Genomic DNA, 58,827 nt, shown 5'->3' on the forward strand with positions numbered 1-58,827 from the left:
TATCCCATATCAGTGATTCTAAATCACTTGTCAGAGATCTCAGCCCACTTCAACCAGTAGCTCTCAACCTTGCCTGCACATTGGAATCACTTGGGGAGCTTTTAAAAATCCCAAATGCCCAGACCACACTCCAGACCAATATAGCAGAATTTCTAGAGATGGAACTTTGGTATTAATACTTTACGTCCGTATTTTAAAATCTCCTCGGGTGATTCCAATGTCTTTCGAGGGCTGAATACTTCTCTGCATATAAAGTCCTTCTTCCTTTCCTCTGCTCAGAAAACTTCTATTCATCCTTCATGACCCAACCCACATAGCTCCTTTCTAGGATAGCCCTTCATGATACCTCCCCAGGGAGAGTTACCTTTTTCTTTCCCGAAACTTCCAACAACACCCTAGTCATCCAACTGTATCACAGTTATTTGCTTGCCTATCTGTCCGTCCCACCTTCTGTTCGGAACTCTGAGCTCCGTGAAGACACTGCGTGGCCTCCATCTCTCTACTCCTGATACCCAGCTCAGAGTCTGCCGTGCAGCTGACGATCAACAGGTGCTTCGGAATGGAAGGGAAGTCCGCAATGAAGGCCTTGAGCAGGAGAGGGGTGGGGAGTAGAGGCCAGTATTGTTTCTGGGTAGAAAGGCCACGGGTCTGCTCCCTTGTCAGCAGGATGGGGGTATCTCCCCAAACCGTTAGTAACAGGGTCCTCTTCTGTCAACAAGTTTGATGCAGGTTGGTCCACATTTCCTGCTTCCCTAGGAAATGCCACCAGTGTTACTCAGAGGCTCAGAGGGACACCAGAGTGAGTCTGTCATCTGTGCCTAGAGGCCTGGGGTGACTGTGACCACCTCCCCCCGCTCCCCACTCCAAGCCCACTCTACCTGGCCTGTTTCCAGGGCACTGTTGCTCTGAGGAGCTCCATGAGCAGCCTGTGGCCCCTGCTTCTGCCCCAGATCCAGGACCAGCCCACACAGCTCGGTCCTTGGCCAGAGCCATGTCTGGAAAACACTGGTGCAAGAGGAGGTGCAGACACTGCAGCCCCAGCCCAGGAGCCCGGGAGTAGACAAGAGAGGGTGACACTGGGCGGAACCATGGGACAGGTGCGTATTCTGCAAGGGCACAGCCTCCTTCCCTCATCACCTCCCCTCTCCTGGGGCAGCCCTGCCCCTCCTACACAGCGCTCTGGCCTGACAGTCCTTTCCTTGTCCTCTTATTAACCCTCCCCCATCCCCACTGAACCATTATTGCCCCATCTTAGGCCAAGGCCACACAAAGACTTCGGGCACGAGCTGGCCTACGGGGCTGGAGTGGCGCTAAGAGCACAGGCAGTGGAGTGAGGCCGCCCTGATGTGAGAACTCTTTCTGTCACTGCCTGGCCCTGTCTCCTCCCCGCCTCAGGTTCCTCATCTGTACAATGGGATTAAAAATTCAGTCCCCACCTTATAAACTCACAGTCTGGAGTGAACGAGGCACGAAGCCGAGAACGCTCCTCACATGTTCCTGACCTGGCCTCCTGGTCACTAGTCCAGGCCAAGGCCATGGCGAGGGCCCCACTCCCTTACACACACACACACACATCTCACTTCCCGAAGGGTTCTCAACCTCTCCCTCCCCCCACAACCCTCTCCAACTGACCGGCCAAAGTCCTGGTCGCCCGCAGAGTCCATCAACACAAGCAAGTGTTTTCTTTACACGTTGGGGCTTTTACTTCAATTTGAAGCAGATGGTTGAGCACAGACGTGAGCAGCTTTGGCCTTGTGCACAAGGAAGGAACAGGCCTTGACTTTGAACATGCCCGCCTCCCCACATACTGGCCCATTCCCCTGGTCCCTTCCTCCCCCTGCCCCCCTGCACAACCATCACAGCCCGCCGGCCCCCAGGCAGGGCGCCATCTTGTGTGCCCAGTCAGGAGGGCGGGCCCCTGGCAAGGAGTGGCTGGCTGGACCGGCTGGGGGTCAGCTTGGGGCAAGTCCCTGGGGTGAGGTACGGGTGGTCAGTATTGCCCCCCACCCTCCCATTCACTTCTCACGATGCTTAGGGCCCAAGAAGGAGCCTGGGCCCAGGGAACATGGGAAAATCAGGGTCAGAGGCCTGGGCAGCCAGAGGGAAGGAGAGGGGGGCCAGGATCTCAGATCTCACCCCACAGGCGACCCCAGCCTCCCTGTCACAGCCTCCCTATCACAGATAAGCCAGAAGGCTTATCTGCGTCCAGCCAGCTCGGGGCCCAGCTGTAGAAAGGGAGTTCCGGGTCAGAGGGTCAAAGCGCTTCCAACAGTCACCAAACGTCCATCCTTTCCACAAGTTCCTAGTGGAACTGCTGACTCGTCTTTGGCGTGAGATGGGACCCGGGCAACAGGAGGAGTAAACATCACAGAGCAACAGTGTGGCTTTTCACTATGGGGTCTTCTCACCCCATTTTGTTCAGTGTCTCTGTCGAATCTTTGGCAATGAATTTCTGCAGCCAGACGGTGGGCCTCAGGCCCGGGCAAGGGGAAGGCTTTGCTCTCCCCGTCCCACCAGGCAGAGAGCAAAGTGCAAAGTCACTGTGGAGTGGTTGCGGGGTGGGGTGGGGGAGAGGGCGAGAGGGGGGCAGGCAAGCTTCTGTCCTGAGAGGTGGCGGTCTGAGCATCCGGTGGCAACTTAGAGAGGACGACAAGGCTGGACTTGGCGAGCTCACCTTCTCCTCAAGCTTGACTGGAAAGAGGGCCCACAGCAGAGTCCTTGGACAAGCCCATGGCCGGTCACTCCTGAAAGAAACAACCAATGGGAGGAGAGGAATAAACTAGGAGGTTGGGATTAACATATACACACTACTGTATCTAAAATAGATAATCAACAAGGACCTACTGTAGAGCACTGGGAACTCTACTCAATACTCTGTCATAGCCTATATGGGAAAAGAATCTGAAAAAAAATAGATATCTGTATATATCTATATATAAAACTGAATCGCTTTGCTGTACACCTGAAACTAACACAACATTATAAATCAAATATACTCCAATATAAAAAAATAAACTAAAAAAATTAAGAAACGGCAGCTAAGACCCGGCACAGCCAAATAAATAAATAAATGTTTTTTAAAACTAAAAATAAACAAACAAAAAATAAAATAAATAAGCTAAAAGGATATATTGTATAGCACAGGCATTATAGCCAATATTTTACACTAACTTTAAGTGGAATATAATCTATAAAAATTTTGAATCCCTATATTATATACCTGAAACTAATATAATATTGTAAATCAACTATACCTCAATAAACAAGCAAACAAACAAAAAGAAGGGCTTCCCCGGTGGCGTAGTGGTTACGGATCCGCCTGCCAATGCAGAGGACACGGGTTCGAGCCCTGGTCCCGGAAGATCCCACATGCCGCAGAGCAACTAAGCCCGTGCGCCACAACTACTGAAGCCCACAAGCCTAGAGCCCACGAGCCACAGCTACTGAAGCCCATGTGCCTACAGCCCGTGCTCCGCAACAAGAGAAGCCACCGCAATGAGAATCCACAAGAGACACCACCGCAATGAGAAGCCCGCGCACCGCAAGGAAGAGTAGCCCCTGCCCGCCACAACTAGAGAAAGCCCGTGCGCAGCAACAAAGACCCAACGCAGCCAAAAATAAAAATTAAATAAATAAAAATTTTTTAAAAGCCAAGAAACAAACAAACGAAAAACAACCAATGGTCAGAAGTAGCCCCTACTGGTCCTGACTCCAGAAGGCCGACCTGTACCAGGTGCCGGCACCCATGGCACCTCCTCTTACTCGATCCTCGCAGCTGCCCGGGGAGGGGCTCGGGAGGGACTCTTATGGCCCAGGCAGGGACTGAATCTTGAAAGGTTCGGTAAGGGATGGAGCCAGCATCTGGACCCAGGACTGGCTGCTGCCAGAGCCCACATCGTTCCCTTACTCCCCACCCCTACCTTGCTGCATTTCAGAGCCACTGCTGATTTTGCTGGTTTGGGGGATGGGCGGGGTTGTAGAGGAAGCTCAGGGACCCCTGGTCCTGATACCACAGTCCCCCAGGTCACGCCTCTGAGGGATATCAGAGTCAGCCCCGTCCCCCCACGGGAATGGCATCCTTACCTCCTTCTCCCTACACCAGGGGTCCCCAGCCCCCGGGACCCCTGTACCGGTCTGCGGCCTGTTAGGAACCAGGCTGCGCAGCAGGAGGCGCTGCCCGTCGCTCCCATCACCGCCTGAACCCTCCCCTCCCCCACGGTCCGTGGAAAAACCGTCTTCCACGAAACCGGGCCCTGGTGCCCGAAAGGTTGGGGACCGCTGCCCTACACCCTTCAGACAAGACACTACACCGGCAGCCAAGAGGCTGACTCTAGGTGCAGTCCATGCCCCCGCCAGCTGGGCCTCAGTGCTCTCATCTATAAAATGACAGTGTCTTCATCTATAAGAGGACAGAGTCCTCAGCTGTAGTAGAAATGAAGTCTGACCTGGGAATTCGAACCCAGAAAACAGATGAACGTGGTTCTAGTCTATTTGGATCGGGAGACTACAGGGGACACAGAGAGAGGGGAGCCCAGAGTCTACAGTCTGCCTTCCAATGTGGAGCCTGGGATGGCTGTGAGAACCCAGGTGCTCTGGGGCAAACTGGGAAACCCCTAGGTTAGACGGTCTTTCAGTCCCTTGCAGTCCTTCACACTGGCAGCTGAACTTGGTGTTGCTCATGAGAAAACTGACCAGAGGGCGTGATTTGCTACAGGCAGGGACAGGAGATGCAAAAAGGTCCTGGGGCTGCCGGGCTTTAGCTTGGGGGGAGGTCAGAGCTGGTGGGGAGGCTCTTCAGGGGCTCCCAGTCCACCCAGAAGACGCAGGAGAATAACAGCCATCCGCTAACTGGGCACAGCACACCCCTAATACCGCAGTTCCAAATCCTTCTCTCCCGTTTCCTGCCACAACCCTGAACAAACAGCTAAGCACTTATTTTTGAAGCAAAACATCTGTCAGGCACCTCTGACATGCCAGGGAGCTTCTCACGTCCCCAGCTCAGAGGTAAGTGCTACGAGTTGGCAGCACCACGATTTGAATCCAGATCGGCAGTGTTTATTCTACCACAAAGAGCCTGCTCCTGCTGAAAGGGAGGCTCGGGGAGCCGGGCTGCAGCCAAACCACGAGGCTGGAGGGGCTGCTAACCACAGGCCCTAGTGAGCCTCAGGCCTGGGCGGCGCTGGGCAGGCAGCCAAGGTGCGAGGCCGGGGCAAGGCTGGAAGTGGGGTCCAGGGAGGGTGAGGGAGCCCAGCCAGGAGGAAGGAGTGTCCTCCAGCTAACAGAGGCTAAGAAGGGGAAAAGGAAAAGTGAGAGGAGGTAGCATCTTGATGTGGTGAATCCAGGCTCACATTCTCCGAGCCCATGGTGCGTGGCTGGCCCCAGCAGGAATCTGCTTTTTGTTACCGAGTCTGAGGAGGATTAAGAAGCGGAAAGGAAACCCGTGGGGATGGCACTGGGTCTGTGGTCCACGGGGTGATTTACAGCCGCGTCATCCCGGCGCTGGCTGCCTGGGCGGGCCCTGCCGAGGACTGGCCCGGAGTTCCTCCCTTGTTCAGTCTGCCTGCGGTCAGGGAAGGCACGGAAGGCTGGGGCAGCTGAAGCCATCCCACTGGCTGCCCTGTAAAGGCGGCCGCCTGGCCGGGCCCAGCCCCAAGCCCTCAGTCGGCTCTCAGACTCCACTGAAGCCATGGCTACCACCCAAGAGCAAGGGAGACAGGGGTTTCTCTCGCCAAGGCCCGACCTCCAATTCTCAACCCCACCCTTTCCCTAACGTCTACACTGGACCTGCGTTCCCACCACCCACCTTGGTCCAGGAATGCCAGCGCATGCATCATCCATCCAAGGAAGCCTTATGTCAACTGGAGCGTGGTGGGAAGAACACTGGGAGGCCTTAGGTGCCACGAGCTTTTTTTTTTTTTTGCAATTAACCAACTGTGTGACCTTGGGGAACTGACTCTCCCTCTCTGTGCTTTAATTCCTTCACCTGTACGGCAAGTGCATGTACATGGATTAGCACTCCCCAAAGGGTGCTCTTCAGAACACTAGCCAGGTGAGGTATATCCCATGAGTTTGGGAAACATCACAGACCCTGGCCCGACTTTGGAAAGTCACTGTGTATATGAACATATTAAAGTCTCTGAAAAGTCCTACAGTAAAGAAATTCGTGTGGCTTTACTTACCCAGTGTTTTCCCAACCCATTTGATTGTGTGACTGCAACTGCATTGTGAGTAGTAGAAACTCACTCTACTCTTCCCGTTATTTAAGGCTGCACAAGGGCATTTCAGAGGGGCCGGGGGAAAGTCTCAGGAAAGCTTGTTGAACCTCAGTAGGGGCAATCTATGGCCCTTCCCTCCAGGTACCTGCCAACATCACTCAGCCACTTCCAGGCTCTGCTTCTTTCTTGCCTGTCTGCCCATTGGCCCAATCTCTCAGCATCCCAACCCCGAAGACCCAGTGAAGGCAGTCAGTTGGTCCAGCCTCAGTCAGATTCCTTCCCCTAGATCAATCTGGTGTGGCTGAGAGACAGGAGACAAACCTACCTATGCCATCCCTTCAGAAGAGGTGGGGTATGTGTGTGTGTGTGCGCGCGCGCGTGTACGTAGTGTGGACGTGTATGTGTGTGCACGCACACATGCAAGCATAACTGCAAATACAGGGAACAGGGCTGGACATACTCCCCACTGTGACAACCACACCACAGACCCCCTTCTCATGTAACTCCTGGCAACATCCTGCTTGGGTCCACGTGAGAAGCACAGCTTGAAAGGGCCTCTTGCGTCCCCTCTGGCTCTGGCCTTCTGTGGGTGGTGTTCCCACCGCGGCCAAGGCTCTGATTATGGCTGGGTAAGGCTCTCACCGTCCTGAGGAGCCCCCTGCAGCATGACCCCTCCACACGAAAGATGCCCTTTAAACACAGGTCTTGCTGCCCACTAATACAAACTTTAAAAATGACTAGACAAGATGCCTCCCAGGTCCCTTCCAGCAGGTCTGAAGTGCTGAGTCCGACTGAAGTGATTTGGTTAGGGTGACAAAGTGTCTGGGTTTATCACATTCAGAAATCATCTTTTTTTCTTTTTTGGCCACAGCATGGCATTCAGGATCTTAGCTCCCCAACCAGGGATCAAACCGTGCCCTCGGCAGTGAAAGTGCAGAGTCCTAACCACTGGACCGCCAGGGAATTCCCAGAAATCATCTTTTTATCTGCTCACTCATTTGTGGTCAGAATGTCAGCTCCACAATGGCAGGGACATGGTCGTTTTGTTCGCTGCTATAGCCCCAGAGCCTAGAACAGTCTGGACACACAGTAGCATCTCAATAAATATTTGTTATTTGTTGGACGTGTGAATATTTCCAGTTACCAGGCATTTTATTTACTGTAGCATTTAAGTACCACCAGATACGTTTCCTATTTCAAATGTAACACTGAGCATTTTTGTAACTGTGCCTATGTTTTAGGGGAACTTTTGGTAATTGTTGTGAACCCAGGAACAATGTTGTATCTGTCTGTTTTTGTTCACTTCCAGTTTTTAAATTTCTAATTATACCTCCTCTGCTTACTAAGTTTGTCCCTGGCTTTAAGTGGATTGGTTTCCTCTCCTCATCACTTCTGTGTGCTTCAGGGTGATTTTATCACTTTGGGGGCATTTTAAAAAAATGATTATTTCTGCCTGTAAGTTATTTTACCTTTTAAGTTCATTTTCAGTCACTTCACCTATTTAACCTTTTTGTTTGTTTGTTTGTTTTTTGTTTTTTTGCGGGACGTGGGCCTCTCACTGTTGTGGCCTCTCCCGTTGTGGAGCACAGGCTCCGGACGTGCAGGCTCAGCGGCCATGGCTCACGGGCCCAGCCGCTCCACGGCAGGTGGGATCTTCCCAGACCGGGGCACAAACCCGTGTCCCCTGCATCGGCAGGCAGACTCTCAACCACTGCGCCACCAGGGAAGCCCTATTTAACCATTTTTGACTGTTTTCAAATCATACATCTTTCTGTATTTAAGCAATTTGTATAGAGCCTTCTATGTGTAGAAAAAGACATCAAATGGGATTGAAATCCTGAGTTTTTTGTTTTTTATGGTTTGTCCTAAAAGGAGCAGTCAGATTGCAATGTTACTTTAAAACTAAAATATGAAAGACAAGCAGGGAGGGCATGGGAGAAGTATTCTTCAAGACCCACACTATCAGGCATTATTTTACCTTTCACTTTTACGCACACCAATATATGGGCTAGAAAGGGTTTGGTTCTAAATGCTGACCACTAGGGTTCATCTTGGCCTCAAAGCCAGCGGGACTCTGGGGCCCTGGGCAGGCTGGTTGATCTCTCAAAGCCTCAGTTTACTCATCTTTAAAATGAGCACAGGGGAGGGATAAACTGTGAGATCGGGATTGACATATACACCTATTATATATAAAATAGGTAACTAATAAGGACTTACTGTACAGCACAGGGAACTCTACTCAGTCCTCTGTAATGACCTATATGGGAAAAGAACCTGAAAAAAAGTGGATATATGTATATGTCTAACTGATTCACTTTTCTGTACACCTGAAACTAACACAACATTGCAAACCAACTATACTCCAGTAAAAATTAAAAAAATAAAATGAGCACAGTAACAGTATCCACTTTCTAGCTCAGTTGCGAAGAATCAATGGGACAAGAGAGCCACGCTCCCAGCAGGGCCTGGTCCACAGTGTAAGCACCAGCTCCCATTCCTGCAAAGAGCTGGGTCCTTGGTGTGATTCACTGGTGTTTGAAAACATAAAATGGCATCATAGGCTGAAAAGTCTCAAAAGAAGTAACCAGAAATAGTCATATGGAACCAACTGTCATCTTGGCCAATCTGCTTTAGACGAATTCTTTTTTAAAAATAAGCACAACTTTTAAATTACTTAAGTCACATCCATGAAGAATGAATAACCAAAGTGTGGTACAGTCATACAATGGAATATTATTCAGCCATAAAAAGGAATGAAGTACTGACATATGACAGAACTTGGATGAACCTTGAAAACAGTACGCTAGGTGAAAGGAGCCAGACACAAAAGCCCACGTATTACAGGATTCCATTCACATGAAATGTCCAGAACAGGGAAACCCATAGATTAGTGGTTGCCTAGGGCTGGAAGGGAGGAGATTGCTAAAGCATATGGGGTTTCTTTGGGGGCTGATGAAAATGCTCTAAAATTGGCTGTGGTGATGGCCACATTTTAGTGAAAAAACTAAAAAATCATTGAATTGTACACTTTAAATGGGTAAACTATAATCTCAATAAAAATGTTAAAGATTTTGGGACTTCCCTGGTGGCACAGTGGTTAAGAATCCGCCTGCCAATGCAGGGGACACGGGTTCAATCCCTGGTCCGGGAAGATCCCACATGCGGCGGAGCAACTAAGCCCGTGCACCACAACTGCTGAGCCTGTGTGCCACAACTACTGAAGCCCGCGCACCTAGATCCCGTGCTCCACAACAAGAGAAGCCACCGCAATGAGAAGCCCGCCCACCGCAATGAAGAGTCGTCCCCGCTCGCCACAACTAGAGAAAGCCCGCGCACAGCAACGAAGACCCAACGCAGCCAAAAATAAATAAGTAAATAAATTTATAATTTAAAAAACTGTTAAAATTTTTGTAAACGCCTAAGTAGTATATGTTAATTATAGAAAAGTTAGAAAACACAGAAGAGTGAACAGAAGAAAACCATTTAAATCACCTCCATCTTCCCACCGAGAGAAACCATGATAGTGCTGGGCGATTGCTGTTCCACATACTTTTCCTTTTTTTTTTTTTTCCTAGTTGATATACAATGCTGTGTTGGTTTCAAGTGCAAAGCAAAGTGATTCCGTTATATATATATATATATATATATATATATATATATATGTACATATATATATTTTTAGATTCTTTTCGATTATAGGTTATTACAAGACATTGAATATAGTTCCCTGTGCTATACAGTAGGTCCTCGCTGTTTATCTCTTTTATACATAGTGGTGCGTATCTGTTAATTCCAAACTCCTAATTTATCCCTTCCCACCCTTTTCCCCTTCGGTAACCATAAGTCTGTTTTCTATGCCTTTGAGTCTGTTTTTGTTGTGTAAATAAATTCGCTTGTATCATTTTTAAGATTGTACCGATAAGTGGCGTCAGATGGTGTTTGTCTTTCTCTGTGTGACTTGCTTCACTTAGTATGATCATCTCTAGGCCCATCCATCCACATACTTCTCCTATGCATAGGCAGACCTATGTTGGATTTCATGGGAGTGAAATCAGCTTGTGCAAACTGTACGGCAAGCTGGTGTTTGTGTTTTCTCCAACACTCCAGCCCATACATCTTTGCATCTGGCAGATCTGCTTCCACCTCTCCAAGGGCCAGGCTCTGCTGAGGTTATTCTGGGCACAAGCATAGGCCTGGGCTTCTGGCCTCCAAACTTCCCAGGGAACTGGAAGCAAGTATGGACCAGCCCACCCCCAGCGTCTCCCGCCTCGCCTGGCCTGGGCGCCACGGGTGACAGGCAGGAAATTTATGAGCAGTTGGAGCTGGCTGCTCTTTGCTGAGGGCGGGAACATGGTGTGAATCAACGACCACACTGTGTCCAGGCTGGGAGGGCTCTCAAGGTGCCAGGATCTAAGAGTTGCAAAGTTATAGCCAGAGCCCCTTGTGAGCCAGGAGAATCCGCCTGGGGACCATGAACTGGGGGAAGACTTCATTTAGTCATCAAAGGTTTATTGAGTTCCTCCTGTCAGCTCTGTGACAGGCATCAGGGCTGGCGGCCCTGCCCTGGAGCAGCTTACAGTCTAACCCCAGGGCAAAGCAGAAAGCACCAAAATGCTCTCCTGGTAAATGCTGTCCAGTCACCTCTTCCCCCTGCCCCCCGCCGTGTCCCTCCAGGCCACTCATCAGAGAAGTGAATGTGATCGCCAGGAGCTCCCGGCTACAGGGTGCAGACAGCTTCCTGTGATACTAGGAGGACGTCCTGCCCTGCCGGCCCAGGTCAGGAGCAACAGTGGGTCCAGCAGTCTAAACCGCTCGCTGACTGGGGCCAACATTTATGTTCAAACCTCAGGGTCAGTCAAGGACATACAGAAGAACTTTCCTAGCTGTAGGAAACAACCACTGAGTAACACTGGGGACCCCTCCTGTGCTAAGATGCTGGAGCTGAAGCTGGGACCCAGGCACCCAGGCCAGCACTAAGAGAGCACCGTCCAGTCCCGGGCATCCCCCCTTGCGCAGAGTTACTTCCACCCACGGGAATGGAGGCTCCAGGAGGGCAGGGTTCTGCTGGCTGTGTCCCTGCTGTGTCCCCAGTCCAGGACAATGGGGCCTCCAGTCCAACTGCCTGCCCCGAAACCCACCTCACTGCAGTCTGGGGAAATGTGTTTCCCCTCTGAAGCCTCCAAGCACTTCATACCGACTCCTCCTACACCCCTCTGTGCTCGAGTTATGGCTGGTGCAGCTGCCATCGCCCACTTGCTCCCCCCACACGGCTCCACCACGGGCTCCTGAGAGAGGGGGCCAGGTCGTCCTCCCAGGCCTGGGGACAGTAGTCCGTGAATCGGCTGAGGGCGGCCTCGTCCGGAGCCCAACACACTCCTTTGCATGTGCGGCTGTACAGTCCTTGGGAGGTGTTGTCACTGCTTCCATTTTGCAGATGGGGAAATGGAGGCCCTCGGTCACACGCTAGGATGCAGCAGAGCAAGGCAGACCCCTCAGTCCCTAGAGGATTCAGCTTCTTCACTGGCAATTGGGACTAGGAAGTCCTCAAGCCACCCCCCCAGCTGCCACCTCTCTTGGTGCTAAGAAAGCCTCAGCCTTCATCCCCTGGGGCCTAAGGGAAGGTGGGAGGCCCGGCGCTTGCAGAGCCGGGCCAGAGCTCAGAGGGAGAACCCACGCCTGCAGGGGACGGGCAGGGAGACCCCAGGTGCCGCCGGGCCAACCCTTCTCGGGCTGCAGGCTGACCATTTCTGCTTCTCTCTCCGTGCTCCCGCCACGTCTCTCTGTGCCAGCTCTCTCTTGGCCTCCCCTCTGCTTCTCTCTCCACGTCTGTCAGCCTATCTGCCTTTCTTGGTCCCCACCTCACCCCACCCACAGTACAGGGCACGGCAAGGGCCGAGCTGGTCTGGGTGAGGCCTGAGGCCCAGCTGCTGCAGCTTCCCATCTGCTCCCCTTCCTGTGAGGTTGTCCAGCCAATTCCACTTCGCTGCACGCTGCCCTTCCAGACCGCAGAAGCTCAAGGAGCTCCTGCCCTTGCCCCATAGCCAGAGAAGGCACCTGGGCTGGAGGGCAGCAGATAGCTGGGCAGACACGTGGCCCAGCCAGGTGAGGAAGGCCCTGCTCCCTGGAAGCGTCCCTAGGGCCCCGACTCAGGACCCTCACACACGCCCCCCACCCCCCGCCAACACTACACATATACGCACACCCCTAACCACAGTGTCCCCGGGGCCCCCATCATGCTTCTGCATATCTCCGTGCCTCCCCTCTCCCCAATTCTTTTTTTTTAATTTAATTTATCTTGGCTGCAACAGGTCTTAGTTGTGGCACACAGGATCTTCACTGCAGCACGTGGGATCTTTTAGTTGTGGCCCGTGGGATCTAGTTCCCTGACCAGGGATCGAACCTAGGCCCCCTGCATTGGGAGCATGGAGCCTTAGCCACTGGACCACCAGGGAAGTCCCTCCCCCTCCCCTCCCCAATCCTTATAGCAAAGCAACAGCAGGAGCGAGGGGGCATCAACCAGACAAGCCAATTCATGCTGAAGTGCTGGCCCACAAGCCTTTGCAAAGCCCACAGCATGTCTTCAGGAGACGCCCAGTCAGAGTCTAGCTGTGGATACTTCAGGATCAGTGGGGGCAATAATGGGGTGGCTGGGAGAGGCCACCAGGCCCCTGGACAGTCCAAATAACCAAATGATTTCTGAAAAAACAGTGTGCAAACCCCTCCTCTGGCCCCTCCCATCGTCCCTAAGCCCCTCATAGCTAGATTCTGGAGCTACCGTGGGATTCAGGAAAGGGTAGGACATCTCTGATCAGGGCTCTTTACTCACCACCACCCTGACCGTCAGTGATACCACAAAAGTACTGGGGAGAGAAACGGATCTTTCGCCCACACGCACACTTAAGTGCACGTACATGCGCTCCCTGACGCACAAGCACCCTCACGGACGCAGTGCAGCGTAGTCGCTAAAGGTGCCGGCTGTGGCATCAGACAGCCTCTGTTTGAATCCTGACTTCCCCATTCCACCAGCCGTAGGACTTGGAGCACTTACGTAACCTCTCTGTGCCTCGGTTTCTCCACCTATAAAATGGCAATAATAGTAGTCTACTGTCTGAGGCTGAAGAGAGGATTAAAGGTCACAAAGGCTGCGAAGCCAAGCACTCAGGGTTAGGCAGCCACGTGTCAGTACAGACACGTGTGTATGTATGTGTGTGTGTCGGGGGGGTCTCCCCCCACTTGCATGTCAGCTCCTCAAGGCAGGAACTGTGTCTCCCCATCAGGTGGTCAGGGCCCCACTGGGGACACGGCAGAGAGGAGCTAGCTGCCCCTGAGATAGTGTGGAAGACAGCTAGAAACACCTCACTTGCTTGGGCTTTCACGCTTCCATTCATTCGGCAAACATGTACTGAGTGTTTAGACTGTGCCCGGCTCCATTCGGAGCACAGGGGGGCCCCCCCGCAGTGAGCAAAACAGACAAGGACCCCGACCCGCGCAGCGCTGCCCCCGCAGGAGAACAAGCCCCTGAGCAGGAGTGAGTTTCCCTAGAGAAAGGAAGCCGTGTGTTTTCTGTGCCCAAACAGCTTGGACAGGTCCCAGTTCCCAGTAATTGATGCACTTCCCTGCATTCTCCGTCAGACGCTACTGGATGTACTTCAGCTTCCCCTTGACAACTCAAGGTCAAGCCCGGGAACGTCAGTCTACAGAAGACTCCCCAGGTCCTTGAGGCTCCTGGGGCCCCTTACCCCGACACTAAATGGCTCCAAGCCTCTTGGCTTTTCTGAGCCCCTGGTGTGTTGCCCTTTTTGTTCTCTGTTTCCTCCCACGCCATCAGGCCACTGGCTGTGATTCTGGGGGCTGTCACTGCACCTGCTCCAGGAGCTGGTCTCCTGGTTGTTTCTGCTCAGCTGCTCTGACCCGAGCCTCCAGGGAGTCAGGCTTGTAAGAACTGTGCGCAGAGCTAAGCACAGTGGGCTCCGAACAAGGTCCTGCAGGGCTCTCCTGTGAGCTTTCCTGCCTGGCCTTTGTGTCGTTCAGCCTGAGTTCCAAAGGGTGGGGCCTTTGTTTTGTTCTCCAAAGTGACCCAGCACCTAAAACAATGCCTGGCACATAGTAAACACGCAAAACTGTTTATTCTTAAATAAATGTACAGCGTCCTTCGAGCTTAATTCATCTTTTTCTGCTTCTGTTGAATAAACGAAGCACCACTGCGTGTATACGTGGAGGGGGTGGGTGCCAAAGTGGATCCTGACCCCTGGGGAAGAGGGGAAGTTCTGAAACCCTTGAAGACCTCTGGGCACCTCCCGGGTGCCAGACACTCAGTCCACCGTGTGGGAGGCCCTCCGTCTGATCCTGGCAGACAGTGCCTACAGATGCCCCAACAAACCTGTGCGCGCGCACACACACACACACACACACACACACACGCACGCACACGCACGCACAGAGCAGAAGGACAGACTCGGTGTCTGCTGCCTGGCAACAGAGTCAAGTCCACTGAGTCTAAGTCCCTGGGTGGGCAGGGGACACTCAAGGTCCCTCTGCCCACCTTCCGGATGGACAGCAGTGTCCTCCAGGAGCCCCAGTGACTGCATAGTGCATCCAGTTGACGTAGCCCTTTCATGGCCATCATTTCCTTGAACCCTCCTCACCCATGGACATTTCTATCCACGTCTCATGAGGAAAGCAAAGCTTGGAGAAGGCAAGTGCCCGAGCTGACAGAGCTCATGAGTGGCTGCGCTGAGACAGACCCGCGTCACTGCTAGACCCCCTCACCTTGGGAGAACAGAGGGCAGTGATGGTCTAGATTCAGGAGCGCTTGTTTCACGGGGCTGGCTGAGCCTAGGTCCTGCCCGGCCCCACCCAGCTGTGTGGCACTGAGTGACTTCACCCCCCTGGGTCCCAGCCTCCTCATCTAGCTCCCATGGTTAGTGACGTGGATCTCAGGAGGTCACTGCAAAACTCAAGAGGATAAGAGGCATGAGAAGGCTCTGCAACCCGAAAAGCACTGTGAAGAGGAACCAGGTCACCAGTGGCCTGGTCACCTAGGTTCTCTGAACCTCAGTGCTGTCAACTGAAAACAGGGCTACTGGCCCTCACTTTGCGGGGCTGGGGGGAGGAGTAGGCAAACTCGCAGAGATGGGGTTCTGACACTGTGGTTGAGGTTATGATGACATCGGTCAGCCCCATTGGGAAGAAAACCACTCTGTCAAAAATCAGGGTCAACTTTCCAGGCATGAGCCTTCCAGGGAGGACCCTACTGTCCTCTCAGATGAGAGGCCCCAATGTCCTCCTCCGTTTCAGGGAGAGCACCCCTTCTTCCAGGGCAGGTAGGGGATGTCTGGACAGGACTGACTGAACTGGTGAGGAGAAACGCTCTTCCCGGCAAGGCCCTGCCCTGCCTTGGATGTAGCGTGTGGATGAAGTACTCGGTGCTGTGGCAGCCACTGTGCAGTCATGAGGTAAAGACCAAGAAAGAAGCCCGAAGCCTTAGCATCACCAGAGCCTTGGAGCCAGGGAACAGTCTCCTCACTTCACCTTTCCTAACTGTAAGAAACAGGAGCCCTGTTAGTTTAAGCTGCTGCTAGAGGGGTTTCTGTGATCTGAAATGCAAAGCTTTCAGCACTGATTCAAGGCAACAAGAGCCCAAACTCCCCAAACAGGAGCCTGGGGGAGCCCAGGGGCACTTCCCTGTCTGTGTCCTAAAGCCCCTAGTTCACTCTTCCCTAGAGTCTTTGCCTTCAGCTCAGGAATATTCAGCCCCAGCGTGTGTGGATTTTCGTGGAAGGAACGCTGTGCATTACTCGGCAGCTTCCTCTGTGCCAGGAGCTGGGACACAAAGATGAAAGGGCTGACAGTCTAGCTAGAGAGGTGTACACATTGTGTGACGTAAGGTAACGCAGTATAGAGTTTTAATATCACATAGTTTATCAGGTAACATTTCACCTAAAAATACAACAAAATGAGCTCTAAAATATCACATAATAGAGTATCACATAATATATCATGACTTCATACTGTATCATAGAATGCTCTCCTGAATTAGACTCTACACCCCCCTATGGTAAGGGCAGGGAGGTGGCCATGCTATGGGGCCCTGAGGTGGAGGCTGGGGTAGGGGTCAGGGAGGGCTTCCAGGAGGAGCAGGACTTAGCCAGACAGACAGGGTAGAAGAGCATTCCAGGCAGAAGGGACGGCGTGAGCACAGAGGCCAAAAATAGCCCCTCTGGGCGAGGAGTTCCGCGTTGATGGAGTGTAAATTGGGACACCGGGAGTGACCGGCTGGAGCCAGGTCACTTAGGGGGAGGGGCAGCTGCCCTGTAAGGGAGTCTGGCCTCTATCCTTGGCCTGTGGAGAGCCCCTGAGGGGTCCTGAGCAGGGGGAGTGAGGCAGTCAGACCTGGCTTTCAGCAGAGCTGCTGGGAGGGGCTCAGGTGGGTATGAACTGAGCCAGGGAGCAGCTGGGCGGCAGGGCCAGGCCCCAGGTGGCCGTGAAGTCTGGGCAGAGAACTAAGCACCGTGAAGGCAGGAAAGGCTCCCTGCTTCGCCCTCTAGAAACGTTTATACTAGGAGGTCCGGAAGGCAGGGATTTATACCTTCCCCTAGAACCAGCCTCCGGTCTGCAGGGGCAGGTAGAAACAGGATGACCAGGGCCTGCTGGCGCCCCCTGTGCCAGGCGATCCACTGTGCCAGGGGCAGGGGCTCAAGGCTGGGCAGTGGGAGGGCAGCCCTGCCCTCCATTCTCCTCCCACTGTTCCTCTGGAAGCCCCAGGTCTGGAAAGCAAGTTCCGGTCACTGGTCGGCCCCCACGTCATCACCAGGGGCCTGGGGCCAGCGGCCACACCTCCTTCCCCAGGCCCTCCTCACCTTTGGCTCCACGGGGACCAGCTTCTCAGGCAGCAGACATGGGAGGGAGGACAGAGTTCACGAAACAGTTTCACACCCTTTGTGCCACTGACCCCTGGATAGGTGGGCAGTCAGGCTGGCATCTCCCGGATACGACACTTGAGCAAGGCCACCCAGCTACGCAGGCCCCTGGGCAGAGACGAGAGCAGCCTCAGAGTCCAGACCAGGCAGCTGCCCACCAAGGCCTTAGCAGGGAGGGGGCATCTCGGCCCATGCCCAGCCCTGCAGACGGGGAGATTAATGGCCCTGAAATTGTGATAAACTTATGTATATTTTGTCCTGTCAGAGCTGCCACCTCTCCAACCGAAACTGGGAAGAGAGGAGAAAGGCGTGAAGTACGGCGCCTGAGTAAAGCGCACATGAAACGCCCTCCGAAGCCCGAGCCTCAGCTTGTGAGGACCGGCCACCCGTGGCGATGTGGACGACAGGCTTTTTCCACTGCCGGGGTGAGGGGCAGCCGAGCTTCTGGGTCTCACGGGACAGCGCTGGGGCAGGCAGTGAAAAAGGGGTGCCGCAACTGAGAAAGGAAAGGAGAAGCCCCCAGTCCCCTGCCCCTGCCCCGTGACCCCCCCATGAGGTCACGCCCATGTGACACCTGGGAGGTGTCCCTCTCCCCACCTCCACCTGACAGCCCTGGGCCTGACTCTCAGCTCCCCCTCAGGGGTCCAGGGGGTGTGAGGAAGGTGGCCAGGCCTTGCCCTCCCCTCCCCACCGCCGCCAATGCTGGCCTCCCAGCTGCCAGCCCCGCCCCAGCACAGCCCAAGGGCCCCACTCAGGCCACCCGGTGACTGCTCCCAGGAGGTGCCCAGATTCCAGGCAGACATCTCCCAGAAGTTTCTGGCGGTGGCGGCGGTTCTTAAAAAAGGCTTCCTGTCATACTGCAATCAGCTGAGGTGCCAAGCACTGAGCGTTTCATTAATGCCACTGCTCTCCCAGAGCGTCTCCGTGTTGCCTTCCGATGAGCTGATGGCAGTCTCCGCGCGCTCTCTGCCCCCGACCCTCCCTCGGGTTGACGACTTTCTGTTGCCCTGCCCACACTGTGCCCTCCCGGGCACCTTCTTTCTGCCCCGTCTCCTCCAGCCCGGGTTTTATGACAACAGTCACTTCTAACCGTCTCCCATTTTAAGAGCTTTGAAAAGGAAAAACAGTTCGGCAGCGTCCAGGATACCTAATTAGGTGGCCTTCAGGCACCTTAGAGGAGGAAGAAAAGTCACAACTGGTGCAAGAAGGGGAAGAAACACCATTAAAAGAAAACAAGGGGAAACCAAATAAAGAGCGGAGATAAAGAGTCGGGAGAAAACAGCGGCGCCTGAGAAACACGGATTCCAGCCGCCAACTTTTACGGCGTCCAGCCCTGTTATTCATAAGCGAGTTTCCTCTCTCACAAAGGACCTTTTGCACGGTTTTCCCTGCTGCCTCCAAACCAGCTGCTTGTGCTGTTGTATCCTGAGTGATGATGAGGCTCTGAAAGGGTTTTTTGGGAACAGATGGCCAGGGGAGAGCTGGGGAATGTGCCAGCAGAGCGCTGGGCGGGCTGCCAGGGCCTGCGGTGACTGAGCGCTTGGGCTTCCAGCTCGCGTGCTTTCCCTGCCCTCTGCCCTCCGTGGCGCCAGCAGGCCTTCCCAGCGAGCGCTCGGAACATCTGGAGTCTGGGGCTGCCAGGAGGGGGGGCCGCGGCGGCCGGGCGGGGGACCCTCTGTTCCAGCGGAGCTCCCAGGGCCTCGCCACCAGGCCTGCCTTGTGGAACAGCTAATCAAAACCACAGCGCCCGAATGGGAACCAGGCGCGCTCCCAGCTGCAGCCAGAGGCCGCCAGGGCGACTTCACCCCGTGTCAGGCCTCGCTGGCGGCGGCACTGGGGGCGGGGGGCTGCTGACACCCCCCCCCCACCGGCCCGGCCCACCCCTTGCCACCCCCAGCGGTCTGTGGGCTCCCCGCGGCTCAATGGAGCCTGCAAGCGCCGCAGCCCGGCTGCTTACATAAGAGCTGCTGCTCCTGACAAGGCCCTGCACCCGCATTTGTTGGGGGTCTCCGGGCTCAGGCCACCCTGCTGGGCGGTATGTGAGCTTCAGGGCCCGGGCGCAGCTGAAGAGCTCGGAGTTTGGAACCAAAGAGACACGTGCTCAAAGCAGCTCCACCACTTCCTCGCTGCATGGCCTTGGGCAAGCTACTGCCCTTCTCTTGGCCTCAGTTTCCCCTCCGTGCAATGGGGAAGTGGTGCTAACTTGTGGGGTCAGCATAAAGGGTAGAGAGAAAGTATGGGAGGTGCTCGGCACGCAATGGGCACTCCCCACTCGGTCAGCGCGATTGTTGGTGAGAGTCTGTTTATTAGCATTATTACCACGTACAACCACACGTTATGCATGTTCTTTGGTATGAATCCGTGAACTTTGAAAGCCCAGGGATTTCTGGGCTGGCTAGGTGCTCGCCCCCCTTTAAGGATGCAGGGCCAGGGGGTTTGCCCCGAATGCTGGACAAACAGGAGTCCCCCATTCAGAATTATTTGCCCTTATCTGCCCTTTGTCTGGTCATTCATCCATTCCAGGCACTGCCCTTTCCTGAGATGATCCTTCCTGGGATTCCATATGAAGTCGTTACCTTGTGGCTGTAAATTCCTGAGATTTCCCTTCTGGCACTGAGAAAAGGCCAGCCCTTTCTCATACTGGATCTCCTTTAATCCTTCCAGCTAGGTGGCGAGGAAGGTTTATAAGCTCACACTTCACACACGAGAACGGGGGATCAGAGAAGTTAGATAACACACCCAAGGTCACATGGGTAGGAAGTACCAGTGCCGTGATTCAAACCCAGGTCTCCAGCGCCAAAGCCCACACTTCCCCTACTTCATGGTCTTGCCAAGGGTCTCCCTGTTGTATGTGCCTTAAAGTTAAATGACAGCACCAGAGAGAACTGAAAGGAACTGTAGGGTTCTCTCAACTCAACACCCACCTATAGCATCCTGGACCACTGAGCCTCTGAAGGGGTTTCCAGAGGGGCACACTGGCTCAAAGAGGTGCCCTGGAGGTTAGAGCATCAGAGGGGACTTTTCACGTCTCTGACTTTCTGAGCAGGAGAGGGTGGTTCTTTCTCACTGTCCGAGACCCCAAGTTTTCATTCATACACAGCATGGTGGGGAGAAGGGTGGGGTCTGTGAGTGTGTGTCAGTGGGGGAGAGGAGGAAGAGGTGAAGACAGTGTGAAAGGAGAGGGGAAAGCAGTGCCCCAGTCTCTCCCCCACCTCAGGACCACCCGGCGAACAGCAGAGGGCCAAGTTCTGTGTTCCAAGGAAGCCAGCTCCAAGCTAACCTGGGGGGCTCCCCAGCCCACGACCCCTCCATCCCAGTCCCTGCCAGCCGTGTGGACTAACGGTGTCAACTGAGAGAGGAGAAACGGCAGCTGAGAGAACACTCTGTGTTAGAACAAACAGCTGGCGACAAACGTCTATGTAATTGGAATGCCAGAAAAAATAAATTGCATCCATTTTTATGACGAGAAGGGAATTTGATGGTGGTTTCCCACCCACCCCCCTTCTTTCCCAGCATAGACGGTCTCCATGGGCTTTGAAAGCACATGGTATTTAACTCAGTAACATGGCTTGGAGGATGTGGAAACAGGACCTCCTCTCACCACCCCATTTCCATGCGGGGGGCGGGACAGGGAAGTGATAGGAGCCCCGGGCACCTCTCCTACTGACCAGTTCCTCCGGCCTCTGAGCCTCAGATTCATTGTTCCTGGGACAACGTCAGGATCCACCTTGAAGGGGTGGCGGGAGGAGTCAACGGGGTGATATGTCAGAAGTACTAAGCACCCAGCACCACGCCTGGCGTGGGATCCAGGCTCTAAGAACGTCGGTAGTATCAGTATTCTCCGGGTGCACTGCACTGGGGTCCCAACAGTTTCTGTGAGCAACTTTCAGATCTGTGTGAAATGCCCGTGATGGGCAGAGGGGAAGGGAGAGTAAACGCCTGTTGTCATTTAGACAGAAAAAGGAGCTGAGGTGACCTCAGTTCGGACAGTCTGACCAGAAGGGGCCTTAGAAATCACTTCTGGGGTCAACTCACCTTACAGAAGTGGAGACCAAAGCCCCAGTGGGGGTGACTGTGTACGTGGCAGGTGGGGACAGAGACAGGACAGTGTCCCTCAATGGGGACTCTGGGGATGCAGGAGACCCTGCACACGAGGGGCTGGATCCAGCCAGAGCCGGTGTTGGAGACTCTGCCTCACATACTCTGGGGCTCCGGAACAGACCACAGAAAGAGCAGGTGCCACCAGGTCCTGTCCGAGGCCTGGTTTCAACCACCCAGACAGAACCCTCTCGGCTCCCACTGACCCCCCAACCCAAAACCAATGTGCTACCTCAGCTGGCCCCCAGCACCAAAAGTACAGAAGTCTGCACCCAAGATGTTCTTCCCAACAGGGGTCCGGCTACCCTCGAACCTGCCATCACCACGAAAGGCCTCCCCTACCCAGAAAGCAGCAGGAAGAGAGAAGATACGGTCGAGCTATGCCAGCCTCACTGGCTCCTCTGGCACTGGACCACCCACAGGGTGAGAAGCAGCCTCTGGCCTTGCAGAGCCAGCCTTCCCTGCCCAGCTGGCACACACGGCTACAGTCCCAGCCCCGGGGTCACCAATCGGTACCCAGGTGTCTGGTAGGGCCCTTAGCTCAGCGCACCATGATGGACTTATCTCTCCCCCCAACCCCACCCCCGCCAACCTGGGGCCTGTGAGAAACCTGGGGGCAGGAACTTACTGGCCATTTATCGCCAGGGCCTAAGCTATGCCATCAGTGTTAGTAAGTGCTGCCGCTGTTAGTATTATTATTATTATTATTCACTGGAAGGCAGTGCCCTAGACTGTGGGAGACCGCTCGTCTCCTATCCCGCAGGCCCGGCAATGCCCACCCTGCCCAGGTGTGGAACAGTTCTGCTTCTCGTCCTTCTCTCCTCCTCAGAAGCTCCCAGGAGTTGCTGCTTTAAAAACAGGAGCTGCGGAAACATGGCCCAGAGCCAGGTGCTTACCGTGCATTATCTCCGGCTGCAACCGGAGCTTGAGCTGCGATCTGCCGAGCCCTTCCACTCCTCCCACCTGTTTCTCCGCTTGGCAGCCTCCGACGAGCCTCTCTGCAAGACCAGGGCTTCCAAACGGACCCTGGACCCTCAAAGTCACCTCCTGTGAGGTCCAGATATAGAGGACTCACCCGTCAAGGGATATGGGTCCCCACCCCGAGCAAGGAAGGGCTGAGACGGGCAAAAGGATGTGCCTGAGGCCTAGAGGGTAAGGAAAGATTGCTTTAAATCCCATTCTTAACACAGGTCTGGAGGGACAAGGCAGCTCATCAGGGAACACTGAGTACAGTCTGTCAAGGCGGTGTTCTGGAACAGGGTCGCCCAGCCTCTGGGGCACATGAACTGTGAGAGAGCCGCGCTCCGTGGGACAGCTCAGATCGCCATCAGTGGCATTGGTGATGACCATTTATGAAAGACTTCCTTTCAGCTGGTCACTGACATCAGCATCATTTTCTAGTTTCTTCCTTTCTTTATCCTTCATTAGAATGTAAGCCTGACTCACTCCCATCCCCAAACCCTCAGGCTGCCCTGAATGGCTGCAGGGGGAGGGGCAACAGGGGCGTGATTTGAGCCTCACATCCACCTGCCCTGTCCACAGGGACTAGGGAGGGTCAAGCCCGCCCCATCGCAAATACCCATCACAGGGCCCATGTGCTGAGGATGGGATTCCCCAACACGGAGCTCACTGCCACTGCTCGATAAACACTGAACGAATGAATGTATGAACAAATGAAGGGATGCGTCTCCAGGGACACCAGCTCCCTTGGTTCTGGTTAACAAAAGGATGGCCTATCCCAGGCACTCAGGGCCACTGGGCGGGTCACTGAAGTCCATCCCTGAGGGCATCCCTGAAACTCACCTACCTGCATAGTGACAGACGCAGGAAGGCACACACACCAGGAGTGGGGTGGTGCTGTGATCTGCCAATCTACCAGGGCAGTTACAGGGCCCAAGAGGCCTCAGATGCCCCAGCAGCCCCAAGACCCTGTCCCATCCCTCCCTCTAAGTCCTCTGGGCAATGGTGGCTGTCCAGGCATGGTCCTCAGGAGATGGCAGCCTCAGGACAGCCTGCTGGGCAGGAGGGGCTGCAGGATGCAAGGGGCCCCTCACTCAGAGGTGAGGCAGGACCTCTGCTTGTAGAGTCAGACTAGAAAGGGCCTTGGAAATCTCTGATGTTTCCACCATCCCCGTTTATTGAGGAGAAAACTGAGGCAAGAAGAGGTAAAGAAATGGGTCCAAAATGATACAGCTAGTAGGTGGTGAGCCAGGCCTTGAACTCAGGGCTGTTTGATGCTCTTACCCACAATCTAACACCTCAGTCTCCCAATCTGGACAATGGGGAGGCTGGACCAGATAGTCTCTAAGGTGTCTTAGATTTGATGTGATTTCAGGGGAAGCCAAAAGCTCGTCTCTGCTCGGCATCGTCACCCCACCACCCCCCTTCTTCCCTCACCTCCCAAGCATCTAGTTTCCTCCCCAGCCCAGGGCACTTGCTCCAATCAAAGAACAGGGAAGGAGGGGGGCCCAGCACTCTGGCCTTTGGTGGCTGACGGGAGGACTTGGGGAGGGGGGGATGAGGGGCAGAGATGGGGGAAATGGCGCCTGCCCATCCTGCCCATCCACACCTCCGACCGACCACCACCGAATGCCAGGGGAAGTTCACCGAGAGTTTACAACCCTCCTTTGTCACAGAGCGCTGCATGGAGCCATCAATCACGCCCTTAATTTACCCGTGTCACTTTCCAGAGGAAAGCCGCCCTGCGAGCAGCCAGTGGCGCTTCCTCTCTCACCCACTTGATGAAGATTTCATCTAATTGGTCCACATTAAATCACTCCCAGGATCGCAACGTGCCATCACCGCAGCAGCGGCAGTGGCTGGCGGTGGGGACATGCCGGGGCCCTCCCTGCTGTGGGCAGGAGAGTCCACAGAGGGCCTCCCTGGCTGGAAGCCTCTTGAAGGGGCCCCTGGGAAACCTGGAGAACCCAGAGAGGGGGCCTCCTTGAAAGGGGGGCTGGGGGAGGAATGTCAGGGATGCAGGGAGGGGCCGGCCAGGAAGGAAAGAGGAGGTGGTAGGAAGGAATGAATGGAGGATGCCAGAGCCACTTGGCTACCCACCCCGACTCCCCATCCCTGGATGCCCAGGAGAGTCAGGCATCTCTAACCCCTTTAACCTCTTCATGGATGCAGACTGGGTCCCACCCTCTGTCTCTCTCCCTCTAGCCTCGTGGGCACAGAGATCCAGAGGGTTACCATAAGCCTTGCTCTGCACAGCCTGGCAATGACCCCCAACTGGAAATGCTGGAAGCCTAGGCCATCTGGGAAGCATAGCTGTGCCCGACACCTTTCCTCCTGCCCATATTTCTCCAAACACATCAGGCTTTGTACAGGCTGTTCCCTCTGCCTCAGATATTGTTCCTGCTTCATCTGCCAGGTGACCTGGTTGTCCAGCTCAAACACCACTTACACCAAGATGACCTTTCAAACTCCCTTGGGCAGGAGAGGTAACCTGTCCCTTCTCTGCCTGGCTTTCCCCTGCCCCAGCACAGGCCTCCGGGGCCTCCTTTACTACCCTCTTCTGCCCTTATCCACAGGCAAGAGGGTCTCTGAGCATCCTGTGAGCTGCAGGGGTGCTGCGACCATATGTTTATCATTTTTATACCCCTGCCCGGCAAGCGTGGCACATGGCTGGGGCTCAGTAAATCTCTTCAGAATGAATGAATGAATGAATGAATGAATATCACGTGCCTTAATGCGTGGCCTCAGGTAACCCACAGGCCAAGTCACATTACCAAAACACACCAAAGGGCTCTCCTGGGCTGTTACCAGTTCAGGAGATCTCACCCTGATATGACATCCATCAGGGGTCGCATGGGGGAATCATCCTAAGAGCATGTAAGGCCAGAAAGAGCTTCAGAGATAAGCTGTCCTCCTCATTTAAGTGATGAACAAACGCAGGCCCAGGGTGACTGTCCCAGGTACCCAGCAGCCCCATTCCCAGGAATAGAGTCACACACAATCCCAGGGGTCTGAGGAGCCCTGAAGCTGGCACGAACCCCAGCAAAGCTCCTAAGGGCCGAGCTCACCGGTCCCTCTGGAAGCCTGGGGGAGTGAGGGGCTCCCCAAGCTCCTGTCCCCACCTCTCTGTCTTCCCAGGAGGCTGCTGCCTGCGTGGCTGGCACGTACCTTGCGTTTCTTGGCACGGCCCTCGGCCTGCAGGGTGCGGGTGCAGCGCTGCACACACTCGGAGAAGCTGAGGTTGCTATGGTCGGCGCTGTAGTCGAGGTCGGCCAGCCGCGCCAGGGACAGGATGTAGTTACAGGCGATCCTCAGGATGGCCAGCTTGGACAGCTTCTGCCCATATGAGTAACATGGCACCTGGAGGGTGAGAAGGCGTCAGGAGGGGCTGCCAGGGTCTCTGCTGAGAACGGCCTGGGGGCACCTCAGCCAGGCAGGTGTAGGGCCCCTCACACTGACATCTGCACCGCCGGACAGGGGACTGCAGGGCGGCAGAGGTGGCCCGTCTAGTCCCTCAACCCGGATTTTATTCCCTGTTCTAAGCACCCGCTGTTTCCACACTCACAACCTTGGGAGGCATCCACATTCCCACGTCACAGGGGAAGAAACCGAGACTTAGCTCTTGCCCGAACGTCAGTGCGCACGAAACACAGTGAGTTCTCCCAGGACAGAGCTCCACCCCCCTCCCTCCCTGAGAAGGAATCTCTCAGAGAGAACCGATGTTTTTTGGCTCTGAGCGTCTATTTACTCATTCAGTGGCAATTGTCTTGCTGGGCACTTGGGGTCCGACCACAGATAATAACTCGGGTCTGCCATCAGAGAACTTCCACTCAAGAGTGATGTTATAACATCAGAGCAGAGTTAGGTGCCCGGGACCCTGGGAACAGACCAGAAGCAAAGTGTCAGTGCTCAGCTGGGGGGCCCACACATGATTGGCTTTCTTTTGCTTTTCTCTTTTTCTTTCCACCCTCTGGACCTGGGGCGCTGCTGGGCATTGCAACAGGACAGTCCCAACCAGACTTGACAGCCTTGACGTTCATCACCGACTAGACACTCACTAATGGCACAGGGATTTGTATGCGTGAAGCGATGGAGTCTCTAACATTGTCCACCAACGCTCCTGCTGCTTGAGCAAAAAGCTACAAAGACTGCAGCAGAGTTCTGTGTCGTAACACGGAGACATCACCACAAAGTCCACCCGACAGGTGCTAACCAATACAGCTGCTCTGATGCGTCGTTCACCTAAATGGCCCAAACGTGCACTGCAACCAAGGCTGCGGTATCCTCCTCTCTATGGCTCTCCAGGATCTACACGCAGCATCCATCCCCACCACGGATACCTGGTACTAACCCTCAGGCCACAGAGAGTGGGGTGCCTTGCAGGGACCACTCAACAAGCACGCCGGGCACTGTTCTGAACCAGTGGTTCTCAACCAGGGACAATGTTGTCCCTACGGGGCAGCTGGCAATGTCTGCAGATACTCTTGATCGTCACCACCGGGGAGCAGGCGGGGAGGGGCTACTGGCCTGTAGTGGGCAAAGGCCAGGGATGCTGCTAAACATCCTACAATGCTCAGGATCCTACGATGCCTCCACAACAAAGAATGACTCAGCCCAAAACGCCAGCAGCGCTGTGGTCGAGAAAGCATAATCAAGAGAGCCGCTTCAGATGAGGACCCTAAACGCGTCAACATCTTGATCTCACGTTAAAGCTCACTTCGTCCAGCAGCTTTCCCTGACCTCCCACCCAACCCTACCCCGGGGACTAGGGCTGCCTCCCCTTGATGGTGCTCTAATAGCCCGCCATCTGTCCTTAACTCCTGAACACTGGGACTCATTTAATGGTCAGTCTCTGTGTGAGCTGTCAGGGGAAGGCCTCTGTATGCAGAGCCTAGCCCTGGTCCTGCCCATCACCGGCCTCCAAAGGGTTTGTTGACTGAGGGAATGAATGAACAAATGAAGGCTCTCCCTCCATATCTATCAGGTGACTCCAGAAGGTTTAGAACTGGGTTCAAAAACCGTTCTCTCTCTCTCTCTCTCTCTCTCTCTCTCTCTCTCTCTTTTTCTTTTTGGCCACACCACTCAGCTTGTAGGATCTTAGTTCCCGGACCTGAGATTGAACCCGCGCCCCCTACAGTGGAAGCATGGAGTCCTAACCACTGGACCGCCAGGGAATTCCCAAAATTCTCTGAGGATAAAGATTTAGTTATTTGGTGCAGAGGTGAAGCTCATACACCTTTTGGTCACCTGGGCTAACTCCTGGCTCTAGCTACAAACCCTGGGCAGAGACATAACCGTTCTGAGCCTTGGTGTCCTTGTCATATTGCTAACAGGACTGACCACAAAGCGTGGTAAGGACTAAAGGAGATGGCATATGCGCCGCACATAGTAAGGCCTGATACAAGTCAGTGACATTATTATGGTGGGTGTTGCAGAGGGTCTCTAAAGAGGGTCTCCAGAGAGGGTGAGAAGCAGGAGATCTGGAGGCAGGACATACTGCCTGCTCATCCCCCACCCCCTGGGGGTCCTGAGACCGCAGGCCCAAGGTGAGGTTTGCTGTCACCTTTCAAAAATCCTCTAGCACACATATATATGGAATTTAAGAAAAAAAATGTCGTGAAGAACCTAGGGGTAAGACAGGAATAAAGACACAGACCTACTAGAGAATGGACTTGAGGATATGGGGAGGGGAAAGGGTAAGCTGTGACAAAGCGAGAGAGAGGCATGGACATATATACACTACCAAACGTAAGGTAGATAGCTAGTGGGAAGCAGCCGCATAGCACAGGGAGATCAGCTCGGTGCTTTGTGACCGCCTGGAGGGGTGGGATAGGGAGGGTGGGAGGGAGGGAGACGCAAGAGGGAAGAGAGATGGGAACATATGTATATGTATAACTGATTCACTTTGTTATAAAGCAGAAACTAACACACCATTGTAAAGCAATTATACTCCAATAAAGATGTTAAAAAAAAAAAAATCCTCTAGCAGCCAAGGAGTTGCCCTTCACCAGGCCAGGAAACGCAGGGAGGGGCAGGGAGGTGACACAGGGACCACCAACTCCTGTGCATTCCCCTTCCCCCTCCCAGTCCTGGCCACAGCTCCAAACCCATCTGAGAAAAGCCTGCAGAACAATGCACGTTGCCTGTTCTCATCCAGAGTCCAGAGAATCCTGCTTTATCAGCCTGAACAAATGAACAAGGTCTGTGGCACAGAAAGGTTCCCTGGGGCAGGGGCATGGGTCTCAGGGACCAGCCTAGCACCTCTGCCTCCCCTGCACCCAGGGAGGGAGTGCCTGCCTGGTGGAGGCTCTGGACACCGGGCACAGCTCTGTGACACAGGCCCTAGTGTGTTGTTACCCAGAGGCCATGCTGGGAGTTACCCAGCTCTTTGAGCCCTGGGCCCTGAGCAGCTGGGCTTCCCTGCCAGCAGGGAGCAGGGATCTTGGACGGGATCTGCACATGGGGATCCAGGGTCATTGCGGGACCACTGAGCAACAGGTGAGGCCAAGGCCGACCTAGGAGCTCCCCTGCCAAGTTCTGATCCAGTTTTGCCCCAGATTTGTCACTCTGTCCCACTGCTTGTGTCAAAAGTCCAGGTCTAACAAGAAAACCGTCTATTGAGGGGGCTGCCCTTGTGGCGCAGTGGTTAAGAATCTGCCTGCCAATGCAGGGGACACAGGTTCAAGCCCTGGTCCGGGAAGATCCCACTTGCCACGGAGCAACTAAGCCCATGCGCCACAGCTACTGAAGCCTGCACGCCTGGAGTCCATGCTCCGCAGCGGGAGAAACCGCCGCAATGAGAGGCCCGTGCACCGCAGCGAAGAATGGCCCCCGCTCGCCGCAACTAGAGAAAGCCCTACGTCACGCTGCAACGAAGACCCAATGCAGCCAAAAATAAATTAATTAAATAAATTAAGAAGCAACTGTGGAGTTTAAAAAAAAAAACCAACCCATCTATTGAGCTCTGGTTGTTTACCTGGCACCGTGGTCACTATTTACAGGTAGTTTCAGCCCATTGAAACTTCCCCCCAAATAAAGATTGTTACCCCATCTGCACATGAGGAAAGAGAGAGGTGACATATTGGGCCCCAGGTCACTCAGCTAAGACCCGGTTGGAGCCAGAAGCTCGTGTGTTTATCGCCCAAGGAAGGCGGGCTCCCCAAGCTCCCACCAGGGGCTTGGCCACTGGGCTCCCCAAACTCCCACCACCAGCGCTGGTGACGCTGGTGCCCACGGCCCAGGATGCAGAAGGTGGGCCCCCAAAAGCCCAGCTCAGAGGCAACCTGGCCTATGAGGATCTGATTCTAGGAGGTTAAGGTAAGGCAGAAAGAGCTGGTCTGAATCCCAAACATCGGGGTGACTTTGGACAGGTAGCTTCACCTCTCTGAGCCTCAGTTTTCTTAGCTGGAGAGTGGGAATAATGCCTGGGTACCCTGGATGACTGTTGGAACTAGGTCATCCCCTTGCCATTTCTTGTGATCTACTAAGGCCAGGCAGAGGGCTGGGTGTTGTGAATATAATTCATCTTTCAACAGCGCCATGAGGTAGAAATGACGACTTCCATTTTACAGAGAAGCATTTGATGCCCAGGGAGTGTAAGAGCTTCCTGTATCTCTCAGCTGATGAAAGATGAGCTGGGTTTTGAACACACACCTTACTTAGCTGGGCTCTTTCCAATCAGCCAGAAGCAATGGCTTGGGGGTTTGGATGAGCATCTATAGCCTATGGTGGGGAGGTGGGCAGCCCACCCTTCTGAGCAGGGGATGGAGAGTTCTGGACTCCATGGGACCCCAGCCTTGGTGCATTACCTCTCTGAGCATCCACAGCGTGGCCGAGAGCCCAGCCATCCCACCACCTGCCGGAGACCACACAGCAGTCATCTGCTCAGCCTGGGCAGAGGACAGAAGCCAAAGGAGGCAGCAGGGCCGCTCGGCTCCAGCTACTGACAGGCAGCAAATCTTCCTGTAAAGTAAAAGGACCTGCCTCACGCTCACCCCACAAGAATCGTTACGCTTCAGAGAAGCAGGTGAAGTATGGGGATTTTTCACCAGGTCCCACGTGCCCCTAAAAGATTCCATCCCACCTACCCCAAGCTGAACCCTCTCCTGGCTCCAGCAAGTGGGAAAAAGCAGGAAGGGCACTGGCCTGGGATTCTGAGGACCTAGCTCTACTCCGGGCCATCCACATGATCTAAGGTCCGCAACCATAGGGGACCTCAGTTTCCTCCCCAATAAAATGGGCATCAGAATACCTGCTACCTCAGAATGGAATCGCCATGGGCAGATAGATGTAGGGAGGCGCTACAGAGAAGCAAAGCCAGGAACCAACCAGCCAATGCAGGGGAGGCCTGGAAGCCCTCCACCCTCTTGCCTCTGTGCCAACTCCTACCCCACCCTTCAGACCCAGCCCAAGACGCCCACCGAGACTCCTGGACCCACACAGCTCCAACATTACTGCATCCCCGGCACACAGCCGAGCACTTAATCCCATTTGAAATTCTTCTCTAATCGGCTCACGTCAGTGAGTGCTGGCTCCCTGGGATGAAGCCGCTCTACACAGGCTGTTTAAGGTCCTTGTCAAGTTCTATTTAAACAAAATCCCAACCTGCTACACAGCAACGAGGCTGGACACTGAGAACCTGGGTCTGAGTAGTTAAGAGCCATGGCCCAGGGCCAGAAAGGACAAATCCTGGTCACTCGCTCCACCTCTGTAAGCATCCCCATCTGTGAAATGGGAAGGCGGCACGACAACAGGGCCAGGTAAGGCACTTCACCCCGTGCAATGAGGCTCAACAAGCTACTGTCGTGGTGACTGTGGATGCGAGGGGGCAGGAGAGAGGCTTTTATCACCCCTCTCCCATCTGGATGCAAGCAGGTCCGTCCCCCATTCCCTGAGGAAGGGGGTACAGGTTGCAGTGGGGCCATGGGCCCCTGGCATCCTATGGCGTCTGAGACTGAGGGAGGTGCTGGGCTGGGGGGTGCCATCCTCATGCCCCCTCCTGGGCCACCCTGAGTTCACTTGCTGAGGATTCCCTGGGACACTCCAGGGGCAGCAGAGGAGGGGGCCACTGGTTTGGCACTTCAGCAAGTCCTGAGGGCTCCTCCTTGCTGCCCCAGGCCTCTGCCTGGCTAGGCTGCCATTCCTCCATCAATGCTGAGGGGCTTTATGCTTCTCGGGGAGAGAGGAAATCTGCACAGATCTGCACACACACCAGATGCCCCGAGGGTGAGCACAGCCTGTGAACCAGAAGGTTCTGCGGGGGAGGCCGAGGCCCACAGCTCTGGCCCCTCCCCTCACCCACCCAGCAAGGCCAGGCTTTCCCTTGGACCCTCTCCCACCCGGCCCGGAGCGGCCCTGCACATGGGCCAGGCCCAGCTATGCACACATGGCCTTCACGTGAGGCGGCGGGGAGGGCCCCGAGCAGCTGGGCTGGTGGCACGTGCTGCGGCCTGACCATCTGCCCCGCATACGCACCCCCTGGCCCCGCTGCCGGGGGCCTCCCTCTCCCCCACCTGCACTTCTCATGGCCAAGCGGCCCCCCACCCCATTCCCTTCCTGGTTGAGAGCATGATGGGTTGGACAACACAGAAGACTGTCTGGCTTCCCCCTGCTCGGGGTGGACAGCTCCGGGGTGGTCACCAGGCTGAAGAGCGGGGCCGTCAGGAGCCTGGGCCCTGGAGCGACTCGCTGACTCCGATTCGAATCCAGGCTCTGCAATGACAGTGGCACACAGCCACGCAGGCTGTGACTGCACCACGCCCGGGAGGGCGCCGGCACCCCAAAGCCTAGTGAATGGCAGGCCGGGGAGGCGTGCAGTGCAAAACCCAGGAGGCCTCATGCGGTGGCCAAAGGCTGCGAGATCGCCACCAACTTACAGAAGTTCCCTGAACCTCGGCCTCACCATCCGTGAAACAGGGGTGGGAGTGAGGGCGGGGGGATGGGCGGGTGGAAACAATACCTCCTTCATTAAGTGAACTAATACGTGTAACACGCTTAGCGCACGACCCAGTACAAAGGAAGAATCTGATAAATGGCAGTTTCTATGATTCTTACTAAAATGGTTACAGAATTCTTATTTCTACATCTGTCAAGGCCTTTGCCCAGCCCTGAGGACGTTGCAGACGTCTGAGAAATGTTCATTCCTCCTATGGCCCCCATTCCTTTCTTCATTCGCTCTCTGCAGAGAAGCGGTGTACGAGATAAGCGTTATCACCATTTTCCAACTTTAGCAACTGAGGCTCAGAGAGGGAAAGTGACTTGTCCACAGTCACACAGAACGCACACAGCAGAGGTATAACTCAAACTCCAGCCTCCGGACTCCCCGCCCAGTGCTCTTTTCACCGTACCAGGAAGCTGCTCAGAGAAATGAAGCCCCACACCAGAGCCACAGTCCCAGAACTGACCTCGGTGCTGCAACAGCCATGGCCTCATTTCAGGAAAAACCATTCTTCTTCCTCACCCTCCTTTCCCAGGGTCCATTTCAGACAGTCAAGCCTAAGCCTAGATCCAGAGTCACAGCCTGCCTGTGTGTGAGTGTGTATTCACGTGCGCACTTTCTACAGGGGGGATACTGAGGTCCAGAGGAGGAAGGAGTGCCTCTGAGACACAGGACTTTCCCCATCGGATGGAGGCTGTGATGTGGACATGGTGAGTGTGCCCTAGCGATATTTCTCTCCCTCGCAGACAATAGACCGGTGCCCACCAGCAGCCTTTTTCGGGAAGGGACAGATGGACTGGGCAAGGGGGGGGAACAAACCAGAGCAGGCGCTTCTGATCACACATTTGTGTGTGCTCTTGGGCACTAGTACTGATCGTGTGTATAGGTACAGCTGTTTGTACCTGTGTGTGTGTGTGTGTGCACACTTTCTCCCTGAATTTGTCCCTCTTATATAGAACTTCCGCACAAGAAGGGCAGAAGTGAAAGGAAACCACGATTAACAATCTCATCTCAGAGAGTCAGCCATGTGTACACCCACCTTCCGACTTAACAACACTGCGAGCGCAGGGCCCACAGCGCAGATACAGCTGACATTGTGAGAAGCATTTGGCCAGGCGGGCATTCCAGAAACTTCTGTCACCTTCCCTAACCCACTAGGTGATCTTGGAAGCGTTTCCTTCCTTCTTTCTCCAGGCCCCAGTTTTCCATTCCATTAAATGGAAAGCTAATTCAACCGACAGGATGTTAAGATCAAATAAGATGGAATTTATTACTGAAAGAAGTTAAAGCCACTGGACAAATGAGATGTAGTTGAACACACAGAGACCGTGAATACTTTCTCGGAACTGAAAGAGGCAGCTGGAGGAGTAAAAAGGACGCTGAACTGTCAGTTAAAGGACCTAGGTGCCAGCCCTGACCTTCCTCTCACCAGCTGTGATGCTCTGGGCATGTGGCCTCCCCAATCTGAGAGGGGTTGCCCTAGCTGCAAGGTGAGCAGGTGGACAGTCATCTCTCTGCCATCTCATCCTTCCATGCTGGGTGGTAGGTAGCAGGATGCCCTCCAGGCTGCCACCCTCTGACACAGAGCCACTGCCTGAGGGTGAAAATGAATTCTCCACTGGGCCCACTGCCCAAGGTCCCAACTGTCTATGACAGTTATCTGACTCCTCCACTCCACTCCACCTCACTGACCAATCATCTTACTCAAGCCCAAATGTGACACTTTGGCTCAAAAGTCATAGAAACTCTTTTCCCCAAGAGTTTAATTCCCTTCCCATGGATGGACACAGGCACCTTCCCTGCCCCACCCACAGGAGGAAGAGGAGAGAGTGTGATCCAAAAAGAAGATCATGTTTTCTGAAATCCTTTGTTGTTGGCTAAAGCCCAGAGAGGGTAAGTAACTTTCCTGAAGTCACACAGGAAGTCAGCTGCAGAGCAAGCAAAAATCCTGACCATTCAAACCAGTCACATCCACCCCCCCAGCCCTTCCCCATGCCCTGTGTGGGCTGGGGGCAGGGGGCACTTACCACACCCTTCTTAGATCTCCGCTCTGTGAAAATGCGCAGCCTAGAATCCCGGGGCAGTCTCAATCTTGTCTAAGTGGAATTGTAAAACTGCCACTCCCCACTATGGGTAACTCTTGGACAAATATTCTTTCCCATCGGCCCCAGAAGACAGTGTCTGGTGAGGACAGCCCCCACCTGCCCCAAACTAAGAAGCCCCTAACCCACCCCAGAACTAGTTTCTGAAGATTCGCCGAACCAATCAGTCCCCTCAGCAGACCTGCCTACTTCAGCATGCGGCGGGCGGCGAACGGCAGCAGTGGAGGGGATCTCCTGGAAAGGCCCTCTCCAGCCAATTCCTGAGGCCGCCCCTGCAGAGGGGGCTCAGGCTTGTACCCCGGGTCCTTAAGGGACACCAGGAGCGAGGGGTGCAGAGCGCAGAAGCAACCTGAGTTCAGGGGCATCCCTGCTGGGAGGTGGGGGCTGAGGAGGTGCTGACAGGTTCCCGCGGAATGCGGGACCCTTATGTTCTGGCAAAACCAGGACCACCCCTCCGCAGCATTCCGGGCCTCCAAGACCACGCCAAATTGCCGGAAGGGTAAGGGTCTTCCCCCTTTCCCCGCCGGAGACGGATTCCCACATTGCCCCTCTCCACTCCCCACCGCGCCCAAGGGACCCCGGGAGACAAATATTCGCTGCCATAAAAGTGAACTATGAGGGGTGAAGTCAGACGCGTAGACAGGGGCACCCCAGGGGGGATGCGGGTGGCTGTAACCAGGGCGTGCCCGAGCCAGAGATCTCGAACCTTCACCCCGACTTTGCAGACTAAGAGCCGTACCAACGCTGTGGCAAAGGTCACTGCCCCAGGAGGACCCAAACCTGTCTGGGCCCTGGGGCCGACCGGGCGGGGACAACTTGCCGCTTACCCACGCCCTCATCCTCCCTAAAGTCCCCCAGCCACTTACCCACCCACTCCCGCAGTCATACCCGGGCGCAGTGAGGGTGTGTGGCTGGGAGCCGGTACCTGCTTCCTGAGCGCCTCGAAGGCTGCGCTGATGGTGTGCACCCTCGTCCGCTCCCTGGCGTTCGCCAGGAGCCTCCGGGTCTGCTGCAGGGCTTTGATCTCGGAGGAGGCGGCGGTAGCTTCGCCTGGCCGTTTCCTAGGCGACGCGGAGGAATCCGGGTGGTTATTGTAAATTACGTGTGAAATTGACGAGTAAGAACTTTCCCCAGGGCGCGTGGGGGGGGCCGGGCGCACTGAGGGCTCCGGGGGAGCAGGGGCCGCCGACGGCGTGGGGCGTGCTGGCGGTGCGCACAGCAAGATGCGGGGACGTAGGCCGGGCTCCCGGAAAGGCTGTGCCTCGGGACCCCCAGGTACCTGGCCCTGGGGCGCTGGAGGCGGCGGCGGTGGCGGCGGCGTGGGGAGTCCCGGCCCCACTGCGCCCAGGGCGAAGCCGCGTTTCCGCGCGTCCAAGACCTCCGGAGCCCGGGCGCCCCCGCGCTCCCCGGCCGTGTCCGCGCCCCCACCTGAGGGAACGGCCGGCGCCACCCGGGCTGGCACCGGGGCCGGGACCGGCTGCAGCCGCTGGGTCCTGTGCCGCAGCCCGTCGGTGGCGGCGGCGCCGTGCTCGGGCGCTTCCAAGTCCAATCGGAAAGTTTTATAGCCGTTCGCGCGCCGCGCCGGCTCCTTGCCTTTCCTCTTGAGCTTCTTGAGGCCGTTCAGCTCCTTCACACACACGGTCTTCCACGGCCCGTCCTCGAGAACCGGGATGTGCTTCATGGCGCGGGCAGCGCGCAAGGCAGGGGCGTGGGGCTGCCCGGGAAGCGCGCCCGCCGCGCTCGCTCTACACGCTGCGCGCCGGCTCTGCCCGGGCGGCCGCGGCGCTCAGCGCCTCGGAGTCTCCAGCTCTCCCCCTGCTCGCTCCCTCCCTCCCTCCCTCCCTTTCTCCCCCTCGTCCGGGGCAGCTGCGCCGCCGGCTCCGCGAAGCCGCCGGGCTGTCCGTTCCCGGAGCGCTCAGAGTGTCATCTGAAGTCGCTGCCGCCGTGCCAGCATTTCTGGAGAACGCCCGCTGCGCTCCATCTGTGTTTGTTTAGCCTCAGTTTACACAGAAGCCCAATTCGCGAGATCAGTCAGCGCCGCCGCCCGGAGAGGAGGCAGCTCCCGCCGCAGCCTCCCCAGCCCCGGCCGCCCGAGCCGCGAGCGCCTTTAAAGAAACAGGAAGCATTTTTCAAAACAGCTGGGCTGCCGGCCGCCTCCTTTGTCCGCGTCCTCTCCACCTCCCCCCACCCCCATCCCTTCTGCCCAGAACCTGGTCCTCTGACTCTCCCTCCCCGCCCCCTCCTCAAGTCCGGGGCGCTTCTCTTTCCCCAGAGGACAGTCTGCTCCCGAGCACGTGCCTTCTAGGCCCTTCGGCCCTTCCCCAGATCAGAGCCGGGCCTTGTCTCCCTGGCCTTGCTGACCTCTCGGTGACGCAGCGTCGCCTTCCGCACCCAGCACCTCCACGTCCAGCCCTCCACCCCAGCTTGCCAATCGAGAAAGAAACAGAATGGCGACTTCTCCTGGGGGGCGGGGGTGGGGGTAGGTCGACGAGGGAAGGGAAAGGCTCTGGGGTTGCCCGAGACCCTCACTCCCCCTGCACCGCAGCCCCATCCGCTCGGGTCACTTGCTGGAGCAGAGAGACCAGGAGCAGAAGGGCTAACTAAGCGCCAGGCAAACTGAGGCTCTGAAAAGGAATGGGCTTTCCCACGGTCACGCAGCGAGTTAAAGAGGCCGAGCAGCGTGGAAGCTTTGGTTTTAGACGCAGCATCTGGGAGAATCTCAAGTCACCTCACCGCAGGTTGCCCGCTGCGTTGCTGTGGGGAATTCAGCCCCAGGCACATAGGGGGTACCAGTCAAATGGAAGCTTTGGTTATTATTAATAACAGAGGCAGAATAGCTTCTAGAGGCAGATTTCCTGGGTTCCAATGCCAGCTCTGCCACTTACAAACTGAGTGTCGTTGGGCAAGTCACTGAACCTCTCTGTGCCTCCCTTTCCCCATCTGTAGAATGGAAGTAACAATTGTACCTTCTTCCCGAGGTGTTGTGAAGATTAATTGAGCATATATGTGCAAAGCATTCAGAGCTGCCTGGCACAAAGTGAGAGCTTTGCAGGTGCCCACTGTTATTGGCAGGGGACAGAGGTCGACTACCCAGACCTTCGGTCCCAGTGCCATCCTGCTGGAGGTTCTGGGGGAAAATAAAGGGCAAACTAGTGGGCCCTCACCAGAGCCCACCTCCCGGAGGCTGCCCTGAGGACCAGCACACGGTCCTTCACTCTTCGCGGGTCCTTTCTCTGTGGTAGTAAGTTCCTCCTTGGTGGTTGTTGCTTTAAGCAGTTTGAGAGAAGATAGACCCTTGACCCTGGCCTTGGGCTCTGACCTCTGCAGCCACTGGAATCTTTGTCTTTCTGGTTTCAGTCCTTCACTCCCATCCCCAGACCCACCAAACCCGGTGGGGTTTTTCTTGTGAAAATGCAGGGTTCATCAGAGTGCCTTCTCTCCTCTAGGGGAGAGTGCCCTGGGCGTGGGAGGAGGCAGATGACATGGTGACCTGTGCCATACAGTGTCCTGTGAGGTAGGATGGGGGTCCAGGAAGAAGGTTCAGGGACAAGAGCATAGATTGTACTTGGCTTTTCAACTCTCAAGCTCCATGACCCTGAGCAAGACAGTTCATCCCACTGGGGTTCTGAATCTGTCCTTGAGGATGATATTTCTGTCCAGCCAACCTCTCAAGATAGTTGGGGAAGTAAAAAGAGATCACAGATGTAAAAGGACTTTGACATAAGACTTCAAACATCCCTTCACACGTCGACATTCACACAGGGACACACGCAGAGGCATGCAGTTTTCTGATAAAGGCAAAACCTCATTTTTTCCACCGGGATGGGTCCCAGCATCATAAAAGGTGTGCTACCTGAGGCACCCCCTTCCCTGGGCACCCAGCATCTTCCCATACCTTATCTCTCTCCTGAAGACCAAGGGTAAGCCCCAGAGAGGAGTCCCCATTCTCCTTCTGTTTCCCCCACCAGCCTGGGACCCTCTGAAGAGAACAACTCTTCTCACTCTTCGATGACTGGCTCCAGTCTCCCCTCCTCCTGTAAGCCTTGGCTGGTCAGCACAGCCCCCTGTCACTCTTGCTGGCCTCTGCATGTGGTCACTCACAAGAATTGCTGCAACTTGTCCTCCACTGAGGTCCTGCCTGAACCCCTGGGTTTGTGAGCTCTCGAAAAGCCACTGTTTCCTTCCTCCCTGTCTTCCAGGAAACTTTTGCTGAAGGCTTCATGCCCTTTACATTCTCCAGATCCCAAGCAGAAGCTGAGACCCCAGCCTACCCACTCCTCATGCACCCAGCCAGTCGGTGGCAGAGTTGGGGGGAAAGCCAAGACCCCCTCTCCAGAGCTGCTGAGGTCCTCTCTGAGCCTCAGTTTCCCCCTCTGTAAAATGGAGATCGTAATATTGTCGCATTGGGCTGGCATGAGGATTAAGTGAGGCCGCAAGTACAGCACTGAGCCTGGTAGGTAAGTGGGGTGACGGTGGCCTTGTGCATCCTGGGTTAGCACAGCTGCCCAGGAGCCTTGCATCCCAGCTTTTCCCCCCAGGCTCGGGGTGCATTTGCAGGCTGCGGTGTCCATGGCTAGTTAGGGCGTGCAGAAGTCTCTTGGCAGGACTGAAAATTGTGCCTAAAGAGACCAGGCTGTGCTCCAGGAAAATCACGTGGTTGAACAGCGAAGGCTCCACTCATGCTGATCCTGAGCCTGTCACCAACTCCTCCAAAACAGAGAAGGTCACTGAGATCCCAAGGGGTGGAAGGAAGAGAAGGGAGTGGATAGGAGTGGCCATCTGCACTGGGTGGAGGTAGAACGGGACTCAGACCCAGCCAGTCTCCCAGGACATGCTCCTTACCGCTCGCCATGCTGCCTCTCCCGCTGGTCAAATCGCGGGGCCCAGGGGTTGGCATCAGGCTAGCCTAGTGCTTTGCCACTCACCAGCAGCTGTGTGGCCTTGAGCAGCCCCTTCACCTCTCTGAGCCGCAGTTTGTTATCTGGGCGTTATCCCCTTAGTCATAAGATGGAATGCCATGTACCGGAACAGGAGGGCCCAAGTGATGTGAAGGGTCCCTGTTATTGTGATTCTCAGCCCACCAGGTGGCAGACCTTCGAAGTCCAGGCTAACTGCCCAAGGTCCCCCAGCCTAAGGGCAAACCGGCCACCCAGGGCTCCCTTCCCTCAGTCTCCTGGAGAAGTGGAGGGAGACCAGCCTGCCAGCACCCCCTGGTGGTATGTACACTGTCTGGACTACACACAACATAGCCGTCTCCCCACAAGGATTTAGAGCCAGGAGTGGTAGCCCTGCAATGACAGCAATTTGGATTTTGTAAATTCATAGAATTTCCAGGATAGAAAGGCTCTCCAGGCTCTAGGTGGTCTCACCCCCTGTTTGGAATGGGACAACACGGACATCCAAAGAAAACCTATGCCCCACATTAAAAACATCCCCCACTGAATCAAGTGTTTGTGGTTACTCTGGGCTAGCATGATCGTGCCACTGGGAGGTTCCACATCCCCTGTATGGCTGGTCCAGGGAATAGGAATGAAACTAGAAAGGGAAGTGAAGGCGAGAGCTTAGGGCTTAGGCCACTGGGAACAAATGTTAGAAAGCCAGGCAGCAAAACTCACCACCACACAGGGAGTGACTACAGGCTCTAGTTCACTAAATCCTTATAACAACCCAGGGAAGTAAACCCATTCTACAGATAAGGAAACTGAGGCTCCTAGACCAAAAAACAAAACAAAACAAAAACTTGCCAATGGAAAGGAAATAACAGAAGTGGGGTTTGAACCCAGGCCAACGGACCCAAAGACTTAAGCTTTGAACCATTGTGTTTTGCTGCCTCTTGAGACCTCAGTGAGTAGCATCTGGGGAGGTGAGTCACTGGGCCATCTACAGGGCTGGCCTCTCTGGAAGCCTGGCTGTCCCTGCATGTGCCACCAGCCTGGGTGAGCTTCTTGCTGTCCTCAAGGGAAGCCACTGTCCTCCTTTGGACCAGCTCAGTGACCCTCCAGCTCCTTCCAGGTCAGGGTCAGATGGCAAGGGCAGTGCCTCTGGACATTTGATGGTCTCAGGCATATGGATCCCAGGTCTTATCCAGGTACTGGTGCCCTCCTAGCATTGCTGGGTGGAACCTGCCCAGCAATTCCTAAGTGCATATGCACCACCCATGGGTGAGGACAGGATAGCTCTGTAGGGCGACATCTCAAGATTGCCATCTTCTTGGCCAAATGGGATGGAACCTTGGATACTTGCTACATGGAACACTACATTCCTGAATCCGGAGTTCCTATTTCCGGCTGTCTAGATTGTTCCAAAGTGGGTGTGTCATCCATTCGAGAAAGGGAGGAAGAACAGAAATTAGACTGCCAGAATGCATGTGATCAGTGCCTTCCAGAGTTGTGCTCATAGCCACCCTGGATAGGACCACCCAAGGGAGTGAGCAGAAAGTAGAATACAGTCAGCCTGGTGGCCCCCAAGGTCCCTCCCTACCTTTCAGTCGCAGTGTCTGCACTGCCACCATTCACCAGCAGGATGCTGGATCCAGAAGACAGAAATGAGACATCCAGGCAGAAAGCTGTTCCAGACTCACTCTCCAGTCTTCCTTCCTACCTCTCTCTATCCAAGTGACCATCCCCGCCGTGGAAAATTCAGAGAGTCTTTGGGGCTGGGAAAGGGGCTGGATGAGGGCACGGCAGGAGGGAGCGAGGAAGCCCTTCAGCAGCCCCTCTCCGGGGCTCCCTCTCTGGGATGGGCTAGGGTGCACCTTCTCAGCCCTGAGCACATGCTCTGTGGTTAATGGAGCAGTTTCCCCTGCAACAGGCAGAGCCCGTGCGGTGCGCTTAGTCCTGGCTCCTGTGGTCAGGGAGGAAACGGCAGGATTGGCTCAGGAGAGGAGGGGTTCAACAGGCACCAAAAGGAGCCTGGTACAACAGGCTCTAGGTGCCAGGTTCCCACACAGTTGGCCAGATGTCCTTTGAAACCTAGGATGTCATTCCTCTGCTCAAAACCTCTCCGTGACTTCCTATTTTTCTCAGATGTGTTAGGAGCTGCCAGCAGTCCTCGCCCCCTGCAAGCTTGGAGACAGGGGTCTGTCCCTTCACCCTGGGAACCCGGACTGCCTTGGCTAACGGAGGCCTGAGGGAGTGGAGGTGACACCGTGCTTTTAAGGGCACTGGCTGTTTCAGCTTGCTGCCAGTGGGAGCCCTGAGTCACCGTGTGAGCAGTCCGGGTTACTCTGCTGGAGAGAGAGGCCTCGTGGGGAGCACCGTGGTGCCTGACCTGTGAGTGAGAAAGGCCCAGGGGAGCCTTCAGACGCCTCCAGCCCCAACCTCTATCTGGCTACAGCCACATGGGAAAACCTAAGCGAGAACCGCCCAGCTGAGCCCAGTCAACCCCAAGAACCATGGGAATGAATCCTGAATTTTTGTGTTAAGCCGCTACATTTTGGGGTGGTTTGATATGCAAGCAATAGAGAACTGGAACATTCGGACAGGAGCCAAGGTTGGCATCTGGTCCTCCCTTTCCTCTCTTACTCATCCCCTCAGTCCTCCCCCCACCACCCGCCCCAACCCTCTGCTCTCACCGCACTGGGCTTCCTGCTACTCCTTGAACTTACCCAGCAAGCTCCCTCCCGCCTCAGGGCCTTTGCACTGGCTGTTCCTGTGGCCAGGAATGCCAGGTAGCCCAGGTAGACTCGTGGCTTCCTCCCTCACCCCCTTCTGGTGTTTCTATGTCACCTTCTCAGGGAGGTTGTCCCTGGGCACCCCATATAACCTCCTCTTCAATATCTCTACCTCTTCCCTGCTTTAATTTTTCAAGTACTTACCATTATCTGACATATTATGTTTGTAGGTGTATAACTGGGTTTTTTGTTTATTTGTCTCCCCCACCAGAATGTCAGCTCCATGAGGGCAGGGATTTTTACCTGCCTTGTTCACTGCTATATCCCAGGATCTAGAACAATCCTGGTATACAGTAGGCACTCAATAAATATTTACTGAATGAACGAAGGCTCACTGCTCAGTTTGGACCAGGTCTTACTCAGCTAGTCAACCAGCTGCTTTAACAGAAGAAACCAGTGGATCCAGAGTTGATCATGTCCCAGGGACAGCTGCTCTGACCACCGGGAACTGGTGGTTGGTCCAATTCACTCTCTTTTCTCTGGTTTCGTGTCTCCTGGCCTGATAAACAAAGTGGGGGACAATGGGTGCAAATCACCAGTCATTCATTCACTTGACAAACCTTGGGCCGAGCCAGGCCTCACGATGGGACTGGGTCAGAGAGATGAGGTGTGTGCCATCAGGAGCTCAGGTGATTCCCATCTCCAACTTGGTCCACCTGTGACAATTCAACACACATTTGTAGACACCTACTGAGGCTGTCTACACCTACAGCACAAAGACAGCTACTGAGGGATACAGCAGTGAACAGAGCAAAAACCCCTGCCTCACGGAGCTAACATCTGGTGAGACGGCACGAGGTATCCACCTCAAGGCATTCCAGGTCCAGTAGAGAAATTACACAAATCTGTTAAGAGCCGTAAACACAGCACGAAGCGATACACTCTGTAGGGAAAGCTGTGGGAATTCTGAGAACGGCAGAACTGCTCAGGGAGACTTCCCGAAAGAAGAGGCATTTGAACCAGGCTGGAAGGTCAATGAGATCTGGCCAGGCAGACCACTTGCCTGACAAATGCCCATGGCTCACTCCCTTACCTCCACCCAGCCTCCTGTTCTGTCACCTCCTCATTAAGGCCTCCCCTCACTACCCACTTACAACTGGAACGACCACCAGCCCTTTTCTCCTTGTCACACACTTACGCATCACGTTTATGGTCTGCATTGCCACCCAAAGGAGATAGAAAGTGGCAGGAAGGAGCGGCGCCTTGACATTATCCATCATAACTCCATGTTGTTAATGTGAATTTTATCACCTTTGTAGTTTTGTTTATTAATTTATTAACTTATTTCCATTTATAGTTACATAAGAATTAAAAGCATAAAGCATAAGTGTATAACTATGTCTTAGGGCTCTGTGACAGTGTGTCACCTTTTGAGACAGGAGCACACATTACCCAGGTTCAAGAAATTCTGGGCAGGACATTATCAGAGTTGTCCTGCAGCTTTGACTTTCTGGTCTGGGAGTCGAAAGATACATTCTCTTCCCAGGACCAGCTATGTACCCTTCCCTTGGGCACCTGCTCCCCCTGTCCCCTGCCCCCTGCAAGCCTCACTTTCTTTTCTTTTCTCTTTTGGCCACGCCGCATGGCATGTGGGATCCTAGTTCCTGACCAGGGATCGAAACTGCTCCCCCTGCATTGGAAGCGGAGAGTCTTAACCACTGGACCACCAGGGAAGTCCCAAGCCTCAGTTTCTTCATCTATAAAATGGGAAGAGTGAGAAGGTGATGGCACCTACCCTCCCCGAGATCTTCCCATCCCCAGCATCTTAGCATTTGTCTTAAGCCTCTTCAAATCCCAGAGCACAATGGGGGAAAATGAAACATTCACTCGCTAGAGAGAAAACTCTTCTGCAGGTCTAACCCCTATTGCAGGCAAGAGAAGCTCTGTCACGAAGCCATCAATCCCACTGGAACACCGAAGCTGGACCAGCCAGGGGTCGGGCGGGGAGCGAGCCAGAGGCCCTTTAGTGCTTTCCTCATCAGGACCTAGTTGTCAACAGCCTAACAAGACCTGGCTTAAGCCAGTGATCTCCCGGGAGCTGTTACCAATCCTCACAGGCGTGCTCTGTGGCTAGATGTGAAACCAGTGTATGATAAGTTCTTCTTCTTTTTTTTTTTTTTTTTTTAAGGAAAACAACATTAAATTCCCCAAGGAGCACATTCCTTCATTGTGAAGTATTCCCTACCCATCTCCCCCATTCCCTCAGAAAAGAAAGGAAACAAAAAAGGCTTGGCTACTTCTTCTGTACAGGCTCCTTAAAAACCTATTTTTACAGCTCTCTAGAAAAGTCCCCTCTGATGGCGGCAGCCGGAGCACATGAGGGGGCAGGACGGAGCTGACGCAATGCACATTTATTAGCAATGTGGAAAATTAAAAAGGTACTGGCTCTTCCACGGCCCAGCTCAAGGGCAGCCCCACAGACCTGGGAAGCCCCAGTGACAGCTGTTGATCTGGTGGTCCCCAGGCTGAGTCCTCAGATGCCTCATCAATTGCAATCCTAGATTGGCACAGCTGGAGGGAGGCTTGGAGACCATCTAGTGCCCGGAGGCCAAATACTTTTTTTTCTCTCTCTTTTTTTTTTTGAATTTTATTTTCTTTTTATACAGCAGGTTCTTATTAGTTATCTATTTTACACATATTAGTGTATATATGTCAATCCCAATCTCCCAAAGGACAAATGCTTTTTATCATGCATGCCAAATCTAATTGATTTGTAGGGGCTGCTTGAAGCCCTGTGTTGAAAAGGATTCTGAGGCTGGATCTGGGTCCCATGGGAATGAGTGCTGTAATTGATTAGCAATGTCTGCCATGGATGAAAGAGGAAGAGGGCAGTATTCATGCCATGTGTTGGCCACTCCTGGTCTAGTCCAGTCTTCCCATTTTATTGACGGGGGAGACTGAGTCCCAAAGCCCATTGTTTGTAGGGTCTTCCCCAGCCTTCTTGGGGGCTGGCTGTTGTTGGTAAGTGGCAGGGAGCTTAAATATCTCTGAGGTCCAAAGATGTCAGATCCGAAGACCATCTCTGAAAACCCAAAACAATGATTGGGTTTGGTTAATACAGTCAATTGCCTGTTTCCTGGAAATAACTGGTAAAATCAGTCATCTCACGGGATTTAAGTCAGTTCAACCAGTGAAGACGATCTGGCAGGCCCAGGTGACCCCACGCCAGTGTTTACCTAACACTAATGGTTAGATGGTCAAAAAGAATCAATGGGTGAGACTCACCAACTATTTGGCCTCAGGACAATAAAATCCCCAAATGGCCAGTGGAGTCGCTCTAATCAAATGGACAACTATCCATCTGGTCTCTACCCGACGAGCTTGGGTCTAACCATCCTGTCCATTACTCCACTCCCTCGCCCCCATCTTCTCCTCCCTGCCAAGCCTAGCTTATTTCCTTCTCCTCTCCCGAGTCTGGGAGAGACCCTGCAATAGACTCTGATTTCTCTGACCAAGAATCCTTCTGAGGTGGGTCAGGCACCCACCCTCCCACCAAATACCTGTATATCAACTCTGCATCTTAGATTCTCTCCTCCCGCCTATGACAGCTCAGGGAACATACAGACCATTCCTCAGGGGACAGACTCGCTTGACATCACTGAGAAGTACCGGTGCCACTGGGTGCCCCGACTCCAGCTCTCGGGTCATGTTCATTGCCCTGGATAAAACCATTCTGTCTGGTCCACCTGGGTTTCATGCTATCAGACTAGTAGATAACTTCTGAAGACCCCTGAAGGGGGCAGTCCCACTGTGAACATTTGCGGTGGGGAAGAACTTGGCATGTGACTGGGGTATGCCGAGGAGTGCGGGAGGGGACACAGGTCATTGATAAGGTGAGCCAGGCTATTGGGGAGGCCTGGCTTGCTAGGCACCCTGGCAGGACTGCCAGCCGTCACCTCCTGGGAATGGTGAGACAAAGCAACTTCCTCTCGGATCTCCCAGCACTTGTCACACTGCCCTCTGGAAAGTCTACCTTGGCATCTTAGATCCCCAACTCAGATTGAACAGTTCTTTTTCCAGGGACAAAAAAATAGAAAAAACAAAACCAGGCCCTTACTCAGAGAACGTGGCTAAGTGGGAAAAGACCCTCAGCGGTGGGGAGAAGTCATGCTCTCATGTAGGACAGCTCTGAGCTGAACCCGCCTGACCACGTACAAGCTAGGAGCTTGGCCAAGTTCCCTAATCGCTCTGGGCCTCAGTTTCCTCCTTTGCAGTGTCGGATAGAAAGATCCATGACCCTCATGGGTTGTTGGGAGGATAAGGGATCGTCACTGTAAAGGGCTCGGCACAGCCTTGGCCCATGGTAGCTACTAACAGTCTCCTGAACACCTCTCCTTTCCTTTCAACGCAACACATACGGTCCCTGACTTTCAACGGTTCAACTTAAGATTTTTCGATTTTATGACGGTGCGAAAGTGATACACATTCAGTGGAAACTCTTCTTGGAATTTTGAGTTTTGTTCTTTTCCTGTACACGCGGTACATACTCTCTTGAGATGCTGGGCAGCGTCCGCCGCAGCTCCCAGCCAGCCCCGCGATCACACCAACGCACAACCATTCTGTACCCAGACGACTTCTGTTTTTCACTTTCAGTCCAGTATTCCATACATTACATAAGATAGTCAATACTCCCTTATAAAATAGGCTTGTGTAGGCTGATGGAGTGTCCTCAGCGCGTTTACGGTAGGCTAGGCTGGGCTGTGATGTTTAGCACGTTGGCTGTATTAAATGCATTTTCGACTTAACAGCACTTTCAGCTTCTGCTGGGTTTATTAGGATGTAACCCCATTGTAAGCAGAGGAAGAGCTGTACTTCGTGCTTCAGGGCTGGGACCCTACCACACCTCCTCCAGGAAGCCTACCCTGAACACCCTCAGCCATTCATGCAGCCTGCTCAGGGGAACTTCCAGGCTGGCCTGACTGCGTCCTGTACTGGGAGCCTTGTTTCTCCAAAGAGCCTATGGGACACCGGGGGCCAGGGTGGCCTGCACCTCCCCTTGCTCCCGAGAGCCCCCAGCTTTAGGTAGAGAACACCAATGGGTGCTGGATAAAGTAGCCACACAGATCCTGGCATCCTCTTCCCCCACCCACCCACCCACCTAAACTCGCTGGTTCCCCTGATTTTCCAAACCTCTGTCTAGTTTCTTCCTAATGATTCTGTCTCCACGTCTCCAGGGTTCTGTTTGCATGAGGGAAAGAAGTCTACACACACACACAGAGCTCAGAAAGCATTCAGTTGCTCCCGGGCGGGCTGCCAGCGATTGAGTGACCTGCAGCTTCCCCCCCAAATCACATTCCACTGGCACGGATCTTGCCCCGCCTGACGCCAGCCTCCGAACTCGCCCCCAGAGCAAACATTTCCAGTTGGCAGCCCGGCCTTGTTTTTCTGAGGCCCTGATTCAGGCTCCCTTGTAGAAAACAGAAAACAAAATGCAAGGGACCAAAAAGGAATTCAAATCAAATGTGAACGGAGGGGGGGTGAGGTGGGGAGGCATTTGCTCCAAGGCACAGGGAAAAATAGGAGCTCGGGGATGTGCAAAGATTTTCTAAGAAGCAAACGCACATGCTCACAAGCCCTCCTTCCCTGCTGGCTTGGAGGCTGGGATCAATTCATTTAGGCCACTGCCTCCTGCTAAAAGACTTACTCTGTTCTCATTCATGGCTGCGCGGGGAGGACGGGGGTGGGGGGCGGGAGGCTGCAGATCTGAAAGGAGAGGGTGGTCTGGGTTACAGGACTGGTGTTTGTTCTAAAGGGGAAATTAAAGGAAGAAAAATAAACACGGCCAGCCGGATTTTCACGCCAGCGCGTGTGGCGTCAGGGCGAGCAGGGGTGCGTGTGTGCATGTGCTGGCGTGTTTGCCTTCTCCAAATAAGAGCCGCTCAGTGGAAAGATGTCATAACCCAGGCTCGGGTGCTGGGGGACAGGCCAGCCAGGGGGGGCTGAGGCCGGCGCCCGAGTTTACCCATGGGGTCAGGCAAAGGCCAGGTGTCAGGACAGGGGCGCTCAGCCAGGACCCATTAGTCAGGGCTGGGCGTGTGGGGACCAGACTTGGAAGGTCAGCCCCAAACTGGGGGCTTGGTCCTTGGGGAAGAGGTGGGCTGAGGAGCGTTACTAGGGAAGGATGGACTCGGGCCTGGACTCTGGGTGCTCATCTCAGTGGGAGAGGACCACGAAGCAGGGTGGGAGGGATGGGAGAGGCCCAAGGGACAGGAAGGGGCTAGGTGGGGTGGTAGGGTAGGAAAGGGGGTGGTGAGGATGCTTAGCGGACTCCAGAGTGAGCATAGACTGGCCACAATCTGGCTCAGCCACAGAGCCGGTTAGCAGGGCTGCAAACAACCCCCTGCCCAACGACAAGGGTCCCGTGAGGGCACCGGGGAGGAAAGAGGAATCCCAGGCCTGAGGGCCTCTCAGGGCCTGGGCTGGGATATAGGGTCCCGGGCCTGGCAGAGCCCGAGAAGTGTTGTCAAGAGTCAGGGGCCCTGAGCGAGCGGGCTGTCACATGGGTAGCTTTGAGAGACGGTGAGGGCTGGCAGCTCAGAGCTCACACTGGGACCCATGTGGCTGTGTCCCTTCTCCATAGTGCCAGCTTTCCCACACAGGGAAGGGCATGGCATCTTAAAGGCTTCACCTGGCGGTAACGAAGAGGTCCCAGGGTGAGGGCCCCGTGAAGTTTGCAGAGGCTGTAAGTGCTCAGCTGTGACAGTCCAGTGCTGCCGGAGCAGGAAGTCACACAGCCAGTAGAAGAGATTCAGGAACCGTGGTCCAGTGTCCCCCAGAAAATGTAGCAGGACAACCATGTTTGCATCACCTGGGGTGTATACTAAAATGTACCTCTCTGGCATTCTTTCCACCTGCTGGACCAGACCTCATCTGATTGGGCTACCGAGGAGCTGCACTTTGGAACCCAGGGGGTTCTCCTGCCCTCCACGATGGTTCCAAGATCTTTCCCCTCCAGCCCTTCTTCTCTGGCTGTACCCCTACCTGTTCAGACTCCAGGAGCCATAGGACTCACCACTTTTCCTCTATCACAATCTGTGAGGAAAGTAGTTAACAAGCCTTTCCCAAGATTACTCTGACTCCAGTTCAGGACATTTCTAACCTCAAAGAAATGAGTCTCTAATGGTGGAAATTCAGGCCTGGAAAAAGCCAGAGGCAGTTTTGGAGAGTACATGGGAAGCCTTTCAACTAACCCTTAACTTCACTGTATCATTGGGATGCCCCACAGGTAGCTTTTTGAAAACTTTTTTCCCTTTATTTATCACTTCTCGGAATAGTGAGTTAGTTTTCTCTAAACAGCCTCCAAATGTTTTTTTTTATTATTATCATATTTTAATTCATGGACTTTAAAAAATATTTGACGTCGGGCTTCCCTGGTGGCGCAGTGGTTGAGAGTCCGCCTGCCGATGCAGGGGACACGGGTTCGTGCCCCGGTCTGGGAGGATCCCACATGCCGCGGAGCGGCTGGGCCCGTGAGCCATGGCCGCTGAGCCTGCACGTCCGGAGCCTGTGCTCCGCAACGGGAGAGGCCACAACAGTGAGAGGCTCGCGTACCGAAAAAAAAAAAAAAAAAAAATTTAACGTGTTTCAATTCATTGCAGGGTTTTCGTTTGTTCAGTTTTGTATTTGATGCTCAAATGATCCCATTTTATCCAGGAGGAGCTCCTTCAGTCTGGCATCTGAGTCCTTTTGACACGACCTCAGTGGTGTTTGACAGCTGTCTTACCTTCTAATAAAAGATGCTCTGGGCTTATCTTATATAATTGTTGCTCTAGACCTGGAAACAGCCAGTTCTCCAAGAAGCCTGGGTTCCTCTCAGTGAGAAAGGATGCTTAGAGACCACAATTTGGTCACTATATGTGCTCAATCAAAAACAGCTTATTTTCTTTCAATCTCTCAATCTTCTCCAAGTAGGGCTTGAGTCTGGGCCCAAGGGCACCTGAAAGATACCTCACCCTGCCCCATTAAGTATGTATTTCCTCCTTGGAGGTAAGCTCTCTACCCACCTGAGGCAGCTTCCCCCTCCCCTTATCTTCTCCTCAGAGATTAACCTTGGTCCCCCAGGCTAGCCCATCAGCCCCAAAGCCCACCTCACCATCTTTCTTGGATGTATACTATCATGTGAGGAGCATAGATACGAAAATCAGACCTCAAGGGAGTTGCCACAGTTTCTATGCCACAGTTCCTTCATCTGCAAAGTGAGGTCAAAAAGTATTTTAAATGAGATAATTCAGGCAAAGTTCTTAGCACAGTGCTTGGCAAATAGTAAGAACTAGAAAACTTCATAGATATGGCATTCCCTGCCAGGGGAACCTCCGAAGTCTTCATGTGCAAATAAGAGTTTCTCCGAAGCCTTCTCTGACATTCCCGAGGCAGGAGGGCCTGTAGATCCCCACCTTGCTATAAAACAGAGACACAAAGATGGTTTGTACTGGTTTTAGGCTTGCTTTCTTTGGCTGCACCTCGCTGCTTGTAGGATTTTAGTTCCCTGACCAGGGATCGAACCCTGGCCCTCGGCAATGAGAGTGCAGAGTCCTAACCACTGGACCGCCAGAGAGTTCCCCACGTTTTGCTTTTGAGGAAGGGAGTCCCCAAGTGGGAGAGTAGCATTCAAAGGAAATAAGAAGTCCCAGGAGGGAGGTCTTAATTTGCAAGAAACAAACAAACGTACGTGTGGAGGACGATGGGCATTGCAAGGCACGTGTGGGACAAAAAGGGCGACGTAGATGTTGTGTGAGTACAATCCACAGTGTGGCAGGGCCTCGTGACATCTGGACCTGTGGGATCTGAGGCTGCTCTAGGGACCAGCTCCCCTCTCTGTGGACATCAATAAGGCTGCTCACAAATACTCAAGCTTTTCCTCTTTCCATGCATACAGTAGCATCACACGACTCTTCTGCCTTTAAAATTAGGCACAGCCATGAGATTTGCTTTAGCCAATTAACTGTAAGCAGAAGGGGCGTGTGTCACCTCCGGACAGAAGCCTTAAGGGCTGACATATCATTGGCTGAATTTCCTTCCCCCACCTCTGCAATCGTGGAAACCCGGGTCAAAGTGGAGCCCCTGTTGGCCTGAGTTCTCACACAACCACAGTGCGCAGAGCCTTCCCTGCTCACCGGTGATGGACAAGTCGTGTATGGTCGAGAAAAAACTCTTATTGGGTTAAGCCACTGAGATTCGGGGGATGTTTGTTCCCACGGCAGAATCTAGCCTATCCTGACTAATTGTTCTCCATCTCTTTCTCCGTAGCTTCACTCCCTCCGTCAGGGTGTCGGTTATTCTTTCCATGGACTCTAGGATAGCTCTTCTCTCTTTGTAGCCTCACCTGCTCCTCATTTCTGCTCCCTGAATAACTTTTGCTAGCTTAACAGTCTCCCATGGCCCCGCCTCTGCTCCGTGGCCCTGCCTGAAACCATTTCCTTCTTCAGGATATCTCAGTTCAGAGAGACAAAGAAAGACTCTGATTGCCCCAGCTCGCCTCTTCATGTCAGGCCACACATGGGTTCTTGCCCAGTGTCTAGACTGGCTCTGTGGGCTAGATACCAATTCCTGGTCCAAATAACTGTGGAGGAAGGAGACAAGTGGGGTAGGCGGTACCACATGATACAAATCATAGCACCTACCTGAGGATTCGGGTGGGACCTGACTATCTGGATGTGACTAGAGGTGGGCAGGCACCAGATGGGGGCCAGGGGAGGGAGGAGAAAGGGGGAGTATTTGCTTTTAAGCATTAAATCATGTTAACCCTCCATCTACAAGATATTCAACATCTGGCTGAAACAAGAACATTCGACGGAACATCTGGATACTTACGCTGCACAGTGTGAAACAGCTGGATCCTTGGCAGCATCTGTGTGAGTAACCAATGTGGGGTCTCCTCCGTGTGTTTAACATCACATTTGGGCTTTCCTTTGCCTGTAACAGAAAACCAGACTCAAACTGGTTTAAATGTTTTAAAGGGAAATTCTTAGCTCAGTGGACTGAAAAGTTCTGAGAGGAGGCTGGCTTTAGGTAGGTGTTAATCTAGCAGCTGACCGATATTACCAAGGACCCAGTTTCTTGTATCCTGCTAACAGCTTTATCCCCAAACTGACTCCCCTCAGAGGTCCCAAAAAAGCTACCAGAAGTCCCATGGTTACATTTACCTTGTTCAGTCACAAGAGTGGAATCATATCTGACCCAGCATCCCTAGCAAAAGGCTTGACATCTACTCTGATTGGACAGGAGGGGGTCACACGCTACAACCGATCCCGTCACCGTGACCTAAGGGTACTGGAATGTGCTGACAGGCTTAGTCACATGCTCCACCCTTGGACCCTGAGAAGGAAGCAGCTTCTTCAGAACCCCAAGGACACTCAAGTACAAGCTGGAGAATGCTGGGAAGGGGAAAGGGGCATGGAGGTTTACATACTGCTAGACACAAGGTTGGGACTAAGGTGAGGCCAGTGAGGAAGCCAGGGCGCAAAGTCTAAGGAGGCACTCATTTTCAGGGTTGGGTTCCTCACTTGCTTTGCCCTAGTCCCAGCTCTGGCTGCACAACGAATTACCCCAAAACCTGGTGGCTTCAAACAATAAGCATTTATTATCTCATAGTTTCTGTGAGAAAGTCAGGAGTTTGAGAGTGGCTTAGCTGGAGGGTTCTGGTTTGGGGTTTCTCAAACCCCAAAGTTTGAGAAGATGTTGGCCGGGACTGCAGTCGTCTGAAGACTTGACTGGGCCTCAAAGATCCGCATCCAGCATGGCTCCCTCACATGGCTGTTGGTAGAAGGTCTCAGTTCCTCCCCACATGGGCTTCTTGGTAGAGCTGCTGGTACTCTCATGGCATGGCGGCTGGCCTCCCCCGGGCAAGTGAGCCAAGAGAGAACAAAGCAAAACCTCCACTGCCTTTTATATCTAGTCTCGCAATTCACACACCATCACTTTTGCCATTTTCTGTTCATTAGAAATGAGTCACCAGGTCCAGCCCCTGCTCAAGGGGAGGGGCATATGCTGCCACTTTTTGAAGGAAAGATTGTCAAAGAATTTGTAGACATATTTAAAGACACCATGTGAGGCAATAAGATGACTGGGTCACTAAAGATACCCTGAATTATTGCTCCCTTACTTCACATTATCTGAGGTCGAGATGACACCTGCTTTATCTCCTGTGCCAACTTTGATTGACAATGACTGTCAGAGAAAGAGAGCTATAAGTGATTAGTAATGTCTTCCCTAAGCCTAACCAAGAGCCATGGCTCCCTAAAACACGGTGCCCTATTTCTTTGATAACAGAACTTGTCTGTTGAGAATCCAGATACAGTGTACTCAGAGAAGATGGGCCCCAGGTGATGAATCATGATTGGCCTAAACCAACCATCCCGTGGGAAGGGGTAATCCCATTCCCCCTTGCCAGTATTTGATTGGGGGACAGAGATATAACCCAGTCTGGCCAAGAGAAGGGGAATTCTGATGGAGAGGTTCTGGGAAATGTTATCCTTTCAGATACAATGACACTGGTGAGGAAAACACTTCCTTTGAAAGCAATTTTAGGAGGACATAATGCTTGGAAGTCCAGATGCCATCTTATAACCAAACAGAAAAGCTATGAGAATTTCTGGAAAATGGAATCAGAGCCCAGACATCACAGAGCTATTGAATTAACCGATCCTGGAACTACCCTCCTCTGGACTTCTTGCTTTGGGAGATAATAAGTGCTCTTATTGAACATTTTGGTTGTGTTTACTGTTACTTGTGACCCAGAGCAACCTAGTTGATAATGTGAGATGGTCCCATGTTTTATGTACCTTCACGTACCTTGAGGAAAACTGGACAAGTTCCTTCCTTACATCCTGAAAGAGTTTGACTCAGTATGACTTATCACATCCTTCCCCATGACTGCCAGATACACTCCAGAGCCTCTTCTTGGCTAAGTGGGGAAGCAAAACCCTGCACTTCATTTTCTTTCCTTTTATTAGATGCAGACCTTCCGCGGAGACCTCACTGAAGTAGCCACAGCCCACTTCAGGTCTGCGCCCCAAAAGCAGGTTAATCATTCTTTGAGAAAGGGAAGGGCTCCTAGCCCCCAAGCAACTTGCCTATGACAAACCCCTAGACCTGGTCACCCTGGGGTGGAGCCAGGTGTGCTGGGAGGTCAGGTTTAGCCACGAGTACAAGCTGTTCCAAAGGGTTTTACCCTCCTTCCCTTCCTGTCCCCGCCCCTACTCCTTCCAAGCGCTTCCCTTCCTTTTTATTTTCCTGCCCCTATATCCACTTTCCTTCTTTCTCATTCCTTCTACTCTGGATACATGGATGCTCAGAACAAAGACTACGATTCCCAGCTTCTCTTTCAGGTAGATGTAGCTCTGGTGACTGACTACATTCTGGCCAGTGAGCTGTCAGGGGAAGCGACATGTGCAACGCCCGCTTGGGTCCCTAAAGCGAGGGGCGTGCCCTTCCCCCACCCCTTCCTCCACGCTACAGCTTGGAATTGTTAGGAATGGTGGAAAAAGAACGCAAGCCTTGGTTTTCCCTCTAGCCCTGGACTACCTCCCCACAGCTGTATGTAAGGAAAGCTGCCACCCCTTTAAGCATCTGTTGCCTGTGGCCCTCCTCGCCCCTCTCCTCCCTCTCTCTGTCCTCTCCTCTCTCACATCTTTCTCTTCCTTCTACCTTTCCCTCCTGAACTTTAGATCCCCTCACCTTCCCTTCCTCTCTTCTCTCCAACCCACTGGCCCCTTCCAAACAACAGGCGGCAGGAGCAGGTGGCCAAGGGCCCAGATGGCTCTCTTGTTCCCCAGTCCCTGTGAACCCGGTCCTGTCCTGAGGGTCCTGACCAGCTGGGGGCTTGTTCCAACCCCGAGGTGTCTCCCACTGTGTCCGGCTCTGTGCTCAGCCTGGCCTGCTCCCAGGGAGGGGCAGAGCCAACCGGGGCACCACCCCCAGGCAGCCCATCCTGTGGCCCAATGCCCAGTGCCCAGTTCCAGTCTCATGATTCCACGGTGACCGCTGTGATGCCTAGGACTGGACGCTTGCCTGGGCTGTAGACCATCTGGCTGTGCCCTCTGGCTTCCCCAGAAGGGAAGGCTCTTTATGTTGGGGAAGCCAAAGCCAGCCTGAGCTGGGGGCTGATCACTTCTAACTCTCTTATTCTTCAGCCCCAGGTCCGAACCCTGCACAAGTGGGTGATGGTGACAGAAGAAGAGGGGGTAACAAGGGCGCTCTCTCCCCAAGGGCAGCCCCAAACCACCATGACCGCCACCTCCCAGCCCTGCCTTCTGAGCTCCAGTGCCAGCCTCCTGTCCCCGTTCAGCCCTCACAGGCAACAGATGGTGCCTTGAAGACAAGCCCTGGGTCCGGGCCGGGCGCGGATGTCAGCTGTGGCAGGGCTCCCCTTTCACCCTCCGGCAGGCGGCTGGGGCAGCCCCAGCTCTTCACCTGGCTCAGCCCGGCTTAGCAGAGCTCGCAGGGCTGAGGCCAAAGAAGCCACATGAAGAGTGTTAGCGGCCCTTTGGGAGTGGAGGCCTGGCCTGCGGGAGGAGAGGTGGCCGAGGCCCCAGGTGGGTAGGAGAGCAGAGGGCAGCCAAAACGAGCCTCGCCCACAGCCGGGGATGTGAGTGCGGGGCCTCCGCTGGGCTCAAGTCACAGGAAGCGGAGGAAGGGCATCCGTTGCCTCTGGGCTGGTCCCGGCGATGGTCTGGACACCCAGAAGGCCCCTCCCTGTGCCACCGCTTGGTTCCAGATCCCCACCCGCCAAGCCAAGCTCCTTGATCTGAGCCAGCCCTGGACAAGGGGCAAGGTTGGCAATGACTTCACCTGGCCTCTCCCAGATCTGTTACCATCAGCGCAATGTCCTGACAGTGTGATGTCACGTCAGAATTCTCGAAACACTTTCCATCTGGAGTCAACACCATCCTTGCAGCTGCTCTGAGGGCCGCACCCCACTGCCAGCCACGGGATGGGATCAAGTGTCAGGACAGCTTCGTGGAAGCCAAGCTTAGGGCAGGCTTAGGAAGAACAAAGTCGAGGCGGGAGCTGCTGAGGGAACAGGGAAGCCCTTGTGGGGCTCAAGTGCAGAAGCTCTGAGCCCACAGGGGAGCAGGGAGAGACCCATAGAGGTCACAGCTGGGCCAAGAGCCCTGAGGCAGGGGCTCAAGGGGGAAATCAGGGACCAAAGAAAGTTAAGCGAACATAAATGGAGCCTCTCTCTGTGTCTCTGTCTCTCCGTCTCTCACAGACACACATGCACTTTCATGCCCATACCATCCTCTCTGTGCTTCACACTCCCAAGCCTCTGAGCTTTGTTCACGTCGTTCTCTTGCCAAGAGTGCCCTCCCTCCACCTGGCGAATTTCTTTCACCCTTCAGAGGGCAGCTCACGTGTCACCTGTCAGTGACGCATCTCCGCACACTGACCCCCTCTGCCCCTCATCCACTGGCAGGTTCGAGAGCCCTCCTCTGAGCTCCTCAACCATGCTGAGCTCCCCCGGCAGGGCCGGCAGACGGGTTCACAGCCTACCTGCCCACTTCCTCCTCTGACGAGGGGCACCCCGAGGGCACGTCGAGGCAGCCTGGTGGAGTTCAGGCGTAACTTGGTCCTCCATAGACACGTGGTCCCCTTGGAGGGTTTAGGGACAGGCATGAGGACACGCTAGTGGGTCGCTCGATTGCCCCATGCTGAGCACACAGTTGGGGCTCAAACAAAGAGTTACCGACTGAATGCGTTTACACAGGCCTTTGTCATACGCCCACACACAACTCACAGGTCTCTCCCTTTCCTTTCAGTGTCTTGGGGTTATTTGGGGTTTGGCCTTCAGGGTGGGGAAAAGATGCCGCAAAAGCAGTCCAGCTTTGTTGGAACAAACAAACGAAATAAAAGCTGCCCAGGTGTTTCCCACACCACAGAAGCCCCAGGAAGAAGAGGGAGGCCTGGGGACCGAACACCAGAGAACCTCGTGGGAGGCCCGTTCGCCACTCACTAACCACATGGGGCTAAGCCTCAGTCAGAGCCTCAGCTTCTTCCCTGGTCCAGTGAGAATATCTATGGTAATAATATTCCCAGTGTTGTTAAAAGAAACAAAATGAGGAAACGTGTGACCAAAAAATGTAACACATTAATGTCATAAATTTTCATTCAGCCCCAGCTCCCACTTATTTATATTTATTTATTTGTATTTTGGCTGCCCACAGGATCTTAGTTCCCTAACCAGGGATTGAACCCATGCCCCCTGCAGTGGAAGCACAGAGTCTTAACCACTGGACTCCCAGGGAAGTTCCCATCTCTCACTTCTTTAATTTCTAGTTCTAGAAAACCGGTGGAGTAGGAATCCATTAATGCCCTAGAGAAGACAACACAGGGAATTTCCCAGCAGTTTAGTGGTTAGGACTCCATGCTTTCACTGCCGAGGGCCCGGGTTCAATCCCTAGTCAGGGAACTAACATCCTACAAGCTGAGTGGCCAAAAAAAAAAAAGAGAGAGAGAGAGAGAGAGACTATATAAAGGTAGAAAGACTGATCCATATTAATTATTAAATATTATTAAATATTTATGGATGAGATTATATTTTAGAACGATTTCTAACTCCAAAAGTCTAAAATTTTAAATGTACTAAGGGTGACCCTTATTTAACCAGAATGGCTTGGTTAGCTGAACTCCAGCCCCCGGGCTGGTCCAAGTTCTTCTGCCATCCCTGGGGATGAAGGACTGTGGCTGCCATTGTAAACAAAGGGTGGTAGGAGAGGCTGGGTCTCTTCCCGGCTAGCTTTGCTGGGTCCTGGAGCCCACTGACCTTGACAACGGACCCTATAACCACCTCCCAACTACCCTCCTCCACCCTCCCTCACCAGCTTCCTGAGCCCAGGTTAGGTCTGCTTCAACTGTCCCAATTTACACCCTGATGCAGGACTTAAGAGATGCGAACTTAATGATTTCTAGAACACTTGACATTCTCATCGCATCTAATATTTTTCAACCTGGGACCCCTTACCCTCTAGACCAGCATTCTCAGCCTCTTTCTCTGCTTCTACTCACGGGAAAGATGACTCCTACAGATGGGCACGCTCCCTTGGGTTACCTCTGAGCTAAATCCCTAAAATATAATTCCACCCCTCTTTCTCCCACTTTGTGCTGACACCACATCTCACATGTATATGGATTATTGCAGTTTACACAGTGTACCTTGGTTTTTTATTTCTGTGACAGTGTCCCCTGGGGGTAAGACCTGTTTCATGGGGTGTTTTTAAAATCCCAGCACCCAGCCCAGCATCACACATGCTGTCTGCAGGCAGTGTGTGTGTCCCTGAAGCCTTCTCACCGGCCAAGATAGAACCTGTTTGAGGAAGATGGAAAAAGTGCTCTGTGAGCAGGATTGTGAAATGATAGGGATGACGTGAGGGGCTTTCGAAACCCTGGGAAGGAGCATCCACGTGAACTACAGCCCCTGGCTATTCTTGGCCACCGGCAGTTCAGGTTTTGAGTCAGGACAGCTGCCCAGAGCCTGCAGTCAACCGGGGACATAGCCGTCCTGGCCAGTGCAGGCCTCTGCTGCCCCCTGGTGGCCCCCAGGGCCTCAGCTGAGCAGGGTCTCCAAGGCCTCCAGCTTCTGCTCTCCGGGAAACTTCTCAACTCCAGTGGAGAAGACAGAGATTTTTCACTGGACCCCCCACTTCACAGCTGTCTGGGAAATGCCTCTTTGCAACATGGTGCCAGGCACAGCTAAGAATAGAGCCTTAGGGCTTCCCTGGTGGCGCAGTGGTTGGGAGTCCGCCTGCCGATGCAGGGGACGTGGGTTCGTGCCCCGGTCCGGGAAGATCCCACATGCCGCGGAGCGGCTGGGCCCGTGAGCCATGGCCGCTGAGCCTGCGTGTCCGGAGCCTGTGCTCCGCAGCGGGAGAGGCCACAACAGCGAGAGGCCCGCGTACCGCAAAAAAAAAAAAAAAAAAAAAAAAAAAAA

The 58,827-nt window shown here is 54.1% G+C and overlaps 1 protein-coding gene across 4 annotated transcripts; it reads right to left on the reverse strand.

Moving 5' to 3' along the window:
* Positions 1–253: 253 nt before the first annotated feature.
* ATOH8 (atonal bHLH transcription factor 8) lies at positions 254–36,025 on the reverse strand. Of its 4 annotated transcripts, XR_003794824.1 has the most exons (4): positions 35,157–36,025; positions 25,361–25,552; positions 1,633–2,744; positions 254–752 (listed from the first exon to the last, which is right to left on the reverse strand). XR_003794824.1 is itself a non-coding variant. In XM_029231379.1 (3 exons), the coding sequence occupies exons 1-3, from the start codon at positions 35,910–35,912 to the stop codon at positions 2,739–2,741; spliced, it is 954 nt and encodes a 317-aa protein (XP_029087212.1). In that variant the 5' UTR covers positions 35,913–36,025; the 3' UTR covers positions 1,628–2,738. The 4 variants fall into 4 exon arrangements, 3 of the variants coding, with proteins under 3 accessions (XP_029087212.1, XP_029087210.1, XP_029087209.1); XM_029231379.1 differs by lacking the exon at positions 254–752 and having other exon boundaries at positions 1,628–2,744; XM_029231377.1 differs by lacking the exons at positions 254–752; positions 1,633–2,744 and adding an exon at positions 17,061–17,242.
* Positions 36,026–58,827: the final 22,802 nt, after the last annotated feature.

This window comes from Monodon monoceros, unplaced genomic scaffold (genome assembly GCF_005190385.1).
Source record: "Monodon monoceros isolate NGI ecotype Baffin Bay Population unplaced genomic scaffold, NGI_Narwhal_1 Super_Scaffold_19, whole genome shotgun sequence".
Classification (NCBI taxonomy): Eukaryota; Metazoa; Chordata; class Mammalia; order Artiodactyla; family Monodontidae; genus Monodon; species Monodon monoceros.

Bases quoted from the DNA above. Each gene is read 5' to 3' on its own strand.
- ATOH8 (XM_029231376.1), bottom strand. From the start codon at position 35,912: ATGAAGCACATCCCGGTTCTCGAGGACGGGCCGTGGAAGACCGTGTGT. The intron at 25,553-35,156 runs GTACCGGCTCCC...CTCACCCTCCAG, and splicing joins TCGAGGCGCTCAGGAAGCAG to GTGCCATGTTACTCATATGG.